Source organism: Eleutherodactylus coqui, chromosome 4, assembly GCF_035609145.1.
Source record: "Eleutherodactylus coqui strain aEleCoq1 chromosome 4, aEleCoq1.hap1, whole genome shotgun sequence".
Taxonomy (NCBI): Eukaryota; Metazoa; Chordata; class Amphibia; order Anura; family Eleutherodactylidae; genus Eleutherodactylus; species Eleutherodactylus coqui.
Genome location: NC_089840.1, coordinates 230,265,962 through 230,338,050, shown reverse-complemented (window position 1 = coordinate 230,338,050; position 72,089 = coordinate 230,265,962). Strand labels below are relative to the sequence as shown.

Sequence of the window (72,089 nt, the reverse complement as noted above, 5' to 3'; positions counted from 1 at the left end):
CCTTGCTCACAGTCTATAAAAGCTACCATTCCCTGTTTGCGGTGAATTAGCCGTAGTTTGCATTGCTATACAGTGGGTTAATTTTTTCTGGCCTTGCTCAGAGTCTATAAAAGCGACCATTTTCTCTGTGCGGTGAATTAGCCATAGTTCTCATCGCTATACAGTGGGTTATTTTTTTCTGGCCTTGCTCAGAGTCTCTCAAATCTACCAGTCTCTGTGGGCGGTGATTTAGGCCTAGGTCTCAGCGTTATACACTGGTTAAATTTATTCTGGCCCTGATCAGAGTCTCTCAAATCTACCAGTCTCTGTAGACGGTGAATTAGCCCCAGGGATCAGCGGTATCCACTGGTTAAATTTTTTCTGGCCCTGCTCTATGCTTTATCCTTCATGATGAAGAATAGGGGTAAGGGTCGAGGCCGAGGACGTGGGCCTCCCAATGAGCGTGTGGGCAGAGACCGAGGTCCTTGGCGGGGTGAAACAGTGCCCTGCTGCAGAGAGATTAGTAGAGCACCGCGTATCTCCACTCCCCAGCTTCATGTCACATTTTGCAGGTCCGCGTGGTAGACCATTCATTATTAAAAGCACAGCAGTGCAATCAGCTGCTGACATGGATAGCGGATAACACCTCCACTACTTTATCCAACACCCAGTCTTCCACGCAGTCCACTCACGCCACCCAAGGGAATGCATCTCTGAATCCTCAGGCTGCTCCTCCTTCCTCCCAGCCTGGTCACTCTAGGAAAAGGAGAGATTATGATGAACAGGCATACACCCAAGAACTCTTCTCGGGTCCCTGCCCTGAGTGTAAAAAAACGGTTCAACAGCCACGTGAGGAGTTTTCCATGACCGATGCCGAAAATGTGGAACTTTCACAGACTCAGGGTGATGAGGGTGGGGACTTCGAATTACTTTCTCAAGATCTATTTGTGGATGATGAGGATGAGACACAGTTGTCTGTCAGCGAGGTGGTTGTTAGGGTAGTAAGTCTAAGGGAGGAGCAGACTGAGGAGTCAGAGGAAGAGCTGGTGGACGATGAGGTGACTGACCCCACCTGGCTTGCAAAGCTTCCTGAAGACAGAGCTTCAGAGGGGGAGGCAAGTGCTGCAACAGAACAGGTTGGAAGAGGCAGTGGGGTGGCCAGGGGGAGAAGCAGGGCCAGAGCAAATATTCCACCAACTGTTTCCCACAGCAATCCCTCGCGGCAAGCCTCCGTGCAGAGGGCTAGGTGTTCGAAGGTCTGGTGGTTTATTAGTGAGAACACGGAAGACCGACAAACAGTGTTGTGCAACTTGTGCCGCACCAAGATCAGCCGGGGAGCCACCACTACCATCTTGACCACCACCAACATGCACAGGCATGAGGTGGAACGAAAGCCATTCACCGCCTGCGGGTCACACCACTGCCTCTTCCCCCGTGTCACAACCTGGCACAGAGGTACATTCCACCTCCCAGGATGCAGGCACGAGCGCCTCCCAGCCTACACCCACACCCTCACCTCTACGGTCCTCCACTGCCTCTACCAATGTGTCCCAGCGCAGCGTTCCACTGTCGCTAACCCAATCGTTGGAACAAAAGCGGAAATACACGGCCACCAACCCGCATGCACAATCTTTAAACGTGCATATCGCTAAACTACTCAGCCTGGAGATGCTGACATACAGGCTATTACAAATGGAGGCTTTCCGCAACATGATGGCGGCAGCTGTCCCTCGGTACTCGGTCCCCAGTTGCCACTATTTTTCCCGGAGTACTGTCCCTGCGCTACACCAGCACGTCTCACGCAACATAAACCGTTTCATCACCTATGTGGTTACAGGGAAGGTCCACTTAACAACGGACACGTGGACAAGTGCTGGCGGGCAGGGACACTACATCTCCCTGACTGCACATTGGGTGAACTTGGTGGAGGCTGGGACCGAGTCTGACCCTGGGCTGGGTCTGCTCACAAGCTACCCACACCGAGGATTGCGAGTTCTACCTCGGTGAAGGTTTCACCGGAGAATTATGCCACCTCCTCCAAACACCCTCCCTCCTCCTCCACACCCTCCACCTTTCTATTACAACGTGTGAGCACGTCGCCGGCAGTCGGTAGCTCGAGGTGCTGTAGCACTGCGGTGGGCATGCGTCAGCAGGCCATGCTGAAACTATTCAGCTTGGGAGAGAAGAGGCACACCGCCCAAGAGCTGTTGCAGGGTTTGACAGAGCAGACCGAGCAGTGGCTTTCGCCGCTGAACCTCCAACCAGGCATGGTCGTGTGTGATAATGGGCGTAACCTGGTGGCAGCTCTGCATCTTGGCAGGCTAACACACGTGCCATGCCTGGCCCACATGTTCAATCTGGTGGTTCACTTTCTGAAAAACTACCCCCATTTGTCTGACCTGCTCACCAAGGTGCGTTGTGTGTGCGCCCATTTCAGGAAGTCCACCACAGGTGCTGCCACCCTCAGGACACTGCAAAAGCGCTTCCAGCTGACAGTGCACTGACTGCTGTGCGACGTGCCCACGCACTGGAATTCTACATTGCACATGTTGGCCAGGCTGTACGAGCAGTGTAAAGCCATTGTAGAATACCAGCTGCAACATGGCCAGCGAAGTGGTAGTCAGCCTCCACAGTTCTTCACAGAGGAGTGAGTATAGATAGCAGACATCTGTCAGGTCCTAGGAAACTTTGAGGAGTCTACACAAATGGTGAGTGATGACGCGGCCATTATCTGCATAACCATCCCGCTGCTTTGCCTGCTGAGAAGTTTGCTGCTAAGCATAAAGGCTGACGCTTTGCGGTTAGAATAGGAGATGGGGATGACAGTATGTCGCTTGATAGCCAGACCACCTCCACGCCTGTTTCTCAGTGTGTATGGGAAGAGGAGGAGGGGGATGAGGAGGAGGAGGGGGAAGAGACTGCTTCCCACACTGCAAAGGGTACCCATACTACTTCCCTCACATTTGTTTAGCGTGTATGGGCTGAAGAGGAGGAGGAGGATTATGAAAGTCATCCTCCTAGTGAGGACAGCGATGTGTTGCATACTGGGACTCTGGCACACATTGCTAACTTTATGTTAAGCTGCCTTTCCCCTGACCCTCGCGTTAGACGCATTCTGGTTAGCAAGGATTACTGGGTGTTCATCCTTCTCAACCCACGGTATAAGGAGAACCTTTCCACTCTCATTCCCGAAGAGGAAAGGAGTATGAAAGTGATGCAATACCACAAGGCCCTGGTGGGAAAGATGAGGCTAAGGTTCCCATCTGACAACGCTGACAACACTAGCGGTACAGGACGTACGTCAGTGGGCCAAGTAGCAGGGCACACGCAGGAATCAGGCAGCATGTCCAGCGCAGGCAAGGGAACACTCTCCAAGGCCTTTTCCAGTTTTATGGCTCCCCAGCCAGACTGTGTCATCACTCCCCAGTCTAGGCTGAGTCGGAGGGAACAGTGTAAAAAGATGGTGAGGGAGTACATAGCTTACCGTACCAACGTCCTCCGTAATCCCTCTGCTCCATACAATTATTGGGTGTCAAAGCTGGACACGTGGCACGAACTTGCACTGTATGCCTTGGAGGTGCTAGCCTGCCCTGTCACTAGCGTCTTATCAGAGAGGGTGTTTAGTGCTGCTGGGGGGATCATCATGGATAAGCGTACCCGCCTGTCAACTGTCAGCGCCGACAGGCTTACACTTATTAAGATAAACAAAGGCTGGATTTCCCCAGACTTCTCTTCTCCACCGGTGGAATGCAGCGGAACATAAAGGTTCTTTCAGCCGGAACAAGAGAACCATTCATCCTATATCACCCAAAAAAGGGGAGAAGTTGCTTAGTCTATCCCTTTCTGATCTTCCTCCTCCTCCTCTTCTTAAACCAGCATGTCATCACGCTGAACAGCCAATTTTTCTGAGGGCCAAAAGGCTCCGTTAAAACAATTTTTTTTCCGAGGGCTGCCTCCAGGTATTGTTAGCAAATTAAGCAACTATGAGTTGTATCTTTAAAATATGTTTCTGGGTTTCACCTGCACCGTGGGTAAACCAATTTTTCAGGGGTACACCTGTACTCTTGGTACACACATTTTTACGCGCTTCGTCTATACTCAGAGCAAAACAATTTTTTCTGGGCTTTGTCCAAACTCATAGCAAACTAATTTTTCAGGCCTTCGCCTATACTCATAGCAAACCAACTTTTCCGGGCTTCGCCTATACTGTTAGTAAATAAATGTTGGAGGTGTTTGCCTATACTCTTGGTACAACAATTCTTCAGGGGTTCACCTATACTCTTGGTACAGGAATTTTTCCGGGCTTCGTCCAAACTCAGAGCAAAACAATTTTTTCTGGGCTTTGTCCAAACTCATAGCAAACTAATTTTTCAGGCCTTCGCCTATACTCATAGCAAACCAACTTTTCCGGGCTTCGCCTATACTGTTAGTAAATAAATGTTGGAGGTGTTTGCCTATACTCTTGGTACAACAATTCTTCAGGGGTTCACCTATACTCTTGGTACAGGAATTTTTCCGGGCTTCGTCCAAACTCATAGCAAACTAATTGTTCTGGGCTTTGCCTATACTCACAGCAAACCAATTTTTTAGGCCTTCGCCTATACCCTTAGTAAATAAATGTTTGAGGTGTTTGCCTATACTCTTGGTACACCAATTTTAGAGGGGTTCACCTATGCTCTTGCTACACCAATTTTTCCGGGAGTCAGCTATACTCTTTGTACAGAAATGTTTCAGGGGCTCGCCTATACTCTTGGTACAGAAAGGTTTCAGGGGTTCGCCTTTAATCTTGCTACTGAAAGGTTTCAGGGGTTCACTTATACTCTTGGTACAGAAATGTTTCAGAGGGTCACCTATACTCTTGCTAAAGAAATGTTTCAAGGGTTCGCCTATACTCTTGCAACAGAAAGGTTGCAGGGGTATGCCTACACTCTTTCTACAGAAATGTTTCAGGGGTTTGCCAATACTCTTGCTACAGAAAAGTTTCAGGGGTTTGCCTATACTCTTGCTACAGAAAGGTTTCAGGGGTTCGCCTATGCTCTTGCTACAGAAAGGTTTTAGGGGTTTGCCTATACTCTTCCTACAGAAAGGTTTCAGGGGTTCGCCTATACTCTTGCTACAGAAATATTTCAGGGGTTTGCCTATACTCTTGCTTCAGAAAGGTTCAGGGGTTCGCCTATACTCTTGCTACAGAAAGGTTTCAGGAGTTCGTCTATACTCTTGCTACAGAAATGTTTTAGGGGTTTGCCTATACTCTTGCTACAGAAAGGTTTCAGGGGTTTGCCTATACTCTTGCTACAGAAATGTTTTAGGGGTTCACCTATACTCTTGCTACAGAAAGGTTTCAGGGGTTCGCCTATACTCTTGCTACAGAAAGGTTTTAGGGGTTCGCCTATACTCATGCTACAGAAAGGTTTCAGGGGTTCGTCTATACTGTGGGTACACAAGGGTTTTCCATAGCAGTGTTCAACTATCTGACACATACACAGAATAAATTGTGTGGGTACACAAGGGCTTCCCATTGCTGTGTTCAGCTATCTCACACATACACAGAATGAATTGTGTGGGTGCACAAGGGTTTTCCACTGCAGTGTTCAGCTATCTGACACACACACAGAGCGAATTGTGTGGTTTCACAAGGGTTTCCCAGCGCGGTGTTTAGCTATCTGACACATACACAGAATTAATTGTGTGGGTACACAAGGGTTTCCCATTGAGGTGTTCAGCTATCGGACACATACACAGAATGAATTGTGTGGGTACACAAGGGTTTTCCATTACAGTGTTCAGCTATCTGACACATACACAGAATGAATTGTGTGTGTACACAAGGGTTTCCTAGCGCGGTGTTCAGCTATCTGACACATACACAGAATTGTGTGGGTACACAAGGGTTTCCCATTGCGGTGTTCAGCTATCTGACACATACACAGAAGGAATTGTGTGGGTACACCAGAGTTTCACATTGCGGTGTTCAGCTATCTGACACATACACAGAATGAATTGTGTGGGTACACAAGGATTTCCCATAGCGGTGTTCAGCTATCTGACACATACACAGAATGAATTGCCCTGCTTTGTCCACGCCAACTTCTTCACGGTTCATACAGCAGTACTAGCATCCGAATCCGCTTTATGCCCACGATTGTTGAGTATGTGGGCAGAGGCCGAGGTCCTGGGGCAGTGGGGGTGCAACTGTGCCAGGTTTGGCCAGTGGAATTTCTTGGTGGTTTATCCAGTCTTTGGAGCGATGAAAGGAACCGTAACTGACGGCACATTGGGTCAACCAGGTGGAGGCTGGGAGCAAGTCTTACCCTGGGCCTGCTCACATGTTTCTCACACAGAGGATTGCGGGTCCTACCTCGGTCACAGTTTCTCGGGCTTATTATGCAACCTCCTCCTCCAGCTTGGGGTCTGGGGATCAGCGCTGGTCGACATGTATTTGCCCTCATGTTACCACAGTTATCCGAGACACTGGTTTGGACCAATCAAAAGAAGCGTATCTGAATTAATGAGATGTTCACAGCAGTACTATCATCCGAGTCTGCTTCATGCCCACGCTTGTTGTGTCTAGTAGTGCGCACTAGGCTTTTGCAAGCATTCCGGCTGTTTAACAGGTCAACTCATTGTACATTGCCTGTCCCTGACAAGCCTGTTTTTGGGTGTCCGCTGACGTATAATGCCAGGAGTTGTAAACTGCCGGATTGGTTTAGGTGTGATAAACGCACGCATCCCTAGGAGTCAGCATTGGTCGGCATGTATTATCTCTCGTGTTACAACTTACCACAGTTATCTGAGATACTGGATTGGAGCGTTCACAGGAAGCGTAACTTATTTAACCCTTTGCAATCCAGTTTTGGATTCAGGGTTTCCTAGGGGGCTTTCTCTTTTTGCCATTATACAATGGCACCATCTGTTGGCTAAAGCCAGTACTGTGGTATGGGACATGCTGGAGAGGCCCCCGACAACAGAGCGGCCAGTAATATACAGTAAGAATACACTGCCGGATGTCTTTTGACATCGGAGCTGTACAGCCTTCAATCAGAATGTCTTCAGACATCAGACAGTGGATTGGAAAGGGGTAATGAGACTTTCACAGGGTAACAGTATACCTGTGATGGCTACTTTTGTGACACCTCCTGCTTCAAACCAATCTTTGGTCTTAGTATGCGCTGCTGCAGTGTGGAGATGTGTAGAAGTACTGGCACCTGAGTCCCCTTTATGCCCACGTTTGCGGCTCCTGACAATTTTGTGATGGAGGTGGCACAGGATTGGAATTATGATTGTACGTTAATTTATTATCAGTTCTCATCAGCATTGTGGGCTATCGCCCACGATTTCAAAGAGGGTCGCTGGCAGGCACTGCCAACCCTCTGCAGTGTGTGTCTCCGGTTCCTCCTCATCCAAGACGCACTTATAAATAGACATAAGGGTAGTGTGGCTATCAAGCGAGCATGTGGCATGAGGCTGAGCCCTGGCTGCTGAAGGTAGGTGAGTATCATTTTTTTTATTTTTTAAACTGTTCTTCATGGTTTTTCAGGGAAGGGCTTATATTTAAAACCCTTCGCTGAAAAACCATCAACTGCCGGGGCTCAGCCACGTCTTAGCCGCGCTGACCCCGGCTCTGTAGCGCCGTTGAACTTTTTAGCAGGTGGGGATTGAAAATCCCCGCCTGCTGATAGATCAGGACTACAGAGCTGGGGACAGGGTGGAGAAGATGTGGCTGAGCCCCAGCAGCTGAAGGGAGGTGAGTATCATTTAAAGCCCTTCCCTGAAATCCAATAACGGGTGCAGGCAGCAGAATCCTCTACCGCAGCTGTAATGTGTGACAGCTGTGGTAGGGAATTGAAGAATTCATCTGCTGCATCTGTCACAGATGTGGCAGATATAGCAGCAGGGAATTGTTCTTACTAGCAGGGATGAAGGAAACATCTGATGCATGCGATAGATGTGTTCTTCATTCCAGCGGGGGACGCGGCGGCGGGTTCGTTTTTTAAATTTTTTTTCTCTTTTTACACTAAAACTATTGCTTTTCAGGGAAGGGCTTATATGGAAATCCCTTCCGTGAAAAACAATTTAGGGGTGCCAGCAGACCATTGTTTTCAATGGAGCCACTGGCAGCAGCCGCGGCTCCATTGAAAACAATGCATGCTCCGCCAGGATCATCGGTCACCCTGAAAAGTGCTCGACTCTCCCATTGACTTCAATGGGGTTCGTTACTCGAAACGAGCGCTCGAGCATTACAAAAAGCTTGTCTCGAGTAACAAGCACCCGAGCATTTTGGTGCTCACTCATCTCTACCCAGGTGTAATAGCATCCAACACAGTAACTCAGTAGCAATAGTGACCCCCACAGTTTCCCCAGTAGTAATATTATCCCCCACAGTTGTCGCAGTACTAACAGTGACCCCCTCATTAGACTCAATAGTAATAGTGTCCCTTCACAGTAGTATCAGTAGCAATAGTGACACCCACAGTGGCCCCAGTAGTAATAGTATCCCCTACAGTTGCATCAGTTGTAAGAATGACCCACACATTGGCCTCAAAAGCAAAAGTGTCCCCCACAGTAGCCTCAGTAGCAATAATGACACCCACAGTGGCCCCAGTAGTAATAGTATCCCCCACTGTTGCATCAGTTGTAAGAATGACCCGCACAGTGGCCTCAAAAGCAAAAGTGTCTCCCACAGTAGCCTCAGTAGCAATAATGACACCCACAGTGGCCCCAGTAGTAATAGTATCCCCAACAGTTCCCTTAGTAGTAATAGTGACCCCCACAGTGGCCTCAAAAGCAATAGTAACTCTCACAGTGGCCCCAGTAGCAATAGTGACCCGAAAGTAGACACAGTAGCAAGTGTCCCCCACAGTGGCCCCAGTAGCAATCGTGACCCACACAGTAGACCCAGCAGTAATAGTATCCCCCAGAGTTGCCTCAATAGTAATAGTGACCCCCACAATAGCCTCAGTAGTAATAGTGACCCCACATATCAGCCCCAGTAGTAATAGTATCCCCTATATCAACCCCAGAAGTAATAGTGCCCCTACAGTGGCCTCATTATCAATAGTGTCCCCCACAGTGGCCTCAGTAGTAATAGTGACCCCCACAGTAGCCTAAATAGTAGTAGTGACCTCCTATAATGGCTCTAGTAATAATAGTGTCCCTTATATCGACTGCAGTAGTAATAGTGACTCCCCACAGTTGCCTCAGCAATAGTGACTCCCACAGTGGCCTCAGTAATATTAGTGACTCCATATATCGACCCCAGTAGTAACAGTGACCCCCAAAGTGGCCATAGTAGCAATAGTGTCCCCCACAGTTGCATCAGTAGTAATAGTGACCCCCCCCCATAGTAGCCTCAGCAATAGTGACTCCCACAGTGGCCCTCAGTAGTAATAGTGACCTCCACAGTGGCCTCAGTAGTAATAGTTACCTCCACAGTAGCCTCAGTAGTAATAATGACCCCCTATACCAATCCCAGTAGTAATAGTGAGCCTCACAGTGGCCTCAGTTGCAATAGTGGCTCCCACGGTGGCCCCAGTAGTATTAGGGACCCCCACAGTGGCTCCAGTAGTATTAGGGACCCCCACAGTGGCCCCAGTAGTAATAGTGTCCCCCACAGTAGCCTCAGTAGAAATAGTGACACCCACAGTAGCCTCAGTAGTAATAGTGACCCCCTATATTGACCATAGTAGTAATAGTGCCCTCTATATTGACCATAGTAGTAATAGTGACCTCCACAGTGGCCTTAGTAAAAATAGTGAGTCTCACGGTGGCCTTAGTAGAAATAGTGTCCACCTTAGTGTCATCAGTAGTAATAGTGTCCCCTATATCGGCCCCGGTAGTAATGTCTCTGATATTGGCCCTAATAGTAATAATGTCTCCCACAGTGGCCCTAATAGCAATAGTGATCCCCACAGTATACCCAGTAGTAACAATGACCCCCCCACAGTGGCCTCAAAAGCAATAGTGACTCCCACAGTGGCCCCACTAGTAATAGTGACCCCCACAGTGACCTGAGTAGCAATAGTGATTCCCACAGTAGACCCATGTGTAATAGAGTCCACCACAGTGGCCTCAGAAGCAATATTAACCCCCACAGTGGCCCCAGTAGTAATAGTATCGTGCACAGTTGCCTAAGTAGTAATAGTTACCTCTACAGTAGCCTCAGTAGTAATAGCGAACCCCTATATCGGTCCCAGTAGTTATAGTCCCCCCAACGCATATACTTACCTCCTCCTTGCAGTCAGCGCAGCTCCTCCTCTTCTTGGCGCTGATCCCGGGTACACACTGACAGCAGTGCAAGTGCCCGGAACATTTTTTCCCTTGTCCTCTCCTGCGGAATGAAGGACAGGACTTAGGGGAGGAGGATCCCGAATGCTCACGTTTACATCAGAACATGCGCCGTGATCAGCGCTGCCAGCGGCACAACTGTGAAGGGCTCTGCATGCCACCTCTAGTACGCGTGACCTACCCACTGACCTAGGTGTGTGTGAAGACTTATAAGACGATCGATACTCTTTTGGAAATATGCAAAAAGGGAACATGGAACAATACCTCTGCAGCACCACCTATTGGAAGACAACATTCATGCAAGTCATTGTTATAAAGACTTACATAAAGAGTCAGACAATGCCTTGCAGGAATGCTGGTCTCCTCACTGACCTTCTAGGTTATAACTTATAACCTTAAGGAGAAACGATACACTTTCTGAGGGTGCCTTCCCACTTGCAAACGCGATATTGCTGCATTTTTTTAACGCGAATGTCAATGGGACTTTGTAATGTTAAAAATGCATCGCACAAAAATCGCAAGTTTATGCTTTGTGATTTTTGTGCAATGCCTTAACATTAGAAAGTCCCGTTGACATGCACGTTAAGAAAGCGCAGCAATATCGCGATCGCAAGTGTGAAGGCACCCTGACCGCCATTCCTATATAAAACACTGACTGGGGAGTGTTTAAATCCACCGAGAAGTGAGCGAGCCAAAGATGATTATTGTGCTGGCTGAAACTGAACAATGAACGATAGGTTAGTCGTTGGCTCGCATTTAAACTGAGCGATTTGTTCACTTTCATTAGGCCTCCTTCACATGGGCGACAAAGTCGCACGATTTTGTAGCACTGCTACGATGCTACAAATCGCATGTATGAGAAGCCCATGCTTTCCTATGGGTTCCTTCACACATGAGATGTTTTGTAGCATGCTACAAAACGCCACACAAACCTCACAGGTCTGGTGATATGCCCGCGACATGCTAGGTTTTGTAGCCCATGTTTCTCTATGGAGCCTTCCTCTCTGTTGCATCGCATCGCACGAAAACGCGGTTTGCATGCGATGCGGTGCGACTTTGACAGTAGCAGATGCTACAAAGTCGCGTGATTTTGTAGCGTCACTTGCGACTTTGTAGCGCTACAAAATCGCGGTATTGCTGCGAGAAAATCGCAGCCATATCATACAGTGCAGCGATGCGATATCGCTGCGATTTTCTCGCAGCGATGCGGTGTCGCCCGTGTGAAGGAGGCCTTAGGCTTAACAATTGTTTGAACGATAATTGTTGCGTCTTAACGCACCTTTAAGCGTACAAGGAGAGCGGTGTGCAATGCATATTCTAACATTTCCTCCCTTATGAAACAAAACTGCTCATATTCCTTATTAATAGATTTTATTACTCTTTTGTATTGTTATAAAACACCTAGAAAAAAATTAAAGAAAGAAACCCCAATACATTTAGGTCAGTTTCACGCGACCAAGAAACTCACATGAGATTTGTGCGTTGCACACAAATCCCGCATGAATATGATCCCTATTCTTTGGAGTCATACGCATAAGCAATGTAAAACGCGCTGCATGTTCTATCTTTTCACGTTCCTTGGAACGCATTGCCATTGTTTCCAGTTGGACAGTAAACCACAGTGCACTTGTCGATCCTCCGACACGGCTGAAAGCTGCGCCGGAGGATCGCTACTTTACTGAAGTGATTTGAGGCATTTTTGCCGTGGATATCGTGTTCTCCCGTGTATAGGTAGCCTCACTGATTAGCTATATAATTAATTAAAATGTAAAGTCCACTGGAGCTCTGTTTAATAAATCTATCTAGTTCACCACAGAGGGCTCTGTTACTTCCTAGTACATCCTACGGACCTCACCAGTCCACACACCTACACATGTCCATCCCTAGGCAGTCACATTTGGCACTATACGGGTCACCCTGAGCGCAGGAGTCATCCTCTTTTTCTCTTTACTTAACCCCTTAGTGACCAAGCCTGTTTGCGTCTTAATGACCAGGCCAAATTTTGCAAATCTGACATGTGTCACTTTAACATGGAAAAACACCAGAAAGGTTTTGCATATCCAAGCGATTCTGACATTGTTTTTTCGCCACATGTTGTACTTCATTTAGGCGGAAAAAAAGACCGATAGAATTTGTGTTTATTTATTAAAAGCGCCAAAATTGGGAAAATTTTGAAAAAAATCATCATTTTTTCACATTTCCAACTGCAATATCTCAAATAATCTGCAAACATTATCCAGAAATTTTTGCTGAGATATATATTTCCACCCGTATACTTTATTTTGAGTGCACATTGGAAAAACTTTTGTCTTTTTTAACCATTTAGGAGACGTATAAATTTAACATTACTTTTCAGCATTTTGAGGAACACTTTGTTTTCCTACACAAAGCCAAGATTGGAAAGGCTCATAGGAGTCAAAATGATAGATACCCCCACAAGTGACCCCATTTTAAAAACTACACCCCTTAACATATTCACTGAGGGGTGTCATGAGTATCTTAACACCACAGTTTTTTCTCACGAGTCAATGCAATTTAGAAGGGAAAAACAAAAATTTCATATTTTTGCAAATATGTTATTTTAAAGACAGGACTAAGGATGAGCGAGTATACTCGCTAAGGCACTACTCGTCCGAGTAATGTGCTTTAGACGAGTATCTCCCTGCTCGTCCATAAAGATTCGGGGACCGCTGCGGCTGACAGGTGAGTCGCGGCGGGGAGCAGGGGAGAGCGGGCGGGAGAGAGGAGAGAGAGATCTCCCCTTCGTTCCTCCCCGCTCTCCCCCGCAGCTCCCCGCTCCGCGGCGGCCCCTGAATCTTTAAGGACGAGCAGGGAGATACTCGTCTAAGGCACATTACTCGGACGAGTAGTGCCTTAGCGAGTATACTCGCTCATCCTTAGACAGGACGTTTTTCCATAGTACACATGAAAATGAGGATTTGCACCCCAGAATGGATACCCGCTTGTCCCGTGCTCAGAAACATACCCATTGTGGCCCTAGTATTACGTTTGTATGCACAATGGGGCCCAAAATGAAAGGAGCAACCGGTGGCTTTCGGAACAGAAATTTTGCTTGAAGGAGATTTAGGCCCTATTGCACACTTGTAGAGCCATTGAGTGACCAAAACAATGGAGAACCCCCACAAGTGACCCCATTTTGAAAAGTAGACCCCTTAACAAATTTATCTAGGGGTACGATGACTTTTTTGACTTCACAGTTTTTGAATGAATCTAAGCGAAGCAGAAGGAAAAAAATTACGATTTTCATTTTTTTGATAATTCTGTCATTTTAAAAGCAGTTTTTTTTGTACTGCACATATATGAATGAAGATGTTCACCCCAAAATAGGTACCCCTGTTTGTCCTGTGCTCAGAAACATACCCATTGTGGCCCTAGTATTACGTCTGTATGCACAATGGGGCCCGAAATGAAAGGAGCAACCGGTGGCTTTCGGGAACAGAAATTTTGCTTGAAGGAGATTTAGTCCCCATTGCACACTTGTAGAGCTCTTGAGTGACCAAAACGATGGAGAACCCGCACAAGTGACCCCATTTTGAAAAGAAGACCCCTTAACGAATTTATCTAGGGGTACGATGATTTTTTTGACTTCACAATTTTTGAATGAATCTAAGCCAAGCAGAAGGAAAAAATTATGATTTTCATTTTTTTGGCAATTGTGTCAATTTAAAAACAGGTTTTTTTTGTACAGTGTACATAGGAATGAAGACATTCACCCCAAAAATGGATACCCCTGTTTGTCCCGCGTTCAGAAATATACCCATTGTGGCCCTAATCTACTTAAAGGAAACATAGCTAGGCCTATAATAGAAGGAGCACCTGTTGGATTTCAGGGTACAAGTGAATAAATTCCAGGCCCCATTGCCCACTTGTAGAGACATTGAGCGGCCAAAACATTAGAGAACCCCCACAAATGACCCCATTTTGAAAACTAGACCCCTTAACGAATTTATCTAGGGGTGTACTGCGTATTTTGACCCCACGGTATTTGAATGAATTTAAGCAAAGCAGAAGGAAAAAATTACGATTTTCATTTTTTTGGCAATTTTGTCAATTTAAATATTGGGTTTTTTTTGTACAGTATACATAGGAATGAAGACGGTCACCCCAAAATGGATACCCCCATTTGTCCCGTGTTCAGAAACATACCCATTGTGGCCCTAATCTACTTACAGGACACATGGCTAGGCCCATAATGGAGGGAATGCCCGCTGGATTTCAGGGTACAACTGAATAAATTCAAGGCTCCATTGCCCACTTATACGGAAAAAAAATTGACATCCTAAAAATAATCCCCCCCCCCCCCCCGCCATCCCCATTTTTTTGGCATTCCCTAAATATTAGATAAAAGTAATAATATAAACTGCGTTTTATGTCCGAAGACAGGGGTAATTACAGTGGCTGGTTGGGATGGGCACATGGGGCAAGAAAACCGGGTATCCCCCCTTCTCTCTCGCTTGGGGGTATTTCGTGACCTCAGCGGCAGGGATGGGGGTGTAAAAAGTGGCGCTCTGTGAAGCTTCGTAAGCTTGCTGTGGTGCGGCGGTCTCACACAGAAGGCGCTCAACAAGCTGCTCCTGGAACTGCAGGTAGTCGAGCGTTCCCGGGGCTTCTTGTAAATTACGGATTACAGGTAGCGATCTGAATAACGCCGGGCTCTCACGGCCGTATGCAGAATCCGCTTGCGGAGGCCCGCAGCGGATCCCAGCTGTGAGCCCGGACGTGACCCTGCGTATGGCTGCGTAATGTACTGCGCATAACTGCCTACTCACATAGGCAGTCATGCGCAGTACACCGTTTTTTGTTTATATTTCCTGTGCTGTTGCTTAGAGATGACCCGGGTACCCGCAGCCCGTACACAATGTATTTGCACATGGGCTGCGAGTATATCCGCAGTCATAGAGCACAATGGGCTCTAGGTCACGGATATCCGCCGTAAAATATAGCATGCAGTGTTCTGTTTCTGCGAGTGGATTACGTAATTCCAACCCGCTAATTGGGGGGAATTGTGTAATCCAATGCATGTGATTGATCCGTGGATTACCGCTGATCAAGCGCATGCAGAACCCAGAATTCCTCTCCAGTCATGCGTGACCGGCCTAATGTTATATCGCTAATTTATCACATGACCGGGGACCGCTCAACGAGGCCTCCGATCACTGCTGCAAGCACTCAGCGACCAACGCAAGGAGATTTAAAATTTCCTGGGCTCCCCGGCTCCTGTGAATGTGTCCGGCATTTTGCCGGCGGGTGCATACCCAGTAGCCGGCAGGATCCATGGAGGATAATCGCATCTGGATTCAAATGCGGAAGGCTCCGAGAAGATGTTTCATCTCCTCTCACCGATCGCATTGGTGAGGGAAGATGAAACTTCCACTTTTTTAAGAACTTTTACGTGATCGCCATTATGCATTGGATAACGGCGATCACGTGATCAGTAACTGCATACCGCAGCTCCCCGTGACATCTCCAGGCTCTTGGCTACGTTTGGTAGCCAGGAGCAGGGAGATTTTAAATTTCTTGGGCAATCTTTCACTTTTGCGCATGCATCCGTCATCATGCTGACGGGCGTATGCGCCGAAGCTGTGGTAAGGTCCGCGGATCAACATCCCACCAGGGAACAAATCCGGGGATCTTGGGTACGTAATTTCATCCCCCCTTACAGATACGATCCGTAAGCGGAGATGAAACTTTAACTTTATAAACTTTTAACTTTTTTTAAAAAACTTTTTAACGTTATATGATCACCGTTATACGATTGATAACGGTGATCATATGACTAGAAACCGCATACAGCGGTCCCCAGTCATATCTCCCTGCACTCGGCTATCTGTGACAGCCGGGTGCAGGTAGATTTTGAATTTGACGGAAGGGCTCACCGGCCTTCAGCGCATGCGCGCCACATCGGCGCATGCGCAGAAGCCAGCGGAGGGTCCCAAGACTGACCGGAGGACATGGAGAAAGCAGGGTGAGTTTTTTCACCTTCCCTCATGGATCCGATCCATGAGGGGAGGTGAAGCTTTTCTTTTTTTTACATCTTACTTCACTTTTCCGCGATCGCCGTTATCCATTGGATAACGGCGATCGCGGTACCGGGGACCATTCACCGCGGTCCCCGCTGACATTTCCTGCCTCCCGGCGACCTACAGGAGTCGGGAGCCAGGAGATTTTAAATTTCCCGGGCCGCCGGGGCATGCGGCTGACGTAATGCCGCCTGGCGCGCATGCGCAGAAGGCCGGCTTCAGGGCCCGGAGGACCAGGAGAGCGGGGAGCAGTGCGGTGGACTCGGGTGAGTAATTTCAGCTGCCCCGACAGATCCGATCCATCAGGGCAGCTGAATCTTTAACTTTTTAAAAACTTTTTTTTAAACTTTAATGCCGATCGCATTGCCGGGGGGGAGGGGGGTCCCTGCAGCCTGGGATGACAGCTCCATGCTGTCGGCTACCTGCGGACACCGACAGCATGGAGCTGTCACGTCCAGAGCCCGAGGGGCTTTATTCTCTGCAGGACACATGTTTTTACGTCCTCAGAGAATAAAGCCCACTTGGGCAGGACGTAAAAACACTATGGGCTGGTCGTTAAGGGGTTAAAATTAAAACCTGTCACACGTGAAGTGTGAAGTGAAAAACATTTTCTTGTTATAATCTCACCTGTCAAGGGGTGGGATATATTAACCCCTTAAGGACATGACCTATTTGGGGTTTAGAGACGCAACGATTTTCTGGGGATTTTCGTTTCCGCTTTTCAAGAGACATAACTTTTTTTTATTTTTCCATCGACACGGCCAAATAAGGGCTTGTTTTTTGCATGGCGAACTGTAGTTTTTATTGGTATCTTTTTTGGGTGCATATAATATATTGTAAAACTTTTATAATGTTTTTTGAGAGCAGGGAGAGAAAACATCAATTCTGCCATTCTTTTTTAATTCTCATCAAACAGCATAAATGACACAATATATATTTTTTGCGAAACAGTACGATTACAACAATACCGAAAACATAATTTTTTAATGTTTTCCACTTTGCATAATAAAACCCTTTTTTGGAATTGATGATTATTTTTGCATAATTGCATTCAAAGTCGCATAACTTTTTTATTTTTCCATGGACGGAGCTCTGTGAGGGCTTGTTTTTTTGCGTCACAAGCTGTAGTGCTTTATATACCATTTTGGGGTACATATGGCTTTTTTGATTGCTTTTATTTTGCTTTTTTGGAGGTAAAGGCCGCCTGCAGACAGGCGGAAATTCTGCGGCGGGATTTCTGCCGCTGGAAGCCTGCATAGGATTCCGTTAACAAACGCAATCCTATGCAGACGGCCGCAGTTAGGCTTTGTGAAATCTCGCGTGGCAAACAAACCGCGGCATGTTCTATTTCTGCGAGCCCCGCACAGAAACGTCACTCACCCGCTGCTGGCTCCGGTCTGCGCATGCGCCAGCTGCCGGTACATGAAAGATCCGGAGCCGCGGGGCATGGGTGAGTATGCGCTGCTCTCTGCAGGCGCTCGGGTCGGGTCCCGCGACGAGAATTCCCGCTGCCGGATCTGATCCGGCCGTCTGCAGGCGACCAAAATAAATAAAATAAGCATTTTGCCTCCATTTTTTTTAAACATTTTTTGCTGTGCAGGATAATTAGTGTGCTCAAATTGGTGCTCAAACAGGTCATTAAAGACACGAGGATACCACATTTGCGGTTTTTTTTTTCTATAGAAATAGGGGAAAATGAGCAAGAAAGGGTTTTCTTTCTTTCTGTATTTCGGTATTTTTTTACACCATGTCTTTTGTTTTTTACACTGTTTATGTCCCTGAAGGGGACCTCATTCATAACAGCTATGATAGGGCATTGCAGGACTGCTATGGCTTTTCGCTGGTTTTAGCGAACATAGGCAATGGCAAAGCAGGATGCCTGTATCTGGCGTCCTGTTGCCACGACAACCTGACGGTCCTCGCAATTACATTGCGTGGGTCCAGTAATGTCCAGAGGCAGCGCAATCCCTCTGTGTACCCTTTAAACGCAGCGATCTACATAGATTGCAGCATGTAAAGGGTTAACAGCGGGGATCACTGTCCCAATGCACCCCAGCTGTTGCAGGCTATCGGTATAAGCCAGCTCCTGCTGCCAGATGGCGCAGGATTGTTTTAGATCCCGCGAGATCCACATGACGTAAGGTTATGTAATGTTGCCTTAAGTACCACCCTGCCATGACATAACCCTATGTCCTATGGCGGGAAGGGGTTAAAGGTGTTGTACCAGGATATAAAGTTATTCCCCTATCCACAATATATGATTGATTAGGGTCCTAGTGGTTGGACCCTGACCAATCGCAAAAATGGGGGTCCCAATGGTCTCCACGTGAATGGAGCAAAGGACACACGAGCATGCCACAGCTACGTTTATTTCAATGACAGTGCCTGAAATTGTCGAGTATGAGCGCCAGAGATTGCTGAGCGCTGTCACTGAAGTTAATGGAGCTGCAGCACGCATCACACTCATCCTCACATCCAGCCATGAGGGGTTCATCGGAACACCCATTATTGTAATCGGTGGTCGGATCATAATGTTATCCCCTATCCTGTAGGCAGGGGAATAACTTTATATCTTGGTACAACCCTTTAAGCATCAAGTGAAGAGTCAGCTCTTGATGTGTTGGAAGCAGGTAAAATGGGCAAGTGTAGGAAACTGAGTAACTTTGGCGAAGTAGTAATGACTAGACGACTGGAACAGAGCCCTCCAGAATACCAGGGAGGGCGGTTCCCAAGATGCAATGGTTAGTACCTACCAAAAGCGGTTCGAAGAAGGACAACTGGTGACAGGGTCATGGGCACCATAGGCTCATGTATGCATGTTGAGAGAGACTTTTGTTAAATGTAAATGAGCAAATTAAAGAAGTATAGGGATCATCGCACTGTAAGAGGTCATTAGATACCTCTACACCCTGGACAGTGGATTTCTAAATTACACTTTAGTTTTTTCTTGCTGGCACAACATTACATCTTTCCTCACAATTAAAACACTAATAAAAATGTAACTACAATACTCATCTTTATTTTAGAAAATAAAAACATTTAGCAAAAATGTAACATTATACACAAGTTTTCACTGTATACAAATCTGAAAACAATCGTCCCTGTTCATTCCCAGTGAAGGTACAATGGTAAACGGCTTTATGGGTCGGGATAGTCACAAATGGTAGAAGACTTCAACGTGTAGCGATTTGTAGACTCATTCTATGGAGCGGCAACGACTGCAGTATAAGATGCTGGTTTTAGAAGAACAACTGAAGACATGGTAGAGGATGTTGAGCCCTGGTAGTACCTTCTCATGCTTGCACACAACAGTTTAATCGTTTAGTATGGTCCGGCTCAGGGGTGGAAGTGGGCTAGGGGTCATCTGCTTCCAACTCTTCCACTAATCCGGCCAACTTCTCCATCCGGGATACTTGTTGATCTGAAAAGATTAGACCTAAACAAATGTTACTGCAATTAGAACAGGATTCTCTCCAGTCTCTCCAGGTTGCTCCATGATGTCGGGTAATCACTGAGAAGGATCATAAGAAATCACTGCTTTTGACAGGAACATAGTCTTATAACAGTGTACATTGACACTTACATGGTGCTCTCAAGCTGGTGACAGACTGTCTGAGCAGTTAGAAGACTTAGAAGGTTCTTTAGGGATGCTTCTTTACCCAATTAGTGTAGGCACAGGTTAGACTGTTCATATCTGTGCAAGCGTCTTCGGCACACAGCTGACATAGATTCCCGAGCAGCCTGGCGGAAGCCCGGAGGACACCATGCTAGTCAACTGGGTCCTATGGACATCATTGATGTCAGTTAAGCATGGGGTCCAGCACTTCCAATGTTTAGCTCCTATGATGGAGCCAAACAATGGAAATAATAGTGCAAATGTGAATCCAGCCTAGTTTTTGGCTGTGGATGGAGGGTTTATTATACTATCAGGATCAAATATGGCTGGATATTCAGAGGAAGTGGATAGTTTGATTGAGAAAAGGAGGTCCATCCAAATGTAAAATACCCCATTTTTAATTTTGCATAAAATGCCTTTATCAAAAATACAAATAGTGGGTGCCTTACTTGACTTATGGTCAGTAAATTACGGTGTAGCATAAGCAGAGGCAGTCAACGATAGCAAAGTACAACTCAAATGGTGCATTTCCTTGAAAGCCAACAAAATCTTGGAGATTTTCTACAGTGTAATTGGCTGTGAAAATCAAGACTTCTAGACCAGCTTTTCTCAACTCCAGTCCTCAGAGACCCCTGACAGGTCATATAGGGGGGTCCCTGAGGACTACAGTTGAGAAACACTGTTCTAGACCAGTCAACGCCTTGATGGGCTGCGCCAGCTGTCTTGGCAATGCTGATTGGAGGACCGTCTCTGACTGATGCATATCCCAAGATATGGTGCATATTTCAAAATGTTGGTGCAGAAAATGAACATGGCATGGGGTGGAGGGGGAAGGGGAAGGAAATATCATACTGCAAATGTGCTGCTAATGTAAGCCTTTAAAAAGCTAAGTTGATATTTCTGTTGCCAAATTTTGTGCCTTCTGAAGTGTCTCTCGTTTTGATTGGAAAAATAGCTCTGCATACAACGCTGTTTTTCCAGTCAGAATTAGTGATGAAGGCTCCAAATGTAGCCCAACCTTTGCAGAAGTCCTTACCACCTCATGACATTAGCACAGTCTAGTCTTATAGTTTTCTTAAATCATAAGTCATAGGAGTACAAAAGTAACCAGTCATTTGTAGTAACTCATTCCTCTTGTTATAGTTGTATATCTCAAGATCTGTAAGTTATAGCATTAACCTCTTCAGTGGCACGCCCGGAAATTTTCCAGGACTAGCTGCGCTGCCCATAGTGACATAGCCCAGAAGATTTCCTGGCTATGTTTCACTATAGGACCATGCAGAACACAATGCCATAAGCTGTGGCATTGTGCTCTGCCTGCACAGTCCCACAAAGAACCAGTGCAGGACTTTAAAAAAAGAAGCGGGAAGATATAACCGATCTACCGGCAACTTCCCGATTCTTCCCTGCACTGTTTACATCTGGCCACGGAAACCATCGGCTTTTCAGACGCCGGCTGATGGTCCGCGTGCAGGGAGAGCTGGTGACCAACTGTCAGATGATAGCCGGGCACCAGCTCTTACAGCAGAGAACAAAGAAAACCTCCAATCTCCGCTGTTTAACCCTTTACATACCGCAATCTCTGTGACCGCAGCATGTAAAGTGCTGACAGCTGAGAACGGAGAAAACCTCTGATCTCCGCTGTTTAACCCTTTAACATGTTGTGGTCTGTGCGACTGCAGCATGTAAAGGGCTGACAGAAGCAGAGGGCTCCCTCTGTCACCATTGGACAGCTCTCCCTGCCACGTGGACCATCGGCTCGTCAGAAGCCGGCCGATGGTCTTCATGGCAGGGAGAGCTGGTGATCGGCTGTCAAATGAAAGCCGTGTCACCATCAGAACCCTCGCAATGTGATCAGGCGGTTCTGAAGGGTCTCAGTTGCATCCGGAGGCTTGAATATAGCCTCCGGGTCTGCCAGCTAAATTAGGCTATGGCGCTAAGACTCTTTCTGAGCTTCATAGCCTGTCTAATACCCTACTATGCCTCAGCATTCCAGAGTATTAGAAAAATAAAAAAAAGGATTATGCAAGTTCCCTAAAAAAGACAAAAATGTAAAAAAAATGAAAAAGTTAAAAAATTTAAAAAAAAACAACAATAAAAATGCCCAAACCCCACCATTCTCCCTTTAGGGCTTATTTAGACGGGCATATATCGGTCAGGTTTTCACGCCCGGCTGATATACGCTGCCCCTTTCTGCAAGGGGAGGAGCTAGTGCATTGAACTCCCGCCCCCTCTCTGCCTCTTGCTACTGTTTGCAATGGAGGGTTGGGTCAGGGGCGGAGCTAAGTTCCATCCTGTTCTGCCCCCTCCATTGCAAGCAATGGCGAGGGTCAGGGAGGGAACGGGATCTCAGTTCACCAGCTCCCCGTCCCATCTCACCTGTTTCTGGGCTGGTGCACTGAGCTGATTTCTGCAGGAAGCAGACAGCTCCATAATCACTGCAGTGGCAGGGCTCGGTATTGCATCAAATTTTCCATTCATTTCAATGACTGCAATGCCAGGGCTGGCCACCGCACTGAGAAGGAAGCTGTCTGCTTCCTGCAGATTTAAACTTAGTGCATTGGCCCTACAAACAGCTGATCGGTGGGGTTCCTGGTAACGGACTTCCACCAAGCTACTATTGATGATCTATCTTCAGGATAGGTCACCAATAGTTTACAAACTCTTTAATTCACTTCCCTCAGCCATAAAACAGGCATGCATTACTTAATACAGTTTGATAGAAGAGAAATCTGTAGGATGAGTTTCTGTTTGCTGGTGTAGACTGGATTATGGTCATGATTTGCACTCGTTACTTACCATGTTTCACCTGCTTCAGCGCTGATGCGACTTGATAACTGAACACGGATTCACAAAGGAATCCCTCTGAGCCATCTGCAAACAGAAGGATAGAAAAACGCATAAGCAACGTTCTTGACCAGACTGCACTATTGTATGTCCTGCCTACAAGTTGTAGAACATCTACGGACACTGGCCAGGATTCCAATCATTTCCACCTACTTTTACTGACATGTGCATATTATGGCCCCCCGTGCACGCTTATGGACTACTAGCGCCAAACACATGTCTAGGTTAAATGGCCGTTGATGAAACTGTCCCGCATCTGCAGGCGCGTGTAGTGTGTGTTTGCGATAGAAACATTACATTGTGAGCGTTACCGGCGACCATGACAGATATTAGGGACGACAATCTCTGTACATTGCTGCAGAGATGTTGGAGCTATAGAGGTAACAAGAAAATGAAGACCAGCACAAGTAACCATTTCTCCGCATTCACATGGGCGCTTGCGTATTTCGGTCTGTAAATACGCTGTTGCCTTGTGCTTTGCGGCGTATTGGTATTCTTTTACTTCACATAAATATGCAGCGTATTTCCGCATGTAATAGAAACGTGCGAAATCTTCTTGATTTTGTGGGTAAATACGTAGCGATTACGCAGGTTTCCTGTGTATTTTGTGTGCATTTGCGCATGCACATTGATTTCAATAGGCTTCTACAGTGCGTAATAGACACTAAGATACCGTGCTTCCTTAAAAAGAAGACCCTGTCTTATATTAACCCCTTAAGGACACGGCCTATTTTGGGCTTAAGGATGCAGCTATTTTTGGCAGATTTTTATATCCATTTTTCAAAAGCCACTTTTTGTCGCCGCGGCCATATAAGGGCTTGTTTTTTGCATGGCGAACTATAGTTTTTATCGGTGCCATTTTTTTTACTCTAAATCATCACTGTTATCTATTGGATAACAGTGATCACGTCCCCGGTGACATCTCTCTGCACATGGTACCCAGGAGCAGAGGGATTTAAAATTTCCCGGGGCACGAGCCCCTCTGCGCAGAAGGATACTTCAGGTCCCAGAAGATTGGGACATCGCGGAGGACCCGGAGTGAGTATTTTCACCTCTCCTTATGGATCCGATCCATGAGAGGAGATGGAACAAACTTCTTTCCAGCCTTTTAAAACTTTTTCGTAATCGCCGCTTTCCATTGGATAGTGACAATCACGTGCACAGGGGACCGGTCACCTCGGTCTCCAGTGACATCTCCTGGTTCCCGGCTACCTTCAGGAGTCGGCATCCAGGAGACTTTAAATTTGCCGGGGCTCCTGGCCTTCTGCGCATGCGCGTGACGTCATACATCTGGCACACATATGCAGAAGAGCGGTGACGGGTCCCAGAGAACCAATTCCCCGTGGGACACCACGGACAAGGCGGGTGAGTAATCTCAGCTGCCCTGATGGATCGGATCCATCAGGGCAGCTGAATCTTAATCTTTTTTTAACTATTTATTCATTTAATTGCTATCGGCGCTATACACCGGATCACATTGCCGGGGAGGGGGGGGAGGGCAATAGGGCTTTAATTCTAAGAGGATGCATGTTTTTATGTCCTCCAGGATTAAAGCCCACTTAGCTAGGACGTAAAAAGGCAATGGGGCCGTCACTAAGAGGTTAAAGTTGAAAGTGTAAATTGTTACAGATGCCCATAATCCCACTGACAGATGATGTCACAGGAAATCAGGTGACCGCTGCAGCCAATGAGAAGCTGCAGTGTCACCATCCATTCTCCTGGCATCGGCGCTCAGACCCTGATAGCCGCGATGCCAGGAGTTCAAGAACATGATGTTGCATTTATCATTGGCTACAGAGGTCACGTGACTTCCTATGCCCCTCCCCCTGAGTCTGCAGCAGGCTGCAGTGCTGAGTCCTGGCGTACGCGTGTATCTCTGTATATTATTTTCACACAGGGCGTCCTACTGAAAAGGGGTTGTCCGGTAACCGGAGAGTCCTTAAACATAGACATATACCTTATATTTACTATCTACAATGCAGTAACAATAAAGCAATATGACCGTTGTTCTCAAACAGCTGAGCGATCTCTCCGAATATAAGTGCGAGATTTACTAAACTGAATAAGGCAAAATTCTGGCTCAATCTTAGGCTGAAGCGGTGCGCCCCCTGTGTACGTATGATGTAACTACACGCTATGCCTCACACTCACTCATCATCACCATAGCATCTACAGGGTGGTCCACGGAAAAGGACGGCAGCCCACACTGTCTATAAGAAAGTCTATCAATGTTGTCCATAGCAACCAATCACAGTGCAGCTTTCATTTTTTATACTGCTGAGGTAAGATGAAAGCTGCGCTGTGATTGGTTGCTATGGCAACAAAGATTTGCTTTTAGACAGCTTTGATGAGAGTGTGGTGCCGGGCTAATATTCCGTGGCCCATCCTGTACAAGAAGCTTCATTAGAATATTGCTTACTGGGAAATATTGTAATTAGATGCGCCAAGAATATAACAAAAGTCTGGAAGCTGCTGAACAGTCCCCCCGTGGCTACAGAAATATGGCGGAGGGGGCATGCAGAGGGACCTCCATGTTGGTTCACCCCGAGTACTTTGTGGATTAGGAACAGAGGACGCCTTTACATTATAACTATTATTCCTAAGGGCTCGTGTCCTCGGGTGGTCTTTCACCGCCTATTACACATGCGTTGCACGGCCACGTAATGCGTGCTGAATGGAGCTAATGAGAGTAAATGGACCTTCATTAGTCCTTGCACATGAGCGTATAGACACTGCATGTAGATACCAGCGAGAACTAGATGGCAGCATGCTCTATTCTCCGGCGTACCACGCAGAGTGAGCCGTATACGTTTGTATAAGCAGCGTATGCAAACCTGTCCATACACAATACATTATGTACGGGCGGCGATTCATACGCAACGCAGATACGACACAGCGGGGGATTAAAAAAAAGACAGCCACACTGCGCATGACCGCGGCCGTGAGATACGCAGATATGCGCAGTACACTAGCTGCCCGTACGCGGTATCACAAACACTGGTAAAACGCTGCGAGGGCACCTGTGGACATGAGCCCTAAGGCCACTGAGGAATTCTCCTGAGCATGGAGATATGTATATAGATTGCAGTCGCCGTCGGGACGGGCTTCCCAATAATACACCATATCCCTGCAGCACATCATATATTCTGTCACACAAGTACCACGTCCGCTGCCGGATATCCATACTAATAGTATACATGCTAAAGTAAGGCCCAATGTCCACAGGCGGATTCGATTTGTGGAACCAGCGCTGGAGAACCGCAAATCAAGCCGTCCATAGGGATGCATGGATGTCCGCAAAGCAATGACAAGCATGCAGATGTGATTTTTCCCACACACCGCATACAGGGCTCAGGCAGGCAGATCAGCTGGAAGGTCAGTTTCTTACTCTGATATCTGATGTTCAAAGCAGCTTTCAAAGATGGCACCGTTGTGCTGACTTTCCACAATGCCCTGCGCTCTCCCCCCTCGGTGTGCGAGCTCCCAATGACTGGCCTCGCTCAGCTCCCGTCCTGGCCACGCCCACCTCTAGTGAACTAATCTAAGTCTCTTCCCACCCAGGCCCCGCCCCCTCTAAGTCCCTCCACAGGACAGCATGTTCTCCTGCTGTACAGGGTACTTAGAGGGGGCGGGGTCAGGAGAGACTGTCTATACTCACAGGATAAAATCCTGAACGACGAGAGTTCAGTGTAAACAGCAGCCGTTCAGTACTGAACGTCCGCTGTGCAAAGTGAAAGGAGAGGGGCGGGGGAGAGAAATCTCCTGCAGCCACCCCACTGTGAAACAAGGATACCCGCTTGACAGGCACCTCCCCCCCGACCGTGACAAGTTATGGTGACAGCCCCCTCCCACCGTGCAACAAGTTATAGCAATAGCCCCTTCCCCCCTGCGACAAGTTATGGTGAGAACACCCCTCCGCCTCTCCCAGTGCGACAAGTTATAGCGACAGCTTCCCTCCTCCCGACAAGTTATGGTGACAGCCCCCCTCCCGTGCGACAAGTTACGGAGACAGTCCTCCCGCGCGACAAGTACACTGACAGCCCCCTTTCCCCCCACATGACAAGTAACACTGACAGCCCCCCCCTCTTCCCCGCGGCGACAAGTTGTAAGCACCCCAACTCCCGTGGCGACTAGTTGTCAGCACCTGAACCCCCGCGGCGACAAGATGTCAGCACCCAAACCCCATGGCGACAAGTTGTCAGCACCCCAACCCCTGCGGCGACTAGTTGTCAGCACCCCAACCCTCGAGGCAACTAGTTGTCTGCATCCCAACCCCCGCGGCGACAAGTTATCAGCACCCCAACCCCTGCGGCGACTGGTTGTCAGCACCCCAACTCCCGCGGCGACTGGTTGTCAGCACGCCAGCCCTCGAGGCAACTACTTGTCAGCACCCCAACCCCCATGGCGATAAGTTGTCAGCACCCCAAACCCCACAGCGACTAGTTGTCAGCATCCCAACCCCCACGGCAACTAGTTGTCAGCACCCCAACCCCCGCGTCGACAAGTTGTCAGACCCCCAACTCCCGCGGCGACTAGTTGTCAGCACCCCAACCCCCGCGGCAACAAGATGTCAGCACCCAAACCCCCATGGCGATAAGTTGTCAGCACCCCAAACCCCACAGCGACTAGTTGTCAGCATCCCAACCCCCGCGGCAACTAGTTGTCAGCACCCCAACCCCCGCGTCGACAAGTTGTCAGACCCCCAACTCCCGCGGCGCCTAGTTGTCAGCACCCCAACCCCGGCGGCAACAAGATGTCAGCACCAAAACCCCGTGGCGACTAGTTGTCAGCACCCCAAACCCCGAGGCAACTAGTTGTCAGCACCCTAACCCCCGCGGCGACTAGTTGTCAGCACCCTAACTCCCGCGGCGACTAGTTGTCAGCTTTTAACCCGCGCAGGGACTAGTTGTCACCCCCCAACTCCTGCGTCCACTATTTGTCACCACCCCAACTCCTGTGTCGAAAAGTTGTCAGCACCTGAACCCCCGCGGCGACAAGTTGTCAGCACCTCAACTCCTGCGGCAACAAGTTGTCAGCACCCCAACCCCCGCGTCGACAAGTTGTCAGCACCCTAACCCACACAGCAACTAGTTGTCCGCACCTCAACCATTCAAAATAGTCATGGCTCTCCTCCCTGCACAAACAGGATTACACTGAGATGAGACACGTCTGTATAGATAACACAGGACCACTATTCACAATACTCACAGCTCACCTCCTCTCCTCCCTGCACATACAGGATTACAGTGAGAGGTGACACCTATTTGTAGAGAACACAGGACCCACCATTAACAATAGTCACAGCTCACCTCCTCCCATCCCTGCACAGACAGGATTGCACTGAGAGGTGACACCTATATATAGATAACACAGCAGCCACCATTCACAATAGTCACAGCTCACCTCCTCCCCTCCCTGCACAGACAGGATTATACTGAGAGGTGACACCTATATATAGATAACACAGGACCACCATTCACAATAGTCACAGCTCACCTCTCCTCTCCCTGCACAGACAGGATTACACTGAGAGGTGGCACCTATATATAGATAACACAGGACCACCATTCACAATAGTCACAGCTCACCTCCTCTCCTCCCTTCACAGGCAGGATTATAGTGGGTGGGTTGGTGGCTCGCTGGGCTGGTCGGTGGCAGGGGCAGTTATACAACCCACTCCCCTCCTCCCCTGCAATAAGTTATGGCAGCCCCCTCCCCCACTCCCATGAGAGAAGTTATGACAGCCCCCGCTCCCAGTAGTAATACTTACCCTCCAGCTGATGACCGGTGGACACTCCTGTCCGGATCGTCTCTAGTACGGACTGCGCATGCGCAAATAATCTGACGCGTGTTCCTGAGCCGGCAGGCGCTGCTGCGCATGCGCAAAAAAACAGGCGCGCACCCCTGGCCCGAGGAGTGCTACTACGTATGCCCGAAAAAAAGAGAAGTGCGTTTACGGCCCGACAAGAGGAGAAGACTGAAGATAGGGAGCACTCCTGTAGGTAAGTATATATCTTCTGTATGGCTGATTTACAAAGCACAAAGTATATTACAAAGTGCTTTGTAATGGCCATACAGAAGTGCATACATACATTTGTCAGGGCCAGACAACGCCATAAAGTGCGGTGGAGCGGAGTGCACATCATAAGCTAGGCCTCCACAAACGGGCAGACACCTGAGGGCAGACGTCGTTGCTGCACGTATGTGATTATTAGGCTAGCAGGGGTACCAGCGTTGCCCTGGATTATGGGTGGGTTCACACAGGGCGGATTCCCGTCGGAAATCTCGCGGTTTGGCCGCAGTAAAAACCGCGAGATTTCCGCCGGGAGAACCGCCGCGGTTTAAGCTGCGGAGGCTTTGAAGCAGCTCGGCCGCATGCTTTTCCGTTGCGGCCGGCGCTCCCATAGAGGAGAGCGCAGCCGCGGTTTCAACCGGATTTAATGCAGCGGATTAGCCGTCCCGTGTGGACAAGGTTTCTGAGAAATCTCATCCACATGGCTGGCTAATCCCGAGATTAGCGGCCGTGGGCGGATCTGCTGCGGCAAATCCGCCCTGTGTGAACCCAGCCTAAAACTTGAATGAATGCCACATTAACATGGATTGAGATTTTAAAGAAAATCTGGGTTTCCCATAGCAACCAACCACAGCGCAGCTTTTATTTTACCTCAGTAGTATAATATATACCAACCAATCACAGCACAGCTTTTACTTTACGTCAGTAGTATAATACATACCAACCAATCACAGCACAGCTTTTACTTTACGTCAGTAGTATAATACATACCAACCAATCACAGCACAGCTTTTACTTTACGTCAGTAGTATAATACATACCAACCAATCACAGCACAGCTTTTATTTTACCATAGCTGTGTAAGAAATGATTTTGACAATTGTATTTCCCATCCATTTTTTGCTCTTCCTGTAATTCGCCTCACAAGGACAAGTCAATCACGGAACATGGCCGTTACTTACTGAGTGAGGAGTGCATATAGACAAGTCAGCTCTAGCGCATCTGATGACCAGAGCATTTGTAATGACCATCAATAAGGCTCAAGGGCAAACACTGAGGCCCAATGTCCCCAACCGAAAGATACACAAAGGGAAACATGGCCGTCCGCAATGAAATAAAGCATGTGGATTTGATTTGCGGACCTTTCGGTCCAGAAACAAGTTGGAGCATGCTCCATTTCAGTGCGGATCCCTCATGGACGACTTCCATTGCAGTCAATGGAAGCAGTCTGACCCGCGGCCCACGCGTATCTAACTGTGCCGCCGGGCAGCGGATCCCGCGGGAAAGCAGGAGACTTGAAAAAAATCCTCCACTGCGCATGTACGGCGGCACGCCAGCCGGCACTGCCGCACACTTACGTAGTGAAGAAAATAGAAGACCCGGATGGGTAAGCAGTGTCCTCGTCCACGGACAGAGTGGGAATCCACTGCGGGCTACTGCCACGGAATCCGACCCGCCCGTGGACATGAGGCCTTATGGTAGGTGGTGTACATTTTCTCATGGGCACCTATGCGCCGCGCTCACATGTATACAGTCCACAAAACCTTTATATCCTAGCAAAAGATGACAAGACCAGAAACGTACAGAACTGCGCTGACAGCAGATCGCGGCTACATTCCTTTCACTATTTCATAAAAAACACAAATTCCACGCAGATGGAAATATGCTATAGCCCTCCCTTGGCTCATGTGCTGGGATAGCGCTGCCGCCGCACACGGCTGGGGTCAGGGGTTGGCCACGGCAGTCATGTGTGTATATGAACATGTCACCCCAGCAGCATGTCAACAAAAGCCAGCGAAGAAGCCTGGAGCAGTGGAGAAGACTAACCACTTTACCCCTCATCCGCTCCATCCATGGCAGGGAGGCTGTCTCTGACAGCTGACACCCGCCTGTAACAGCCGTCATCAGCGTTCACATTGATCGCAGCTGTTAATCCTTTAAATCGATCTGACAGCGGCATTTAAATGCCCAAATCGGCATTTAGTGGTCCAAAACAGCCCCCTCGCGATGAGATTGCAAGGTGCGGTTTGGTTGTCATGACACCCTGGGCCTCCTGAAGATTCCCAAGGCTACCATGAAGAGACTGACTGTCAGCATACAGCATAATGCAATACTATGGTACTGCATTACACAGTATAGCCTCATGCCCATGGCCGGGTCCATTTCCACCTGTGAAATATCGCAGCAGAATCAGACCTGGCGTCCCCCAGACACCCTATAGCAGTGATGACGAACCTTTTAGGCCTCATGTCCACGGGGAAAATCAGATCCGCTGCAGATTCTCAATGGAGAATCTGCAGCGGGTCCCTCCTGCCCCGCGGACATGAGCGCCGAAAATAGCAATTTAAAAGCATTTACCTATCCGGCGCGGGCGGGGAAGGTCAGCTGTTCCTCACGGCCGGATCTTCATTTTCGGCCGGCGGATGAATTCCTGACGCCGGCGGCACGTCGTCGGCACGTCGTCGACGTGCCGCGCGCATGCGCCGGGCACATCCGCCGAGCCGAAGCAAGGGAGATGCGGCCGTGAGGAAGAGCAGAGCTTCGCGGCCCGCTGCGGGTGAGTAAATGCTTTAAATTCCTATTTTAGGTCTCCCGCGGATCCGGACGGCTTCCATAGGCTTCAATAGAAGCCCGCGGGAGCCGTCCCCGCGGGAGACCCGCATAAAAATGGAGCATGGTCCAGATTTTTTCATGCTCCATTTTTTTTTAAATCACTTTTATTGACGATCCGCGGGTATTTATGTACCCGCGGGTGGTCAATGCATCCCTATGGGATGCGGATCCGCATGCGGGAGATCCGCTGCGGATCCTAAATCATATTTTCCCCGTGGACATGAGCCCTTAGAGACCGAGTGCCCAAACTGAAACCCAAAACCCACTTATTTATCGCCCCAGCGGTAATAGTGACTGCGCACAGCGACCTCAGTGTTCATAGTGACATCCCACAGCGGATTTATTTAGCTTCACAATACATTATATGGTGCATTAAAGAGAACCATAAAAAACTACAATTCGCCCCACAAGAAGCAACAAGCCCTCAGACAGCTGCGTTATCGGAAAAATAAAACGGTTAGGATTTTCTGAATGTGGGGAAGAGAAACGAATCTTATATAAAACCGCCTGCAGGCTTTTCTTGCACCGCACTTTGACCCCTTTGTGTGACCTTTGGTGGATGATTTTGGTGTCATTAGATTTGTGACATCCTCACCACCGCCGTAAAATCATGAAATTAGAGTTTGATGCATTGAGTGACTCTCAAGCCGGGTCAAAGCTCCTATGTTAAGTCTAGCGGCGCTGTTGTGCTTCACCCATTGATTATGAGCGCTATAACCAGCGATAAGGTATTGCTGTACAGAAGTCATGGAATGCCTTACCATAGCAATCACTGCTGCTATGGAGCAGGTCCGCTTCAGGGCTTATTCACGCCTGTCCGATATACGGTGTCCCTTTCTGCAGGTGGAGGAGGTGGGCTGGTCCAGGAGCAGTGCACTGAGCTCCCGCCCCATCTCTGCCCCTCGCCACTATATGCAATCGGAGGGGGCAGGATGAGGTGGAACTTATCTCTGCCATCCCCACCCTCCTGCCCCTCCCATTGTAAACAGTGGCGAGGGGCGTAGAGGGGGCAGGAGCTCAGTGCACTGCTCCCGGCCCGCCTCCCCCTGCAGAAAGGGACACCGTATATTGGGCGGGTGTAAAAACCAGGACAATATACGGACGTCTGAATAAGCCCTCAGGGAAATAAACAGTGTAAATAAACTAAAGAAATAATGTAAAGAAATAAAATAAAATACCTTGGTTTTTTACTTGTTTACCGCTATTTGCAAGAAAAAAAATTACTAATTTCAGAAAAACCTCACATATGTGGTATCATTGTGTCCGTAATGAGCACACGAATTATCCTGCGCAGCAAATATCTCCTAAAAAGAGCAATAAAGGCAATCCAAAGAGCCATATGTACCCCGAAATGGTACAAATAAAAACTACAGTTCGTGACGCAAAAAACAAGCCCTGACAAAGCTCTGTCCATGAAAAAATCAAAAACGTTATGTGACTTTGAATGTGATGAAGTGGAAAAACCTAAAAAAATTATGTTTTTGGCATCGTTGTAAACGTATCGAACCGCAGAAAAAATGTATTGCGTCATTTATACTGTTAGGCCTCATGTCCACGCGCTTAGAATCCGCAGCGTTTCTCCTGCACGCGGATCCGCGCCTCATAGGGATGCATTGCACACCCGAAGGTAGTTAAATACCTTTGGATGTCATTTCCCGCGTCAGGCGCGGATCCGTGTGCGGGAAAAAAAATGGACATGCTCCATTTTCGTGCGGGTCTCCCGCGGGGACGGCTCCCGCAGGCTTCTATTGAGGCCTATCGAAGCCGTCCGGATCCGCGGGAGACCCGTACCAGAATTAAACTCACCTGCTCCGGACGATGCGGTTCTTCCCTTCTTCGCGGCCGGATCTTCTTTCTTTGGCCCGGCAGATGTGCCCGGCGCATATGCGCGGCACGCCGCTGGCGTGTCGAGCACATCCGCCGGGTCGGAGAATGAAGATCCGGCCGTGAAGGAAGGAAGATCCGCATCCTCCGGAGCAGGTGAGTTTATTCTGATTTTTAGGCATCATGTCCGCGGGGCAGGAGGGACCCGCTGCAAGATTCTACATGAAGAATCCGCGGCGGGCCTGATTTTCCCCGTGGACATGAGGCCTTAGATTGTCGCTGTAAAAAAAAAAAAATTAAAAACAATGGCAGAATTAATTAATAAAAACTATAGTTGACCACGCAAAACATAAGACCTTATACGACTGTGTCGACTGGAAAATTAAAAGTTGTGGCTCTTGAAAACTGTAAATGAAAATCCCTCAGAAATCGTTGCGTTCTTAAGCCCAAAATAGGCCATGTCCATAAGGGGTTAACCGCTTAACATCACAGGACCACAGATCGCGGTATGATGTAATGCTATACATTAGATCATACTGTAGGAGCGATCAACGCATCACAAGTTGTTGTCCCCTCTGGGGACTAAAGAAAAAGGTAAAATTACATTTTTACTGATTATTAAATTAAAAAAGCTAATAAAAGTTAAAAAAAAACCCTTTTGCCATATTTATAATAAAGGGATCTAAATAGTAATACAAAAATACATATTTAGTATCGCAGCGTCCGTAAAAGTCTGATCTATCAAAGTAATGCATTATTTACCCTGCATGGTGAACATCATCAGAACTAGAGATGAGCGAGCCTACTCGGCCAAGCCCCTTTTTTGCCTGAGTACCGCGATTTTCGAGACCTTCCGTACTCGGGCGAAAAGATTCGGGGGGCGCCGTGGGTGAGTGGGGGGGTGCAGCGGGAGTGGGGGGGAGAGGGAGAGAGAGAGGGATCCCCCCTGTTCCCCGCTGCTACCCCCCGCTCCGCCACGCCGCCCCCCGAATCTTTTCACCCGAGTACAGAAGTACTCGAAAATCGCGGTGCTCGATTGAGTAATTACTCGAAACGAGTAGGTTCGCTCACCTCAGAACATAAAAATAAAGAACACCAGAATTGTGCTTTTTTGATCACCCCTATATCCAAGAAAAAATTTAATAAAAAATGATCAAAAAGCCGTATGTACGCCAGAATGGTAGCAATGGAAACAACGGGGCGTCCCGCACAAAATGAGATGTCACACAACTATGTCGAAAAAATGAAAAAGTTATAGTTGTCAGACGATGGCAGCAGGAAATAATTTTTAAAAATTACATATCTTCGAAAAACAAAAAAAAGGAGTACAGCCCAAAAAAAACCTATATAACTTTGGTATTATAAGTATTCGTACTGACCCATAGAATAAAGTTATCAGGTCATTCTTGTTGCAGTCTGTACGCCGTAAAAACAAGACACACCCAAGATGGCGGAATTTAGTTTTTTTTCCATTTCACTCCACTGAGAAGTTTTTCTGTACATTATATAGTACATTATATAGTACCACTGAAAAACACAACTCGGCCCGCAAAATACAAGCCCTCATAGAGCGACGTCGATGAATAAATGAAGGAGTTATGATTTTTTAAAAGGGGAGAGGAAAAAGCGAAAATGGAAAAACAAGGGCCGTGTCATTAAGGGGTTAAAACACATATATACAGAGCAAAAAATATATAACCATCACTTGCATCATATATACACTTCTGTACATCCCATATGCCCCTGTATATACAGATAACGACAGTTATCACACATTTTATATATAATGTGAGCCCTCACTGACCGACTCTGAGGCTGACTTCACACTGCGCTCGTCAACGTGCGATTTCACCGCGGATGCGAGGCGTCTTTTGTATTAAAAACATCTGGCATCACTTCGGAGAAGTAGCGATCCTCCGCCGCGGCTGATCATGGAGTTTCTCCCATCGTTCTCATTGGTGAGACGCCTCATTGCATCGCGTGCATCTAGCACATGGAGCGATGCTGCCGCCGGCCCCACTGACAACAATGGCCGCTGCGATGTGAAGGCGCGCCCAAAGACGGTACGTGTCGCGATTCTTTTCCTGTATCGCTTTGTGGTGCAATGTGGGTAAACAATCGCTCATGCGTATGACCCCGTTCAAAAGAATGGGGATCATATTCACATCCCGCAAGGCACAAGACTCGTGGGAGAATCTTGCCCGTGTGAAGCCGGCCTGACTCATCACTAATTCCCTAAGGCCGCTCTCACGCACGCATTAGCACATCATGGCGTTTTACTGCGATTTCGCGCGGCCTTTTCTAAGGCATTCCACTATTTGTCAGCGTTTTTTGAAGCGCCCCACTATGGGTGATGAGGTGCGTTAAAAAGTGCTAAAATGCACGAAAATAGAGCAGACAGCGCTTGAAAATCACAGCGTTAGACATGCTGCGTCCGAGCGCTAGTCGGCAGAACATCACTGAAATCAATGGAGGCGTTGTGCCGCGATTAAGCATCGCAGTAAAAAGCGGGCTGTGTGAGAGCGGCCTTACTCCCCATGGCGGACAAACATGACATTTGGCGCAACTGTTCCTTAGATCCTAAGTAGGAAAAGTAACGGGGTCACAACTGGATTATACAATTCTAGCCAAGGAAGCACGTGGTCACCTCCACGCGGTGTTTCCTGGGTAACGTGAAGAACCAGGCAAAATGGGGAACATACTATAATCCTCGGTTCCTGTTCTCTGTACCAAACTAACTGGGGCGAAGCCGAGTATATCAGCCAGTATATATATATATATATATATATATATATATATATATATATATATATATATACACACAACACCCGTATGCGCATAGCGCTCACACCATACATACAGCACCATCATCCACCGGCCATACACGCCTTCTACACAGGAATATGGGGTTGGACACATATACTCTATCATATATATATATATATACAGAACAGAGATCAGAAGGCAGCGCCCCAGAATGTGGGGGGGGGATTTATATTTACCAATTTAATAAATATAATATTTTTATCTCACCCTGCGGTAACCGGGTTTCCCTGGGGAGCGCCGCTGGGTCAAAGATCCAGGCCGGCAGGAAGAACCAGATAATCGGGTGGTTGAGGTGATAGATATGCTGGTCGCCAGTCCTTACGACATCACATCATGGAGAGCATCGGAGGGAAATACGAATATATAAGTATAAACCGGAGAGAGATAGACAATAGCAGAAACTAAATAAAAATCCCCAGCGAGCGGTCCGGACCATGCGGAAGGGGCGGGCCCAGGGGATTATACAACGCTTCTTTAGATGAGCGGTGCACTCGGTGTAAGGCACCCTGTGAAGTAGGTCCGGCACATTTATATGTCTGTTGGAGTCCGTTCACTGCAGCGCTGGGAATATTTATATAGAACACACATATACAAACGTTATACAACATCCAGAGCATCATATACAGACAGTATGCACACAAGGTATAATGTGCATTCACAGCATGCACACGGTGTATTATTTAGGCCGCCTGCAGACGGCTGGGTCGGAGAATTCTCGCAGCAGGATCCGACCCGCGCCCCGGCAGTGAGCAGTGCGGCTCACCTTCTTCCGCGTCTTCTCCACTCTGTGATGTGCAGGCTGCCACCCAGCGGGCACATGCGCAGAGCGGAGGCGGCGTGCCAGGGGTGACATCTCTGTGTGGGCCTCTGTGAGACCCGCACAGAAATAGAACATGTCATGATTTGTTTACCGCGTGTGATTTCACACGGACAAATCACGGCCGTCTGCATAGGATTGCGTTTTGCAAAGCAATCCTATGCAGGCGGGCACGGGCGGAAATTCTGCGAGAAATCCCGCCGTGGAATTTCCGCCCGTGTGCAGGGGACCATAGTCATATACAATGTATACCAACTATACAGTGTAGTATACAGGCATATCTATATACAGTGTACTACATATAGAATATACACACTATGCCCACAGTGTATTATACTACCATATACACACACTGCACACTGTAGTATACAGCCATATATACACACTATACATACCGGTAGTATACAGCCATATAGACACACTATACATAGCATACAGCCATATACACACACATACATAGTATACAGCATATATACACACACTATACATAGTATACAGCCATATATACATACATACATAGTATACAGCCATATATACACACATACATAGTATACAGCCATATATACACACTATACATAGTATACAGGCATATCTATATACAGTGTACTACATATAGAATATACACACTATGCCCACAGTGTATTATACTACCATATATACACACACTGCACACTGTAGTATACAGCCATATATACACACTATACATACCGGTAGTATATAGCCATATACACACACATACATAGTATACAGCCATATACACACACACACACTGTAGTATACAGCCAAATATACACACATACATAGTATACAGCCATATATACACACTATACATACCAGTAGTATACAGCCATATATACACACTATACATAGTATACAGCATATATACACACTACACATACTATACAGCATATATACACACTATACATACCAGTAGTATACAGCCATATACACACACATACATAGTATACAGCCATATACACACACAAACATAGTATACAGCATATATACACACTATACATACCAGTAGTATACAGCCATATACACACACATACATAGTATACAGCCATATACACACACATACATAGTATACAGCCATATACACACACATACATAGTGTACAGCATATATACACACACTATACATACTATACAGCATATATACACACTATACATACCAGTAGTATACAGCCATATACACACACTACACATACTATACAGCATATATACACACTATACATACCAGTAGTATACAGCCATATACACACACAAACATAGTATAGAGCATATATACACACACTATACATAGTATACAGCATATTAACACATACATAGTATACAGCAAATATACACACATATGAGCAGACTACATACACCAGACGTGCAGCAGAGTGAAGCTTCTCTCCTTCGGCAGTAGGAGCTCCGAGGCTCCGCAGAGCCGCTCACCATGATGTAATCCTGCGGAGGGCATATTAACTTTTTCTTCCCCAGTTCTGCCTAAACTCAGCAATTCAAGCAACCTTAGGGTTAGGGTTTAGGCTTGGGCTTAGTTGCCGACCCTCCTACGGCCGTGCTGCTGCTTGTTTAACTACCCGGCCACACGTGCACATCTCCAAAGGGGGTGTGTCCCCAACAACCAATCAGGTCGCTGGAATCGCTCACTGCTACTGAACTGCGGCTGAAATCCCAAATATGCCTCCCGGCTACTCTGTGTTGCAGTTCTGCAGGAAGAAGAGACAGGAGTCACGTGAGCTGTCAAACCCCGCTCGAGCTCCGCGGGTCACGTGTCCTCCCGCGCGCACCTGATGTCACAAGAGACTGCACACGGCTCAACTGACAGTTGAGAGTCGCGCTCAACCCATATGGACGACGCGATGGACGCAGCCAAGAAGAGGATCCAGCGCCTGCTGCACGAGGCCTCAGCCTACAGGGACTTGTCATCCGCCCTGGACCTTCGGGACAGCCCTGCTCTGTCAGGTAACTCCCCTGCTGATTACCCTCTGCAGGCCCCTCATCTGCTCGGTGTCGCCCCCACACTCCCGGTGGTCAGCGCTGTGCACACAGTGCCGCTTCCCCCGGAGATGTTAGATTATTTTAACCCCATGAAGAACACTCATTGCATGATGGGAGTGTTCCCTGAGATCAGCCAGGCTTGGCTGGCCATTAGCAGTGACCTCTTCCTGTGGGACTTCCGCACCGGCCGGAATGTCACTCGCTTTGGTGGCCTCAGGGACACAATCGTGTGTGCTGGACTGGTCAGACCTCAAGAAGGTGTCGTCCAGCCACAGACATCCCATCTGCTAATCATTGCCACTCCGGTCACACTTGTTGTATTAGGAGTGAGCTGTCTGCAGCCTGAAGATCCCCATGACAACCCTTCTGGGCAGATCCAGCTGCTAGAAGAGCCCTTGTATTCTGCCGCTGCAGAAGATACCTACGTATCTGTCGCCGGCACACACAATGGGCGCATCTTTCTGTCTGGTACATCCGGCTGCTTGTATGAAGTGGTCTACCGGGCTAAAGCCGGCTGGCTTAGCCCCAAGTGGCAGATTATTAACTGTACGCGGAGCGCGGCCGGCGTGCTGCTCGCCTCCTGGCTTCTAAGCAGCCATGACCCCGTCGTTCAGATCGCTGTGGATGACAGCCGGAACATCTTGTATACCCGCTCTGAGAGCGGCGTACTACAGGTCTATGACTTGGGTCCAGATGGCAGCGGAATAACCAAAAAGGCGTCAGTATTCCAGGACGCCATTGTATCCGCTGCTGTAGGGATCGCCAAGACAGCCGACCCGTCACTCTTCAGGCCCATCATTCAGATTGCTGTCATTGAAGATTCAGAATCTGTGAATTGTGACTTGGTGGCTATTACTGGCGCCGGCGTCCGCCTTTACTTTACATCCGCCCCGTCAAAGCGGCCCGCAGCTCAGCCCTGGCGATTGGATTTAGTCCATATTCGCCTACCGCCCGGATTTATAGACTCTGCCACCGTGGACAAGCCATCAAACGTCCATCAAGTGCTTTATAGCGATGGCGTTTTCCTTATGGCAGCTGCTGAAAACGCCGTCTATGACCAACTATGGTGCATCAACCATAACTGCGTCCCATTTCAGAACCAATTAATGGAAACACATGCCGTAAAACATCTGCGGGGTCATTCCTGTGTAATTGCGTCTGTCAAGGACTCTTCCGTCCAACAACATATGGTTCCAGCCAAGATGTTTGTTGTGCTCTCCGCACATGGAAGCCATATCTTCTCTCTGGTCAGACCGGTGGAGCAGCTTCAGGATCCTCTCATCGACGCTTATGAAGATGAAGATGAGCAGAAGACTGAACAACTTTTTAAGGTGTATCACCCGGACCAGGCCTGTGCAGCTAGTTTACACCTTGCGTGTTCTACTGCTGCCTCCGATCAGAAGCTGTCTACCTGGGCTACTGAGGTATTTTTCAGATATGGAGGAATAGCGCAGGTGAAGAATAACTCTTCACTTCCCGCACCCAATAACACCAGGGCAAATAACACCATATCTGTTGGGTCACCCTTACCCACACGTAGCCAGATACCAAATAAACGCTTCCAGGGTTCAACTCAACAACATTTTTCTGGAGGACACAATGGGATTTACATCTATTTTACCAGCATTATTCACCTCATCTGGGATAAAGACCTCATAGTCGAAAGAACATGCAAGAATGACAACGGTGACTTCATAAAAATGGATAGTGGCATCTCCGGAGAACTTCTGCAATCAGCTCTACGAGACCTCAGAGACTTACAAGAATTTCTGGAGAGAAATTTTAATTTTGGAACGGGCACCCTCAGAGATCTAAAGTCTAAATATGAGAGCACGATCCCTCGTGGCAACAGGGCGACCACCGACACAAGGCAGAAGCTGAAGAACAGTTCTGGAAAAGCCTTCAGTTTCCTAAAGCGTGATACCAACACCTGCCATCACCAAGAGGTACATGACGAGTGTCACACTGAGGCCCCGCTAACGGAGAAGACCTCCCTTCAAGGAATTCACCAGTTGGTGAAGAAGACCTGCCAAACCTTAGCGGTGTGGAACCAGTTCTGTGAGCCCCACTTTCACCAGGTAGTGTCTGGGCTTCGCAAGGAGTTGCAGAAGCAGCTGAAAAACATGACCTTTAAAGATCTAGTCATCCGGGGGAAGAAGCTGACCAAAACTCTCATCGCATCATTGATCGACTGCCATATCCGTCACAATGTAAATACGGATGAGGTGATCTCTTACCTGCAGCACATGTGCCCGATATTTTACAGCAGTGAAGATGCCATATTGTCCAAGGCTTATGTACTTATACAACGATCCCTTCAAGTCAACAACAAGTATGATAAAGAACAATTGCTGCGCGCGTCACTGCAGGAGTACCAGAAAGTATGTCACCTTCTTGACTTGGCTAGTGTTTGTGGCAAGTACAGACAGCAGTGTTTTTATGAGGGTGTAGTACAGCTGTGCCTTACATATGCTGGAAACAAGGATCCGCAAGGCCTTGGTTTGCGCTATCTGAAGAACGGTGAGCCCGAAGGCGATGAGTTGGGCTTACAAGCATTTGAAACCAAGATGCACAGCTACAAAATCATCATTGATTTACTGCAAGAGCTGGTCAACCAAAGGAAATCTGCTCCCCGAAGAGTAACCACAAAGCACGGCCCCTCTGGACTTCTTTTTCACCAGATACTGGAATTGCTTCCGCGCTCTGCAGATGAATTCTTCCATATTGTGTTATTCAACTGGCTCATCAAGGTTGATCTCACAGACGTCCTGCTGGAGCTGAAGTCACCTTTTCTGGAGTCTCATTTGGTGCGCATGTCCAACCATGAGGACAACGAAGTGCGCTACATGAATTTATTGTTCTGTTACTACCAGAAGAAGGGAAGTCCCATCAAAGCTGCCAGGGTGATGGCCAAACTAGCGGACTACGAGAGCCCCAACATCTCTCTGAAAGGAAGGATTGAATACTTATCTAGAGCCATCTTGTGTGCCAGAACCACCAATGGCCAGTATGGACGTGCTGAAGATTCAGAACTCATACATGAGCTGGAAGACTTAATGGATGTCGCTAAAGTACAGCTTGAAATCCAGAAAGTGCTACTCAGGAAATACTCCCAACATCCTCCAGCACAGACTGCTGCGGCGCAGCTTGATTCACAGGTAATGGACCTTACAGCTCTGTATGAGAAATTTGCAGACCCATTCCAGCTTTCAGAGTGCAAGCTTGCAATCCTTAGATGTGCTTCTTTTTCTAATGCTTTCTTGGTGCAGCAGATATGGAAGGAAATCATACAAACAGAGTTGAAGGACAGCGTAGAGATGGATGCTGCCGACAGGATGCAACTGCTGAACCTGAAGTTGGTCTCACTGGGCAAGAGCTATGCCAGCACTCCCATGTATCTTCCTCTTCAGTTTTTGGCTCAGTACCTGGAACAACAAGTCTGCTCCTTGGATTGGCCGGCAGACTTTGGGTTAAAGACAATATTGGAGATGAATGTGCCGTTTCCCACGTGATTTCAGAATTGGGAATCCCTTCTGGACGGAGGTGAAGAAGCCTTTCCTTCTGCCGCAATGTATTCATGGGCTGCTCCCCGCATATGGAAATGACCATAATATCGTCCAGAGCCTTGACAGACAGCAATTTAACACAACCTGTGTTCCAATGCATCAGATCACACGGGCGTATTTCCAAGCCAATATAGCTCCGGGCGTTTTTACATTGGGCCCAAAAGATAGTCCAGGAACATCGGCCGCTGCATGGGCTCCTATGCTTAGCTCCGCCCCTTCCATTGCACAGAACCAGCGGGGAGGAACAAGAGGTAAGCCTGCGATTGGAAGGGAGGGGAAATGGGCAATGATAAAACATCAATCTATTTTATGTTGATCCAGGGATTATTTTGGATCAGCCGCCATTCTCCATGCTCCACATCTTACTCTACTGCGAGAAATATTGGGCATCTTGTCCTGCTGCATAGATAACATCGATCTGCCGTACCAACTTTCAAAATGTTGATCCAGGGATTATTCTGACTGCCATTATGGAGTCAGGAAGGATTTTTTTCCCCCAATGGGCTAAATTGGCTTCTGCCTCATTGGGGGTTTTTTGCCTTCCTCTGGATCAACAAGATAAGGTGGTACAGCAGAATGATGGTATTCATGCATCAGGACAATATGTGCCACATTTAGAGCAGTAGGGAAAGATTTTGAGCATGGAGAACATGGACTTAAATGACAAGCCGAGGGAGAATGTGTAGAAGTTGGGAAAACATCAATCTAATTTACTCCCTTTTCTCAACAACCACTCATTCCACATTCACCATTGGCTTATCAGTTCAGCCGACATTCTCCATGCTCCACATCTTACTCTACTGCTAGAAATATTGGGCATCTTGTCTTGCTGCATAGATAACATCGATCTGCCGTACCAACTTTCAAAATGTTGATCCAGGGATTATTCTGACTGCCATTATGGAGTCGGGAAGGAATTTTTTCCCCCAATGGGCTAATTTGGCTTCTGCCTCATTGGGGTTTTTTTGCCTTCCTCTGGATCAACAAGATAAGGTGGTACAGCAGAATGATGGTATTTATGCATCAGGACAACATGTGCCTCATTTAGAGCAGTAGAGAAAGATTTTAATCATGGGGACTGTGGACTTAAATGATAAGCCAAGGGAGAATGTGTAGAAGTTGGGAAAACATCAATCTATTTTACCACCTTTTCTCCACTTCCACTAATTCCACATTCTACATCGGCTTATCAGTTCAGCTGACATTCTCCATGCTCCATATCTTACTCTACTGCTAGAAATATTGGGCATCTTGTCCTCCTGCATAGATAACATCGATCTGCTATACCAACTTTCAAAATGTTGATCCAGGGATTATTCTGACTGCCATTATGGAGTCGGGAAGGAATTTTTTCCCCCAATGGGCTAAATTGGCTTCTGCCTCATTGGGGTTTTTTTGCCTTCCTCTGGATTAACATGATAAGGTGGTACAGCAGAATGATGGTATTTATGCATCAGGACAACATGTGCCACATTTAGAGCAGTAGAGAATGATTTTGAGCATATAGAACATGGACTTAAATGACAAGCCGAGGGAGAATGTAGAATGTGTGGAAAGTGACAAAAGGTGGTTCAGCACATTGATGTTTTCTATACAGCAGGAGAAGATGCCCCATGTTGGGAGCAGAAGGGAAAGATATTGACCGTGGAGAATGTGGGCTTAATTGATAAGTCGATGGAGAATGTGTAGAAGTTGAGAAAACATCAATCTAATTTACTACCTTTTCTCAACAACCACTCATTCCACATTCACCATTGGCTTATCAGTTCAGCTGACATTCTCCATGCTTCAACTCTTCCTCTACTGCTAGAAATATTGGCCATCTTGTCTTGCTGCATAGATAACATCAATCTGCTGTACCAACTTTCAAAATGTTGATCCAGGGATTATTCTGACTGTCATTATGGAGTCGGGAAGGAATTTTTTCCTCCAATGGGCTAAATTGGCTTCTGCTTCATTGGGGGTTTTTTGCCTTCCTCTGGATCAACAGGGGGGGGGGGGGCAGGCTGAACTAGATGGACATTGTCTCTCTTCAGCCTGTGTTATTATGTATTTGTGGGCAGCATGGTGTCTTAGAGATTATCACTGCTGCCTTGTAGGGCCATAATTAAAAGGGGTTGTCCATTTGCAAATGATTGATAGCCTATCTTTAGAATAGGCCATCGCTAGCATATCCGCCAGGGTGTATTCACAGACATAGGTTAATGTAGTCAAGCACTCAGCTGATTTCTGCAGAAAGAAGACAGCTCTATTCCCAGGGCAGTTTTCAAAGGGAATTTGGACTGCACCACAAAGCAAGGCCGCTACAATGTGAAAGGAGCTATATGCTTCCTACAGAAATCAGCTCAGTGTACAATCACCCTGGCCTGGTAAACAGCTAATTGGTAAGGGTATTGTGTGATGGATCCACATCACTCTACTATTGATGACCTAAACTGATGATAGGCCACCAAAAGTTCACAACTAAACAACCCCTAGAAATTTGGCTATGGCAACATCTGCTGTGCATGGAGCTTGTTTTCCGTGTGTTTGCCTGGTTTTTTTTTTGTTGTTTTTTTTTTAGGATAGGGAACTCGCAAGGTAATGAGGACCCTTGACGTGGGTTGCGAGCTTACATATCTTGGCCAAAAGCGGTGGAAACTAACACCTCTGTATTGCATTCTACTTTGTCCATACACTTTGATTTTATATTGGCATAGCGTGGTGTTAGTACGTTTGGTGCACTTGGGGTGTTGGAGTATCTGCCAGGTCATATATTCATGCCACTGCATTGTCAGTGCATGACTTTTTTTTTCTGGCAGACCATACCCAGTGCATATATAAACACACTGAGCAGTCACTGGCATCTCCTCAATATATTATTTATTGTTCATTTGCATCCACACAATGAAGAATCAGTTTCAGTGATGAAAAAACGTGCACAAACACGGCCATGTGAAGAAGCCCTAAGACCTGGATAAGTTAACAATATGGTGGAACTTGACATGTTTGCGTATTTTGGCCAAGATATAAACCAATACCTCATGTTATTTAATGAAGGAAGATAGAACACTTACGAGATTGATATTTTCTTTATTTAAATGAGTAAAAAGGTTATGAGTTCATGGGTAAAATGAAAAGAGGAGCTTCTACATGAAGGTATTGTGAGGTGCAGATGGGTTCACATGGCAGCCCAGAATCAAGGGAAGGTTCCTGGGTCTGCCATGTATTGCAGTCTATTAAGCTCTGTCACAGTCAGCTCTCAATAAAGCATCGTTAATAATACTATATACTACTGTAGAAGTGACCAAACTGTTGCAAGGTCAAATCACCAATGGGGACCAAAAAAAATTAGGATTATTAATTTTTTTTTTAAATATTACAAAAATAAAATCTATTTAAATAAAAAAAATACCTTAAAGGGGTTGTCTGGGCAAGACAAGTGTATGCATGCACTTCTGTATGGCAATTACAAAGCACTTTGTAATATACATTGTGCATTGTTAATGAGCCATACAGAAGATATATACTTACAGGAGTGCCCCCTTCTTGTGTTGACGGTCCTGTTGTCCCTGGTTCCGACAAATTTCTTGCTTCTGTCTTCTCCTCTAGTCGAACTGTGGACTCGCGTCCCGTTTGTTTGCACATGCGCAGTAGCGCTCCTTGGGCTGTGAGTGCGTGCCTGTGTCTTCGCGCATGCGCAGTAGCGCTTGCTGTCTCGGGTTCCCGCGGCAGTTCGCGGTGAGGGTCCGCCGGTCTCAGCTGGAGGGTAAGTATTATTACTAGGGGCGGGGGCTGTGTCGGTGTGGGGTCTGTCACCATAACTTGTCACACAGGGGGGTGGGCTGTCACCATAACTTGTCGCACGGGGGAAATTGGGTGGTGGGATGGGGGGCTGTCACAATTACTTGTTGCACAGGGGGTGTGTAGGGGGAGGTGGGCTGTCACCATTACTTGTCGTTTGGGGGGTGGGGGTGTCACCATTACCCGTCGCACGGGGGTTGGGTGGGGGAAAGGGGTCTGTCACCATTACTTGTTGCATGGGGGGGATGTCACCATTTCTTGTCGCATGGGGCGTGGGTGAGTGTGGGGAGGGGGGCTGTCACTATTACTTGTCACACGGGGGAGGGGTCCTGTTACCCTAACTTGTCGCACGGGGTGTGGGGAGGGAGGGCTGTTACTATTACTTGTCACACAGGGGGTGGGGGGCTGTCACATAAACTTGTCGCACGGGGGAGGGGGGCCTGTTACCCTAACTTGTCGCACGGGGTGTGGGGAGGGAGGGCTGTTACCATTACTTGTTGCACAGGGGCGGGTTGGTGGCCGGAGGGGGGGCTGTTGCTGTAACTTGTTGTGCCGAGGGCGGGGTGGTCGCTGTCGGGCTGTCACTGTTCGGTTCGGGTGCAGTACTGGGACAGGTTTGTAATTGCCCAAGCAGTGATAGTAATCCCCAATAATTGCTACAGCAGTGATGATCACTTGGTGTCATTATCACTGCTGGGTAATTACTGTGTGTCACAATTACTGCTGGAGCAATTATTAAGGGGTAACTGTCCCAGCAGTGATAGTGATCCCCAATGATTGCCCCAGCAGTGATAGTGAAGCCCCATATTATTACTGCTGGGGCAATTATTGGGGGTCACTATCACTTCTGGGGCAATTATTGGGGGTCACTATTATTGCTAGGGCAGTTGCCCCAGCAAAAATAGTGACTCCCCTAGCAGTGATAGTGACCCCCAATAATTGCCCCAGCAGTGAGTGACCCCTCAATAATTGTCCCAGCAGTGCTAATTACTGGGGGTCACTATCACTTCTGCAATTATTGGGGGGCACTGTTACCGCTGGGGCAATTATTGGGGGGCACTATTAGTGCTGAGGTAATTGCTGGGGGTCACTATTAGTGCTGGAGCAACTATTGGGGGTCACTATTACCGCTGGGGCAATTATTGAGGGTTACTATTACTGCTGGAGCAACTATTGGGGGAGCACTGATGCTGCTGCGGCTGCTATTGTCGGGGCAGTGATGTTGCTGAGGCTAATATGGAGGGGGCGCTGATGCTGCTGTGGCTATTATGGAGTGTTTCACTATGCTATGTGGGGGCACTATGTTAGTTGGGGGCACACTGCACGATCACCATGTTGGGGCACTGTGGGGGGGGGGGGCACTGGTAGCACCATGTGGGAGCACTATGGGGGCTCTATGTTATGTGGAGGCACTAGGTGAAGTCACTGTGGTAGCACCATGTGGGGGCACAATAAGAGTTGTGAGGGGTAGTATTACTGGCGCTGCCACTGACTGACCCAGCCAGCCTCCCATCCAGTGTAATCCTGCCTGTGCAGGGATGGGAGGAGGTGAGCAGTGACTATTGTGAATGTTGGGTGCTGTGTTATCTATATATAGGTGTCTCCTCTCAGTGTAATCCTGCCTGTGCAGGGAGGCGAGCACTGTGGGGATACTATGTTATGTGGGGGTGCACTGTGGGGGTACACTGTGGGAGCACTATGTGGGAGCAATATGGCAGCACTATGATATGTGGGCAGGCTCTATGGGAGCACCATGTGGCGGCACTGTATGGGCGGGCACTATATAGGTGCACCATGTAGAGGCACTGTGGGGGCACTATGTAGGTGCACCATCTAGAGGCACTGTGGAGGCACTATGTAGGTTCACCATGTGGGGGCACTGTGGGTACGCCGTGTGGGGGCACTATGTGGGAGCACCATGTTATGTGGGGGCACTGTGGTAGCACCATGTGGGAACACTATGTGGGAGCGCTATGGGGCTCCATGTTATGTGGGGGCGCACTATGCGGGAGCAGTATAGGGGTACTATGTTATGTTGGGGGTGCATTATGGGGGTACTATTTGGGAGCACCTCAGTGTAATCCTACCTGTGCAGGGAGGGGAGGAGGTGAGCTGTGACTATTGTAAATGGTAGGTCCTGTGTTATCTATATATAGGTGTTCTCGCTTAGTGTAATCCTGCCTGTGCAGGGAGGGGAGCTGTGCTTATTGTGAATAGTGGGTCTTGTGTTATCTATATCTAGATGTCACCTCTCAGTGTAATCCTGTCTGTGCAGGGAGGAGAGGAGGTGAGCTGTGATTATTGTGAATGGTGGCTCCTGTGTTATCTATATATAGATGTCACCTCTCAGTGTAATCCTGTCTGTGCAGGGATGGCAGGAGGTGAGCTGTGACTATTGTGAATGGTGCCTCCTGTGTTTTTTACATATGGGTGTCTCCTCTCAGTGTAATCCTGTCTGTGCAGTGATGGGAGGAGGTGAGCAGTGACTATTGTGAATGTTGGGTCCTGTTTTATCTATATATAGGTGTCTCCTCTCAGTGTAATCCTGCCTGTGCAGGGAGGCGCGCACTGTGGGGGCACTATGTTATGTGGGGGCGCACTGTGCGAACAGCATGGGGGCACCGTGTTGTGCACCATATGGGGGCACCATGTAGGGGCACTTTGTAGGAGAACTGAGGGGAACACTATGCATGTGCACCATGTGGGGGCACCATATAGGGGCACTGTGTGGGGGCACTATAAAGGTGCACCATGTAGGGGCACTGTGTGTGCACCATGTGGGGGCACTGTGCAGGTGCTACTTGTGGGGCCACTATCTAAGTGCACCATGGGGGGCACTAACTAGGTGCACCATGTGGTGGCACTGTGGGTACACCTTGTAGGAGCACTGTGGGGGCACTATGTAGGTGCATCGTGGGGGCCACTGTGTGTTTGTGTGGGCCACTGTGGGAATACTCTCACTTTTAAATAGTTTCAATGGGAGAGCATTGCGATCTCCTGCTCCTGCTGGTGACAACTGTAGCAGGAGATTCCTTCATCTCCCCAGCATGTCTCCATATCACTGGACACTGTGACAATGATGTGACGATGATGTGATAATGATGTGACAATGATGTCACAGTGTTCAGTGATGAGGGGACATGCTGGGGAGTTGAAGGAATCTCCTGTCAGAGCTATCACCAGCAGTGGTAAGTGATCGCAATGCTCTCCCATTGAGGGCGGACACCCACTGGTGATATTTTCTATCTTGCGCTGCGAGAGCAAGTGAAAACGCTTGCCTCACAGCGCAAGAAAGAAGCCGCAATGAAACTGGGATATCGCCAGTCTTTTCAATGGGGCAAGCGGCAGCTACGCTAGCCCCATTGAAAAGATGAGGAGAATACCGTGGACTTCTGCCACAGCTGTGGCAGAAGTGCAGCATGCTATCCCATTGCTTTCAAGGGGATCGGCGCTGCTGCCGGTCCAATTGAAAGCAGTGGTTTTTGGCAAACCCTGCAGCATGATTTTCGGGGAAGGGCTTGAAATATAAGCCCTTCCTTCCCTGAAAATCATCAATAAGTGGTAAAAAAATGTAAAAAAAAAAAGTACTCACCTATCCGCCGCTCACACGCGTCCTCCGGCTGGCTCCCCGACACTGCTATCCAGCACTTTCAGCAGGCGGGGATTTAAAAATGCCTCCTGAAAGTGCTGTGCTGCTTGGCTGAGCGATTAGCCAATAGCAGCTAGTGCTTAGCTATTGGCTGAGCGCTCAGTCAATTACAAATAGTGCTTAGCTATTCATTAATGAATAGCACTATCTCAGCTATTCATGAATGAATAGCTAAGAACTATCTGTAATTGGCTGAGCGCTCAGCCAATAGCAGTGTCGGGGAGCCAGCTGGAGGACGCGTGTGAGCAGCGGATAGGTGAGTACTTTTTAAAAAAAATTTTTTACCACTTATTGATGATTTTCAGGGAAGGGCTTATAGTTCAAGCCCTTCCCCGAAAATCATGCTGCAGGGTTTTCCAAAAACCACTGCTTTTAATGGGATCAGCAGCAACGCCGATCCCATTTAAAGCAATGGGATAGCATGCTGCACTTCTGCCACAGCTGTCACAGCTGTGGCAGAGGATTTCTTCATCCCCGCCGTGCCCGGGGCTGCCGCTGGCCGCATTGAAAAGACAGGCAATGTCCCGCACGGCTGCCGGCCCCGTTGAAAGCAGTAAAGGGATTCCCCGCAGGGGTACGTGGCTGTTTTCACATGAAACGCCGCGCATCCAGGAGACTCACATGGATGGAGAGAGCGATACCAGGCCGTCACTCACAGCTTGATATTGCTTTTCCCATCACAGCACGCGCCTCTCTTAATGACGCCAGTCTTTCAGTCATGTGACCGGCATCGTCAGGAGCACGCACGCTCAAGAGGAGAGAGAGCAGCGCATCATGGGAACTACCCTGGTGGCGCCATCTTTAGGTCAGCTTTACAAGGAGAAGATAAGGAATAAAAAGGTTAGCAGAATATCGTTTTTATGTGTAATGCTGCATAGTATGATCCTTTTAATCTACAGGGCATTAACCCCTTGAGTGGCGGGTTTCCTACCACCCTGTCGTGCCCACCAGGGCAGGTTTTTTAAAATGGTCTAATTGTCTGATCACATTCCGGGGGTCCGATGGTGACAGCCCTTTACATGATGCAGTGACAGCCCTTTACATGCTGCAGTCACATAGACTGCAGCATGTAAAGAGTTAACACAGCAGAGATCGGAGGTTTTCTCTGATCTCTGCTGTAAGAGCTAGTACCTAGCTGTCCTCTCACAGCCAAGCGCTAGCTCTCCCTGCCACAGAGACCATCGGCTTGCTTCTGACAAGCCGATGGTCTCTATGGCAACCTGTAAACAAAGCAGGAGATTGTTGACAGGACTGTCACAGTGTTCAGTGATGAGGGGGCTGTAGCTGGGACGAAAGAATCCTGTCACTGCTATCCCATTACTTTCAATGGGGCCAGCGCTGCTGCCACCCCGTTGAAAGCAATGGGATGAAGGCAACCCCTGCAGTGATGATGTTCAGAAGGGGTGCTAGACATATAAGCCCTACCCTGAAAATCATCCCTAGCTGTGAAAAAAGAAAAAAAAATGTCCCCCCCCCCTTCCTGAACCGCTATTCGGCTCTTCTCCCCATCCCTGTCAGTCTGCATCTGTATCTGGGGGTCGGGGATTGAAAAGTCCTTGCCTCCTGAAAGCGCAGCCTCTGATTAGCTGAGCGCTGTGTCCAATCAGAGTGAGCGATCAGCTATTCATTGAATGACAGCTGAGCGCTGCCTCTGATTGGTCAGAGAACTCAGCCAATCAGAGGCAGTAGTCAGCCATTCATTAAATTCGTCTGAATGAGCCCTAGACCATTTTTCACTTAAAAGTTAACTAAATATAATAAACCTATTTGGTATTGTCACGTCTGTAAAAGTCCAAGCTATTAAAATATATAATTATTTGTCCTACACGGAGAACGTCTTAGGAAAAAAAACAATGCCAAAATTGCTTTTTTATTGTGCATCCCATCTCCTAAAGAAATTGGAATAGAAACACTGGTTAACAAACGTTTACAAAATTCATGTTATTGAAATAAAATGAGTCATTTCTTATCACTTCACATGTGTTCAACACAAAATGCAAAATTTTTTTTGTAATCTGCAATAGTCGTTTACATCACAAAATGCATGCCAATAGTAATAGGCCTCTGGTTAAAGGGGTTGTCCCGCGGCAGCAAGTGGGTCTATACACTTCTGTATGGCCATAATAATGCACTTTGTAATGTACATTGTGCATTAATTATGAGCCATACAGAAGTTATAAAAAGTTTTATACTTACCTGCTCCGTTGCTGGCTTCCTCGTTCCCATGGAGCCGACTAATTTTCGCCCTCCGATGGCCAAATTAGCCGCGCTTGCGCAGTCCAGGTCTTCTGCAGTCTTCTACGGGGCCGCTCGTGTAGAATGCCGGCTCCGTGTAGCTCCGCCCCGTCACGTGCCGATTCCAGCCAATCAGGAGGCTGGAATCGGCAATGGACCGCACAGAAGCCCTGCGGTCCACGGAGACAGAGGATCCCGGCGGCCATCTTCAGCAGGTAAGTATGAAGACGCCGGACCACCGGGATTCAGGTAAGCGCTGTGCGGGTTGTTTTTTTAACCCCTGCATCGGGGTTGTCTCGCGCCGAACGAGGGGGGGTTAAAAAAAAAAAAAAAAACGTTTCGGCGCGGGACAACCCCTTTAACACCTGTAAGAACATCACGTCATAGACTACGTCTTAGATTTCCTTGCTTGTCTCTTGTCCAGCTGTTCGGGAGCATCTCTGTGGAGTGTCCAGCAAGAGTCTGCCAGCATGGGAATTCTTCATGAAGGTATCGGAAAGCTGGCGAAGTCCGGTCTCTGGCTTTTATGAAATTCTTCATCAAACCTAGTTTGATGTGAAGGGGTGGTAGCAGGATTTTGTGAGCCTTGACCAAAGCTGGGTGCTGGATATTCTTCTCTCCAACTGCTATATTTTGTCTGTGAGTCCATTCCTTCCGCAAGTAGTGCAGTGCCCTTGCTCGGCTATCCTACTCACATAAGAAGCATATGTATCTTGTATATCCCTGCTGCAGTCCTATTAAAAGGGCAACTACCTTCCAATCACCACAGAGGTGTCAGCTGTACTTGGAATTCAGTAGCTGCTCTAAGTTATTGTACGTCTCTTTCATGTGGACACCATGCGCTGCTGGAATTGATAGAAGATGGTTTCCATTGTGCAAAAGCACAGCCCTAAGACTCAGTTTCCAAGAGTCTACAAATAGTCTCCATTCTTCTGGGTCATGAGTGATTTCTAAGGCATTCATGAGGCCCTCAATATCGGAACAGAACACCAGATTACCGTCCTTTCTGAAACGTCAAAACGAGAGCCAATAAAAAATGTTCACGGTCATATTCGTGTTCAGCACACCAAGATACTACAGATTAGGGCCTTTTAAAGTCAGTAACAATTTCAGTGTTGACCAGTGAAAGTGATCAAAAAGTCATACGTACCTTCAAATAGTACAAATAAAAACTACAAAGTCGCCCTGCAAAAAGCAAGCGCCCACACAGCATTACCAACGGAAAACTAAAAAAAGTTATGGGTCTTAGTATATTGCCATAGAAATAATTTTTTAATGGTGCAATGGTTAGCGGGCTCGGTCGCAAAGATCCAACGATCACTCTGAAATTGCTTCCTAATTGCAATGAGACAAACTATCCCCAGAAAATGGAGATTCCCCCACGCCTCCATGAGGTTGATGTGACTGGAGGCTATGGATAATCTTAAATACATGGAGACTTATGTGCGGGAGACGAAACAAACTTACTAAACACAATAGTAGCTGGGCGACTTGGATTCAGTTCCGTTCTTCTTCTAGAGTCCGGGCTTCATAATGGTGTTTAAACATCATAATCGGCGGTCTGGGTTTCTAAGCTTCATTCTAACTTAGTTGTTTGGAGATGGGTTCACATTGGGCAATTCCCATCATCCCCAGGATATAATTATCCTTTTTTAGTCACTTTCATCTGCTATTTTTTGTTTGTGTTTTGTTCTCGCCTTAGGTGTTTATTTTCCTTTTTGAAATACTCCCTCGTTTTTACATAGGGCCTTTTTTTCTTTGGTCCTTGTATTTCATGCGGAGGGATAGGGAACATTATTGGCGCCTGCAGACGGCCGGGTCGGATCCCACTGCGAGAATTCTCGCAGCCGGATGCGGACCCGTGCCCCTGCACAGCCCTGCGGCTTACCCGCTCCTGGCGTCTCTTCTCTGCCCTGTGTGCCGGCTGCAGGCCAGCCGGCGCATGCGCAGAGAGGAGCCGGGCAGTCACTACTGACATTTCTGTGTGCCTCTGCGAGACCCGCACAGATAGAGAGCATGCCCCGATTTGTTTTCTGCGTGTATTTTCACGCTGACATATCACGGCCATCTGCCTAGGATTGCGTTATCTAATGCAATCCTATGGCAGCGGGCAAGGGCGGAAATTCTGTGGGAAATCCCGCCGCGGCCATTGACTAGATAAACACTGGATTTCTTCATTGTTATATCTCACTTGATTTTATGAGGATTTGTATTGCATTATGTTTCCACAAAATGTTTGCGACAGTTTATGATGGAACCACTTTTGGCGTTTGTTAATAAAAATAACAATAAAATATTTTTGAACCGTAATCGTTAACCCTTTCCAATCCAATTATTTTTTCTCATTCATTCTCCCCAGCTCCAAATAAATTGGAGCTGGTGAGAATAGATGAGAAAAAATACATTGCCCTGCACCCTCCTGAACTGACAGAGTTCAGGAGGGTGCAGGTGCTCACTGCACCGTGGGGGGGGGGGGCTGCTTACCTGTCTGGCATCTTCCGCATTCTCCCTCTGCCTCCCAGCTCGGCGATCATGTGACCGCTGGGGTCAGGTGGCACCCAGCGGTCACATGATCGCCGAGCCGGGAGACAGAAGGGAGAATGCGGAAGACGCCGGACAGGTAAGCAGGCCCCCCCACGGTGCAGGCTCCCGGCTCGGCATTCATGTGACCCCTGGGGATCAGATGACACCGGCGGTCACATGATCGCCGGCCGGAATCTCTGTGCATTACATAGCACTAATTGAGCGCTATGTAATGTGTAAAGGAGAAGGCAGAAAGGGTTAAAAACCCTTTCTGCCTTCTCCTCGGGGGTCCTCAATGAGGACCAGTGCAGGAGTGTATCTGTACCCGATGTGTCTGATGATCGGGTGCAGATGCACTCCTGCACTGCAGTGTCGGGCCTGCCCCGACATCGGAGCTGTGGAGGGAAATTATGATGTCGGGGCAGGCCCGACATTGGATTGGAAAGGGTTAAATGTGTATTTTTTTTCTATTTCATTCCACTTAAAAATGCTTAAAAGTTTTTCAATGCATCGTATGGCAAAATAAATAAAGCTTTTAAAAAATACAGCTTGTCCCACAAAAAACAAACCCTCATACAGCATGTTGACAGAAAAATTTTAAAAACAGTTCTAGCTCCTGAAAAACTTTGAGAGGTTTCTGTTCTTTAACGGGTTATCTGCAAGCCCTGATATTTATTCTCTTACCTCAAGTTTTTAAAAATTCTGTTTACATGCAATAAAAAGAAACTTTTATAGATCTGAACCTCTAAATAAGATTCTAGATAAGAAAATGCTCTTACCAGACAATGAATTCAGTCTCATTCTGCGATTTAGGGCTAATGCCCACGGACGGATTTCTTCTGCGTTTCCGATGATGGAATTCCGCAGCTATTAGCTTTATTGAACCTAATAGCTTTCTGCCTGCCAGTGCTCACATGCGGAACTTTGCCGCGGATTTCTGCTGTGGGAAAAAAATGCTGCATGCTCTATTTTATTGTGGATTTCCACAGCCGAAGGTCTCCATAAATATAGTATTAATGGAGCCCACAGAAATCTGTGGCGGAATTCCGCGACCACTCGCCGGCACCAGTGTTTTTAAACCTGCTACTTCCATGGCGTAAATCCACGAGCGTATACCGCAAAGCTTGTGGGTATGAGCCCTAACCTTGAACTGTTTCATGCAGATTAGGGACTTCAGTTATTAATCTCATCGCTCCACGGACAGATTATTTGGTGACTGACAACAGCAGCAGGAAATCTGTGTTGCTAGGGGCTCGTTCACACGGCATAGCTGCTGGAAAATTGCAGTGATAGCGCTTCGCTGGTCCATGCGATATCGCTGCTACTTATCGCGGTGATGCTGCAACTTTGTAGCGCTACAAAGTCACATGTGGTGCTACAAAGTCAGCCCGGCCGTATCTTCTCCTCGGGTCCCCGGCAGTGATCATCTTCCTCTCTTCTGGCTGGGGATTCATATCACAGCCAGCACTCGATGAATGGCTGTGATTTTTGAATCCCCGCCGAGAAGAGAAGAAGATCAATGCCAGGACCTGGGGAGCAGATGCGGCCGGGCTGACAGCACAAGAGAGGTGAAGTATGTGTGGTTTTTTTTTTCTTTTCTGCAGCCAGGGCTTAAATTTTAGCTTTGGAAGCAGTATTTCCTACTGTCATAGTTGCATCGCACCGTGCAAAAATCACATTTTCGTGCAATGCAACAGAGAGAAAGGCTTCATAGGGAAACATTAACTATGAAACTTTACGAGTCGCGTGCATATAGCGGGACCCACGAGGTTTTTGTGTCTGATTGTCGCATGCTGCACAATATCGCATGTGTGAAGTAACCCATAGGAAAGCAGGGGCTTCTTATACATGTGATTTGTAGCAGTGTAGCAATGCTGCAAAATCGTGCGACTTTGTCACCCGTGTGAACGTGGGCATAAAGGGGACTCAGGTGCCAGCACTTCTACACATCTCCACAATACAGCAGCGCATACTAATACCAAAGATTGGTTTCAAGCAGGAGGTGTCGCAAAAGTAGCCACCACAGCTATACAGTGACCCTGTGAAAGTCTCAATAAATCTGTTACGCTTCCTGTGAACGCTCCAATCCAGTATCTCAGATAACTGTGCTGATTTGTAGCACAAGAGATAATACATGTCGACCAGTGCAGATCCCCAAACCCCAAGCAGGAAGAGGAGGTGGCAAAATAAGCCTGAGAAACCATGACCGAGGTAGGACCCGCAATACTCTGTGTGGGAAGCATGTGAGCGGGCCCAGGGTCAGGCTCGGTCCCAGCCTCCACCTTGTGTGACCCAAGGTGCCATGAGTTATATAGCTATTGCAAATTTGTGTGTCCCCACACACTTCATTCTGTGTAGGTGTCAGATAGCAGAACATTGCACTGGGAAAGCAGCCTCCACCCTACCCAGTCATTCAGTGTATTTGTGCCAGATAGCTGAACATTGCGCTGGGAAACCTTTGTGCACCCACAGCATAGGCGAGCCCATGAAACCCAAAGACAGTATTACACATAAAGAAATCAGAGTGCCCAAACATGGCAGAGTTTCACCCCGCCCAGGACCTCGGGCCACACTTCTGCCCAAGTCATTCAGCGTATTTGTGCCAAATAGCTAAAACACTGCAATGGGAAATCTTTGTGCACCCACAGCATAGGCGAGTCAATGAAACCCAAAGACAGTATTACACATGAAGAAATCAGAGTGCCCAAATATGGCAGAGTTTCACCCCACCCAGGACCTCGGGCCACACTTCTGCCCAAGTCATTCCGCGTATTTGTGCCAGATAGGTAAAACACTGCAATGGGAAAGCCGTCTGCACCCTACCCAAGTCAGTCAGTGTATTTGTGCCAGATAGCTAAAACACCAAAATGGGAAGGCTTGTTATTTGTATAGCGCTAACTTATTCCGCAGCACTTTCCAATAATTTTTATTTATTACCCCCCAGCAAGCTGGGTACTCATTTTACCAACTTCAGAAGGATAGAAGGCTGAGTTAATCTTCAGCCGGCTACCCGAACCTATTACAGTTGTGCATCTGGGACCTGTGGTTCTACAGGCTTCCTCGTGCACACCTTCACAGGTAGGGGTTAATTGAGCTAGCTGGATGTGGTATCCTCCAGCAGCCAATCCCCCTGGTTTGCAGCAGATAAATACCAGCAAACTCTTGGGAGAGATTGCTGGTCATTTTAGTGCCTTATGTATCACTGTTTATCTCACACAGAGCTAGTGGTTGTATGCTTGTTTGAAGTGTCTCTCTCCTCCTCTGAAGATGGTCTGGACACCTACTGTCCCTCCCTTTCTTACAGTTTCTGGGGTCAGTGCATTGTGTAGTGTGCGGTACTGTGACCACATAGAAGCAGGCGACCTGCAGGTTTCTCCCTATCCCTGGGCAGGTGCGGCCCGCAGACGTCTGATGTCCTATGTGTGGGTCAGATGGGTGATGCCTGACACTGCTCCCTATGTCAGCATGGTGGCTGACTCTCCCTATTCCCCTGGAGTGGGGACACTTGGCTGCTTTGGTTTGCCATTGGTATGCATGTGAGCTCTGGGTGGGGTCCGTGTTGTATGCACTACCTGTTGTATGTTAGTGTGAACAGTGACTTGTGTTGTATGTCTGTGCAAGTGGCCAGACATTTGATGTGTACAGTCCTGTTCTATGTGGTATGTGTTACACTATATGTTGGTGTTTACAGCGACGTATGTTAGGTCTGTGCAGTACTGTTCTGTGTACAGTGTGTGTGTGAACAGTGTTGTGTTCTGAGTGTTTAGTGCATCTCTCTAGCTCCCTGATTAGGGATAGCCAAGTCAGTAGAGAAAGACAGTGGGGTTATGGCTCCGCTTTATGGCTCCGCTTTTAGGCAGAGGTGCCCCTCTTTCCCTGATCAGTTAGGGAGAGTTGTTCATTCTTCCTCCTGGAGAGATGCAATTGGTCCGTGCAAGTACTATATCTGTGTGGTTGCAGTTTCAAATGGACACGTTTGCATCCTACCTGTGGAGCAGCGCTTGAGTGCACCCAGCGGACGTAACAGAAGCATGTGGGGATTGAACCCGCGACCTTCAGTTTGTGAGCGAGAGCTTAAGACTGCATTCTGCTACCTTAACACTCTGCCCCACACAACATTTCCTCATAGCCACAGGATGCATCCCCAATGTTTCCTGTTTTCATACAAGACCTCTTCGTCTTCTGTACTCAGTTACTCTTCCTGTCCCAACCTTCAGCTATCAGGTAGTATGTTGTGTAGACTTGAGGACACACAATGTTAGTGCCCCCTAGTATAGAGACTAAACCCCATAACACTTGTAATGTAACTTAAAGGGGTTGTCCCGCGCCGAAACGGGCTTTTTTTTTTTTTCAACCCCCCCCCCCCCCGTTCGGCGCGAGACAACCCCGATGCAGGGACCTAAAGAAAGCTTACCGGAGCGCTTACCTTAATCCCCGCGCTCCGGTGACTTCTATACTTACCGGTGAAGATGGCCGCCGGAATCCTCTTCCTCCGTGGACCGCAGCTCTTCTGTGCGGTCCATTGCCGATTCCAGCCTCCTGATTGGCTGGAATCGGCACGTGACGGGGCGGAGCTACACGGAGCCCCATTCAGAAAAGCAGAAGACCAGGACTGCGCAAGCGCGGCTAATTTGGCCATCGGAGGGCGAAAATTAGTCGGCTCCATGGAGACGAGGACGCTAGCAACGGAGCAGGTAAGTATAAAACTTTTTATAACTTCTGTATGGCTCATAATTAATGCACAATGTATATTACAAAGTGCATTAATATGGCCATACAGAAGTGTATAGACCCCCTTGCTGCCGCGGGACAACCCCTTTAAGACAGGATTTGCCATTATGGGTGGAGTGATATGTTCTCTGCTCTGCATATGGAGTCCACCAGAGTTTCTGTCCCGCAGCAGCTGCCGCCATGTCTTTAGGAGATGATACACGTCTTTATGTATGCAGGATAAGTCTATTTGTACTTCTGGAACACTGATCAGCAGCAATCGCTCTCATTATGGCCAGCACGTAAGACGAGCGGATAAAAAACAAACAGCACAATATGTATAATTTTAATGTCTTTATTGAAATAGCAATAAGCAACATTGTAATAAAACATTACCGGCCCTTTAATAAATAATAGAAGGCTCTCAGAGACTCTAATGTCAGCCCGGTGGAGACCACAGAACTTGCTGCGCCCGTTCACACCATTGTTCTGAGATGAGAATCCCTGCACCCCGAGCTCCAGAGGAAGGCGAAGAAAACCCCCCGGAAAGTTCTACATCAGGGGGAAAAAAAATTCCTTCCTGACCCCAGATGTGGCGATCGGATATCACCCCGGATCTAATCTGTCCTGCTGCATATTGCTGTATCTGTATATTATTATAAGCTCAGGATCCTGTAAAGAAAGCAACATATTATACAACCTGCTCCGAAGAGCTTACAATCTAGTGTACAATAGAAACTCTGCTCTTAAGAGTTTACAGACTAATACTATACAGTAGAAACTCTGCTCCTAAGATCTTACAACCTAATGGCCCAACCCCCAGATGTACACCCTTTCTCAGCTATACGATGTGTGACGAGGCCTCAGCACTAAGCGAGGAGTCACATACTTGGACTTGTCCTCTTCAGGATGTCAGGCTGAAATGACACAAGGTGGTTCAGCATTAGAACTTTAACCATCTGCACCAATTGTGACATCACGTGATGTCTACATACATAGTATGTAAGGCCGAATGAAGACATTGTCCATCTATGATGCCATCTCCTTGTCATGTCGCTGTTGTTGTGTGTATAAAGTTTGAAATATTAACCCTTAGTGACCCAGACTGTTTGCGCCTTAATGATCAACTAGTTTTTCAGTTTTTTTCATCTTCGCATTCCAAGAGCCATAACTTTTTAATTTTTCAGTCGACATCGCAGTATGAGGACTTGTTTTTTGCGGGACAAGTTTCATTTTTTAATGACATCATTTTTACATATGTATAATGCCCTGTAGAACCTTTATTAATTTTTTTAGGGGGATTGGGGGAAAAAAAGGGAATTCTGTCATCTAGTTTTTTGGATTTTATCTTTAAAATATTTAGCAAAATAAATCCCATGATAACATTATTCTTGGGGTCAGCACGATCCGGAGACACAAAGTTTAGACGCAGCTCTATAAAGGCTTGGCTTGTGTTTTGTGAGATGAACTCTAGTCTTCATTTATCCAGTTTTTGGGAACATATAAGATTTTGATTGCTTTTTATTTCAGACTAACAAAATCTGCAGTTTTGAGTTAGACAGTATATCTGCTGAATGTAGTCAGGGGGCAAAAAATCCCTCTTAATTAAACAGAATCGTCCACTTTTAATTAGTTATTCTAATAATGCTCTGCATGTTCGCAGAGAAACTGTTTCTTGTTTTTCTTTCTCACATGCTTGCCGGGTTTTGATCCCAAGAAGTTGATTTCCTTTTTTTCTTCCAATATCCACCCCAAAATTTATAAATAAAGAAATTATACAAACAAATCTGCAATTTTGATGTGTTTTTAATGTTATTTTTAACAGTGTTCACCATGCAGTATATGTAACATGTTAATATAATTCTGCAGGCCAGTACGATTACACCAATACCAAATTTATATAGTCTTGAGGGGGTTTTGGCGACAGTTTTTTTAGACTTTTTAAAAGAAATTAATTTTTGTTTAGCTAATTTTGCCATGACCGCGGCGTGTGAAGAGTTTAATAGCGGGAATTAGATGTCTCTTCCGTCTCTGCTAGTAGAGCAAGTCTGCTGAGCACCCCACCCCCCGTGTACCACAATACATTACCTAAGAGGCGCTGTCTGCTCCACTGCACGTCTCCTTGCAGGCCCCTGGCACACTTGCTTGTAGTTTTTCCCCAGCGCTTCCTTTTCAGGGGTTCAAACCCCGCCTCCAGGAAGTACTGGCTCTGATTGGTTCAGAGCGCCACGGCTCAGGCAATCACGTCAGCACTCGATGAACCAATCACAGCCATCATGACTTTGTAGTGCCATGCGTGACTTTGTAGCAATACAAAATCGCAGCAATATCGCACAGAACACAGATGTGATATCACAGCAATTTTCTTGCGGCGATATCACTGTTGCCCGTGTTAAAGAGGCCTAAAGCTGAGGCTCTTCAGCAGTATCTCCCTACAAAGGCGTTATTGGGGTCTCTGATTATTTCCCTCATTGTTACTACCTATAATTTTTGTATTACTTTTTTCTATTGATGCCTTTTAAGGAGTTTCATGAAGGTTTTATCATAGTATAACATATATTTATTTGCTTTGTCCATACTAATGACACTCACCCAACCCTTATTTTCTTCACACATCCAAATACGTACACACCTAAATATACACGTGCATTAGCCTGTAATGTCGGAGACCTTTTTGTCTGAATTGAAGGCACATTTCAGGTTTTATGTAATTGAGTATGCTGATTTCAAAAATCAAGACGAAAAAATTCTCAGAAAACCGGACACCTCGCTAAATGAATGGAAAAAACGGAAAAAATCACTGCCATCTTTCGATACAAAAAGACTTTAATTATCCTTCTCCTAAATAGTATATGAGTAAATCGAGTAGGATAATGAGTATATGACTGTTGGAAAGATTGGAATTTTTAAAAAATATAAATAACAAATAATATGGTTATGATTAGAGATGAGCGAGCACCAAAATGCTCGGGTGCTCGGTACTTGAGTCGAACTTTGCGTAATGCTCAAGAGCTCGTTTCGAGTAATGACCCCCATTGAAGTCAATGGGGGACTCGAGCATTTTGTATGAGACCGATGCTCTGCATAGGGGTTGATTTGAGAAACTCCTGAAAACATCAGAAAGTCATGGAAACACCACAGAAATGGATAGGGAACGGCAGGGGCAGCATGCATGGCTGCATCTGAGGCTCCCAGGTCTCACTATTAAGCCAAAATGGGGTAAGAGCCTGGCGGTCACCCCCCTAACTATTTACTTGGGACAGACCCTCATTAGCAAGGCACACGCGCTGGCACATCTTAGCTAGGCACCACACTAGCTGCAACCAAGGACAATCACCGCCTGTGGATGACACCGCTGCCTCTTCTCCTGGGTTACATGCTGGTATTGCTGTCCAACCCCCTGCACGAGCCTGCATCCACAACGCACACAAAAGTTTCCCTGCGCAGTGTTCAGCTGGCCTCATGCCACACGCTCTCCTCATAGCCCCACCACCCTCATGTCTATTTATACACAAACTGCAGAGGGTTGGCAGGGCCAGGTAGCGACTCTCTTTGAAAGTGTGGGCGATAGCCCACAATGCTGATGACAATTGATGATAAATTGACGTACAATCATCATTCCAATCCCGTGCCACCTCCGTCACAAAATTGTCAGGAGCCGCAAACATGGGCATAAAGGAGATTCAGGTGCCAGCACTTCTACACATCTCCACAACGCAGCAGCGCATACTAACACCACAGATTGGTTTGAAGCCGAAGGTGTCGCAAAAGTAGCCAGCACACATATACAGTGACCATGTGAAATCAGTTACGCTTCCTGTGAATGCTCCAATCCAGTATCTCGGATAACTTTGGGAATTTGTAGCAAGAGATAATACATGCCGAGCAACGCTGATCCAGAGGCCCCAAGCAGGAGGAGGAGGTGGCATAATAAGGCCGCGAAACCATGACCGAGGTAGAACCCGCAATGCTCTGTGTGAGAAGCACGTGAGCGAGACCAGGGTCAGGCTTGGTCACAGACTCCACCTTGTGTGACTCAAGGTGCCGCGAGTTACATAGCAATGGGAACTCCATGTGTCCCCATACACTTCGTTCTGTGTAGGTGTCAGATAGCTGAACACCGCAATGGGAAAGCCTTCTGCGCCCAACCCAGTCAGTCAGTATATTTGTGCCAGATAGGTAAAACTCAGCAATGGGAAATCTTTGTGCACCCACAGCATAGGCGAGCCCATGAAACTCAAAGACAGTATTACACATGAAGAAATCAGAGTGCTTAAACATGGCAGAGTTTCACCCCACCCAGGGCCTCGGCCCACACTTCTGCCCAAGTCATTCAGTGTATTTGTGCCAGATAGCTAAAAGACCGAAATGGGAAATCTTTGTGCACCCACAGCATAGGCGAACCCCTGAAACCTTTCTCTTGCAAGAGTATAGGCGGACCCCTCAAACCTTTCAGTAGGAAGTCTATAGGCGATTCCCTCAAACCTTTCAGTAGCAAGTGTATAGGCGGGTCCCTGAAACATTTCAGTAGCAAAAGTATAGGCGAATCCGTGAAACTTTTCTGTTGCAAGAGTATAGGCGAACCCCTCAAACCTTTCAGTAGCAAGAGTATGGGCGGAACCCGAAACATTTCTGTAGCAAGAGTATAGGCGAACCCCTAAAACTTTTCTGTTGCAAGTGTATAGGCAAACCCCTCAAACCTTTCAGTAGCAAGTGTATAGGCGGACCCCGGAAACATTTCTGTAGCAAGAGTATAGGCGAAGCCCCGAGTCTTTTCTATTGCAAGAGTATAGGTGAACCCCTCAAACCTTTCAGTAGCAAAAGTATGGGCGGACCCCGGATACATTTTTGTAACTAGAGTGTAGGTGAACCCCTGAAACTTTTCTGTTGCAAGAGTATAGGCGGACCCCTCAAACCTTTCAGTAGCAAGTGTATAGGTGGACCCCTCAAACCTTTCAGTAGCAAGTGTATAGGCGGACCCCTGAAACATTTCTGTTGCAAGAGTATAGGCGAACCCCCTGAAACTTTTCTGTTGCAAGCATATAGGCGGACCCCTCAAACCATTTAGTAGCAAGTGCATAGGCAAACCCCTCAAATCTTTCAGTAACAAGTGTATAGGCGAACCCCTCAAACCTTTAAGTAGCAAGAGTATGGGTGGACCCCGGAAGCATTTCTATAGCAAGAGTATAGGTGAACCCCTCAAACATTTCAGTAGCAAGAGTATGGGCGGACCCCGGAAACATTTCTGTAGCAAGAGTATAGGTGAACCCCTGAAACTTTTCTGTTGCAAGAGTATAGGCGGACCCCTCAAACCTTTCAGTAGGAAGTGTATAGGCGAACCCCTCAAATCTTTCAGTAACGAGTGTATAGGCGAACCCCTCAAACCTTTCAGTAGCAAGAGCATGGGCGGACCCCGGAAACATTTCTATAGCAAGAATATAAGTAAACCCCTCAAACATTTTAGTAGCAAGAATATGGGTGGACCCCGGGAACATTTCTGTAGCAAGAGTATAGGTGAACCCCTGAAACTTTTCTGTTGCAAGAGTATAGGCGTACCACTCAAACTTTTCAGTAGGAAGTGTATAGGCGAACCCCTGAAACCTTTCATTAGCAAGAGTATAGGAGGACCCCTGAAACATTTCTTTAGCAAGAGTATAGATGAACCCCTAAAAAACATTTCTTTAGCAAGAGTATAGGCGAACCCCTCAAACATTTCAGTAGTAAGAATATGGGCGGACCCCGGAAACATTTCTGTACCAAGATTATAGGTGAACCCCTGAAACTTTTCTGTTGCAAGAGAATAGGTGGACCCCTCAAACCTTTCAGTAGCAAGTGTATAGGCGTACCCCTCAAACCTTTCAGTAGAAAGTGTATAGGCGAACCCCTGAAACCTTTCATTAGCAAGAGTATAGGAGGACCCCTGAAACATTTCTTTAGCAAGAGTATAGACGAACCCCTAAAAAACATTTCTTTAGCAAGAGTATAGGCGAACCCCTCATACCTCTCAGTAGCAAGTGTATAGGCGAGCATCTCAAACCTTTCAGTAGCAAGTGTATAGGCGGACCCCTGAAACATTTCTGTAACAAGAGTATAGGCGAACCCCTAAAACTTTTCTACTGCAAGAGTATAGGCGCACCCCTCAAACCTTTCAGTAGCAAGAGTATGGGCGGACCCCGGAAACATTTCTATAGCAAGAGTATAGGCGAACCCCTCAAACATTTTAGTAGTAAGAATATGAGCGGACCCTGGGAACATTTCTGTAGCAAGAGTATAGGTGAACCCCTGAAACATTTCTGTTGCAAGAGAATAGGTGGACCCCTCAAACCTTTCAGTAGCAAGTGTATAGGCGAACCCCTCAAACCTTTCAGTAGCAAGTGTATAGGCGGACCCCTGAAATATTTCTGTTGCAAGACTATAGGCGAATCCCTGAAACTTTTCTGTTGCAAGAGTGTAGGTGAACCCCTTAATCCTTTCGGTAGCAAGAGTATGGGCACACCCCGGAAACATTTCTGTAGCAAGAGTATAGGTGAACCCCTGAACCATTTAGTAGCAAGTGTATAGGCGGGTCCGTGAAACATTTCAGTAGCAAAAGTATAGGCGAATCCGTGAAACTTTTCTGTTGCAAGAGTATAGGCGAACCTCTCAAACCTTTCAGTAGCAAGAGTATGGGCGGAACCCGAAACATTTCTGTAGCAAGAGTATAGGCGAACCCCTAAAACTTTTCTGTTGCAAGTGTATAGGCGAACCCCTCAAACCTTTCAGTAGCAAGTGTATAGGCGGACCCCGGAAACATTTCTGTAGCAAGAGTATAGGCCAAGCCCCGAGTCTTTTCTATTGCAAGAGTATGGGTGAACCCCTCAAACCTTTCAGTAGCAAAAGTATGGGCGGACCCCGGATACATTTTTGTAACTAGAGTATAGGTGAACCCCTGAAACTTTTCTGTTGCAAGAGTATAGGCGGACCCCTCAAACCTTTCAGTAGCAAGTGTATAGGTGGACCCCTCAAACCTTTCAGTAGCAAGTGTATAGGCGAACCCCTCAAACCTTTCAGTAGCAAGTGTATAGGCGGACCCCTGAAATATTTCTGTTGCAAGACTATAGGCGAATCCCTGAAACTTTTCTGTTGCAAGAGTGTAGGTGAACCCCTTAATCCTTTCGGTAGCAAGAGTATGGGCAGACCCCGGAAACATTTCTGTAGCAAGAGTATAGGTGAACCCCTGAACCATTTAGTAGCAAGTGTATAGGCGGACCCCTGAAACATTTCTGTAGCAAGAGTATAGGCGAATCCCTGAAACTTTTCTGTTGCAAGAGTATAGGCGAACCCCTCAAAATTTTCAGTAGCAAGAGTATGGGCGGACCCCGGAAACATTTCAGTAGCAAGAGTACAGGCGTATCCCTCAAACCTTTTAGTAGCAAGAGTATGGGCAGACACCGGAAACATTTCTGTAGCTTGAGTATATGCGAAGCCCTCAAACATTTCTGTTGCAAGAGTATTGGCGAACTCCACAAACATTGGTTTGCCAAGAGTATATGCGATGGCAGGAAAACTTTGTTGACTAAGAGTACAGGCGAAAGCCTGAAAAATTGGTGTACCAACAGTATAGGCGAACATCTGAAAAAATTAGTTTGCCAAGAGTATAGGCGAAGGCCTGAAAAATTGGTGTACCAAGACTACAAGTGTACCCCTTAAAAATTGCCTAACCACAAGGGCAGGTGAAACCCCAAAACAGCTCGCTTTTGCTTAATCTGTAACAGAGCCTGGAGGCAGCCCTCTGAAAATATTGGTTTTAACAGAGCCTTTTGGCCTGCAGAAAAATTGGCGGTTCAGCATGATGACATGCTGTTTGAGGAGGAGGAGGAGTAATATCCGAGAGGGCTAGACCAAGCTACTTCTCCCCTTTTTTGGGATGATAGAGGATGCATATTTCTCCTGTTGCAGCTAAAAGAATCTTTAGGATTCGCTGCTTTCCATTGGTGAAGAAGAGAAGTCTGGGGAAATCCAGCCTTTGTTCATCTTTATGAGTGTTAGCATGTCTGCGCTGACAGTTGACAGGTGGGTACGTTTATCCGTGATGATCCCCCCAGCTGTACTAAACACCCTCTCTGACAAGACGCTAGCGTCAGGGCAGGCCGGCACCCCCAGGGCGTACAGCGCACGTTCATGCCACGTGTCCAGCTTTGACACCCAATAGTTGTATGGAGCAGAGGGATCACGGAGGACGGTGGTACAACCAGCTATGTACTCCCTCACCATCTTTTTACAGTGCTCACTCCGATTCAGCCTAGACTGGGGAGTGGTGACACAGTCTTGCTGGTGAGCCATAAAACTGGCAAAGGTCTTGGAGAGTGTTCCTCTCCCTGTGCTGGACATGCTGCCTGATCCCCACGCCTCCCCTGCTAGTTGGCCTTCTGAACTGTGTCTTCTGCCGCTAGCGCTGTCAGATGGGAACTTTAGCATCACTTTTTCCACCAGGGTCCTGTGGTATTGCATCACTCTCGTACCCCTTTCCTCTTCGGGAATGAGAGTGGAAAGATTCTCCTTATACCGTGGGTCTAGAAGGGTGTACACCCAGTAATCCATGTTGGCCAGAATGCGTCTAACGCGAGGGTCACGGGAAAGGCAGCCTAACATAAAGTCAGCCATGTGTGCAAGGGTCCCAGTATGCAACACATCGCTGTCCTCACTAGGGGGATGACTTTCAGGATCCTCCTCCTCTTCAGCCCATACACACTGAACAGATGAGAGGCAAGCAGCATGGGTACCCTCTGCAGTGTGGCCAACTGTCTCTTCCTCCTCCTCCTCCTCCTCCTCCTCTCCCTCCCCCTCCTCCAAAATGTGCTGAGATATAGACATGAGGGTGGTCTGGCTATCAAGGGTCATACTGTCATCCCCTGTCCCCTGTTCTAACCGCAAAGCAGCGGAATGGTAATGCTAATGATGGCCGCATCGCAGCTCACCATTTAGGTAGACTCCTCAAAGTTTCTGAGGACCTGGCAGATGTCTGCCATCCATGCCCACTCCTCTGTAAAGAACTGCGGAGGCTGACTACCAGTCTGCTGCCCATGTTGCAGCTGGTATTCCACAATTGCGCTACGCTGCTCATACAGCCTGGCCAACATGGGCAGCATAGAATTCCAGCACGTTGGCACGTCGCACAGCAGTCGGTGCTCTGGGTGGCAGCATCCGTGGTGGACTTGCGGAAATGTGCGCAGACGCGGCGCACCTTGCCGAGCAGGTCAGACAAGTGGGGGTAGCTTTTCAGAAACCGCTGAACCACCAGATTAAAGACATGGCCCAGGCATGGCACGTGTGTGAGGCTGCCAATCTGCAGAGCTGCCACCAGGTTACAGCCATTGTCATACACGACCATGCCCGGTGGGAGGCTCAGCAGCGAAAGCCAGAGACCGGCTGCTCTGTCAGACCCTGTAACAGCTTAGGGGCCGTGTGCCTCTTGTCACCTAAGCTGATTAGTTTCAGCATGGCTTGCTGATGCTTACCCACCACTGTGCTGCCGTGCGCTACCGACTGCTGGCAACGTGCTCACACTTCTTAATTGAGAGGGAGAGGTGGCGGAGGAGGAGGAGGGGGGGTTTTGGAGGAGGTGGGATAATACGCCGAAGATACCAGCACCAAGGTAGGACCCGCTATTCTTGGTGCGAGTAGCACGTCAGGGGTCCCATGCTCTGACTCGGTCCCAGCCTCCACCAAATTCAACCAATGTGCTGACAGGGAGATATTGTGTCTCTGCCCGCCAGTACTTGTCCACGTGTCCATTGTTAAGTGGATCTTTCCAGTAACTGCGTTGGTGAGGGCACGATTAATGTTGCGGGAGACGTGCTGGTGTGGGGCGGGGAAAAATAGTGGCGACTGGGGACCGAGTAGCGCGGGACTGCCGCCGCCATCATGTTTTTGAAAGCCTCCGTTTCCACAAGCCTGCACAGCAGCATCTCCAGGCTAATTAATTTGGCAATCTGCACGATTAAAGCTTGTGCATGCGGGTGGGTGGCGACGTATTTCCGCTTTCACTCCAACGCTTGTGTTAGCGACAGCTGAACGCTGCACTGAGAGACATTGCTGAATGGAGTGAAGGACTGTGGAGGTGAGGGTGTAGGTGCAGGACAGGAAGCGCTCGAGCCTGCATCCTGGGAGGTGAATTGGATCAGTGTGGCAGGTTGTGGCATAGGGGAAGAGGCAGTGGTGTGACCCAGAGGCGGTGAATGGCCTTCGTCCCACCTTGTGGGATTTTTGGCCATCATATGCCTGCGCATGCTGGTGGTGGTCAGGCTGGTAGTGATGGCTCCCCGGCTGATTTTGGTACGGAACAGGTTGCACACCACTGTTCGTTAGTCATCCGCGCTCTCACTTAAAAACATCCACACATTTGAACACCTAGCCGTCTGCATGGAGGCTTGCCCCGAGAGGGTGCTGTGGGAAACAGTTGTCGGATTCTTGGCTCTGGGCCTGCCTCTCCCCCTGGCCACCCCACTGCCTCTTCCAACCTGTCCTGCTGCTGCACAAATTACCCCACCGTACAGCGCTGAGAACTGGGGCTAATTCACCGCGCACAGAGACTTGTAGATACCGGAGGCTCTATGCTGTGACTGGGAAAAATTAGACCGCTATCTTGCGCTGATACCTAAGGATCATTGACCACTCACAGAGACTTGTAGAGAAGAGAGGCTCTATGGAGTGGGAGAAAACTAGAAAGCCAGTGGATAGTGCTGGTATCTGAGGCTTCCCCCCCCCCCCCCCCCAAGAAAAGGGTTTTGTGAGATGCTCTTCACAGGGGCAGAAAGCTATAAAGCCAGTGGATAGTGCGAATAACTGCGGCTACTTTACCACACCCAAGGAAAGGGTATTGTGAGACACTCTGCACAGGGGCAGAAAGCTATACAGCCAGTGGATAGTGCTGCTAACTGCGGCTACTTCACCACACCCAAGGAAAGGGTATTGGGTGATGCTCTGCACAGGGGCAGAAAACTATACAGCCAGTGGATAGTGCTGCTAACTGTGGCTACTGCCCTGCACCCAAAGAAAGGGTATTTTGAGATGCTCTGCACAGGGGCAGAAAGCTATACAGCCAGTGGATAGTGCTGCTAACTGCGGCTACTTCACCGCACCCAAGAAAAACGTATTGCGAGACGCTCTGCACAGGGGCAGAAAACTCTAAAGCCAGTGGATAGTGCGAATAACTGCGGCTACTTCACCGCACCCAAGGAAAGGGTATTGTGAGATGCTCTGCACAGGGGCAGAAAGCTTTACAGCCAGTGGATAGTACTGCGAACTGCGGCTACTTCACCACACCCAAGGAAAGGGTATTTTAAATCAAATACTTTTTTATTAAACATTTTCATACAGTACACAGTATTGTAATCTCACGTGTGATGCTTATACATAGGTTATACATTGAGTTCTTTATCTTATTATACTACAATTATTTAACACTTGAACAGCAGTGTGTCAATTCCTCACATGACAGATTTATATATTTCAATAATAAGACGTTTCTTGTGTTCCATCAATTAGTTGTGTTTTATCGGTTATATCCTAGCTTTTTGGAAAAGTTTGTTAAATGCATAACATGTTTAAATAAATGCGTTTCAAAAGTGAGAGATCCTGAGATCTAAGTATTCTAACCTGTTAAAATGTTATAATTTTTTACTTTAACAAAACTTAAAACAATTCACAACTTACTTTCCTGCCAGTACTTCCATACATCGTTGAATTTATGTAAGCAATTATTATTTTTAGCATGCATTTTTTCATAACAATAGTGATCTGTCATCATATCCAGCAAATCTTTAATTTTTGGAGGGTGTTCCAGTCTCCAGTTTCTTGCAATAATATTTTTTGCCGCTAGTAGAAAATGGCAAATCCATTTCCTCTTCTTTTTGGGGATAGATTCACAGCCCAAGAGCAAAAGGGCTAACTGCGGGGAAAATGTTAAACTCTCTTTCGTGATGCTCTGTATATTATCAAATATCTCTTTCCAATATATTTGGATCTTGGGACAGGCCCAAAACAGATGAAGGAGTGATCCCTCATTTCCGCATCTCCTCCAACATTCATTTTTTACATTGTCAAAACATTTTGCTAGTTTTAATGGTGTATAATACCATCTTGAGATCACTTTTTGATGGGTTTGGATTAAATTAGCTGAAAGGGTGGCTTTGTTTGCCCATTTGAATGAATTCAACCATTGTAACGAAGAGAAGCACTCTCCCACGTCCCGTTCCCAATTTATTAAATGCATTTTTTTGATATTGCTCATGTTTCCAGAGACATTGTCATATATTAATCTAGTCAATGAACCTTGAGAAGATTCACACCTTTGGAGTAGGGTCTCCACCTGTATAGGAAGAGAGCATCTCTCCAATCGGGAGATACTCAAGAAGGAAGCCACCCTCATATAGGAAAACAATTCTGAATTTGGTAGGTTGAATTTTTCCTGGATTGACTTGAATGTAAGGGGTTTATTATTTTCTAATAATTCTGTTACGGATTCAATCCCCTTTTTTTTCCACTCCTTTATGTTTACGTCATGAACAAAGTACGAGAGAATCTCTATAGGTATGTATAGAGGCGTAATGCGGTGTGCGTTCTTAAATTTGTATGCTAAGTCTTTCCAGCACTGTAGAGTCAATTCCATCATAGGAGAGATATCTTGCGTTTCCAATGCTGGAATAGTCTTAGGGTATAAGTTCTTAATAATAGAAGCTTTAATAAGTAACCCTAGGGGTCTGTTATGGTTTTT

The 72,089-nt window shown here is 47.4% G+C and overlaps 1 protein-coding gene and 1 pseudogene across 3 annotated transcripts; one reads left to right on the top strand and one right to left on the bottom strand.

Moving 5' to 3' along the window:
• Nucleotides 1-19,301: 19,301 nt before the first annotated feature.
• LOC136626093 (anaphase-promoting complex subunit 16-like) lies at nucleotides 19,302-38,665 on the bottom strand. 3 transcript variants are annotated; one of them, XM_066600830.1, is made up of 4 exons: nucleotides 38,212-38,665; nucleotides 36,251-36,360; nucleotides 22,720-22,794; nucleotides 19,302-19,740 (listed from the first exon to the last, which is right to left on the bottom strand). In XM_066600830.1, coding segments are annotated over exons 1-4 (270 nt in total). In that variant the 5' UTR covers nucleotides 38,214-38,665; the 3' UTR covers nucleotides 19,302-19,657. The 3 variants fall into 3 exon arrangements, with proteins under 3 accessions (XP_066456927.1, XP_066456929.1, XP_066456930.1); XM_066600832.1 differs by having other exon boundaries at nucleotides 19,302-19,725; nucleotides 38,212-38,661; XM_066600833.1 differs by lacking the exon at nucleotides 36,251-36,360 and having other exon boundaries at nucleotides 38,231-38,661.
• A 62-nt stretch (nucleotides 38,666-38,727) lies between these two features.
• LOC136626633 (nuclear pore complex protein Nup155 pseudogene) lies at nucleotides 38,728-52,632 on the top strand (annotated as a pseudogene).
• Nucleotides 52,633-72,089: the final 19,457 nt, after the last annotated feature.

Bases quoted from the DNA above. Each gene is read 5' to 3' on its own strand.
- LOC136626093 (XM_066600830.1), bottom strand. The intron at 22,795-36,250 runs GTGAGATAAAAA...TTCTGTTTGCAG, and splicing joins GGAAACCCGGTTACCGCAGG to ATGGCTCAGAGGGATTCCTT. The intron at 19,741-22,719 runs GTAAGTAACGAG...ACATTTGTTTAG, and splicing joins GCTGAAGCAGGTGAAACATG to GTCTAATCTTTTCAGATCAA.